General features: G+C 39.3%; 1 protein-coding gene and 1 non-coding gene across 2 annotated transcripts in view; one reads left to right on the top strand and one right to left on the bottom strand.

Annotated features, from left to right (window-relative positions):
- Nucleotides 1–30900: 30900 nt before the first annotated feature.
- Nucleotides 30901–31007, top strand: LOC118480792. The gene has a single exon (XR_004863770.1). It is a non-coding gene; the product is annotated as a small nucleolar RNA R71 (small nucleolar RNA).
- Nucleotides 31008–70212: 39205 nt separating this feature from the next.
- LOC110868249 (pyruvate dehydrogenase (acetyl-transferring) kinase, mitochondrial) overlaps nt 70213–72089 on the bottom strand; it is a 2738-nt gene continuing 861 nt past the window's right edge. Inside the window, exons 3-6 of the mRNA XM_022117372.2 lie at nt 71968–72089; nt 71736–71883; nt 71462–71675; nt 70213–70463 (exon numbers count right to left, since the gene is read on the bottom strand). The exon at nt 71968–72089 is cut by the window's right edge and continues 59 nt beyond it. Coding sequence (XP_021973064.1) covers nt 70405–70463; nt 71462–71675; nt 71736–71883; nt 71968–72089 — 543 coding nt within the window. The 3' untranslated portion in view covers nt 70213–70404. The remainder of the gene's footprint in view (nt 70464–71461; nt 71676–71735; nt 71884–71967) is intronic.

Raw genomic sequence — 72089 nt, 5'->3', positions numbered from 1 at the left:
GTGACACAAGGATTTATACGAGGAAAAAGCCCTTGATCAAGAGTTGATCTCCGGCATAAAAAACCTCGGGTGATGGAAACTACCAATCACCAACTTAGATTAAACAAAATGTGTGTTACAACTTCGGATGATAGCGAGCTAGTTACAAGGATCACTAGAGTGAAATGTGTAAAAGAAAGTGTGTAATCGCCGAGCAGAGTGTTGTAAACTGATGAGAGCAGTACGAGTGTGTGTTTGTAGCAAAAAATAGCCAAGTGTTCTAATCTAGCTCGCTATCCCCTTTTAAATTTAGTAAATATCTAAGATAACTAACTATCCGCAATTCGTGCACTCTCCCCACGATCTCCATAACGTTCACAATGGTCAAGCACGTGCGGAATAAAAGAGAATATGCACCAGGAATATCGCCATGACCAAGTCCAAGCACGTACTCCTGCAAAACAATTCCATATTCAAAGCAAACAATCGTTAGTGTAAGGATCACTAAGATGATCCTGGATCCTGATCCTTCAATACTCTCTGAGGATCCTAAACTCAAACACAATTAAGGATCCTTAAACCCAACAGCAATTGAGGATCACTGATCATTGGAAAATCTTCCCCTAACAATTGCCCCCAAAATATAAGGAGTAAAAATGTAAATAAATGAGTTATATTTTCTCGTTCTTATCCGCAACAAACCAACGGATAACTAGCCGTTGTAGTCGGACTAGTCGTTACCAACCTGACGTCACTGAAGTGACTAACCTGCAAGATCATTATTATAAATTGAAGTTAGGGATAAGGATCAATTTGCATTTAAATTCAAAAGATACTCCCTTTAAATCCACATTCGAAGATCAGGCAGGTATCTTTCTTTCTCTTCTCCCTTTACGTTTTCTTTTTCTGTTCGTCTTCTTCTTTACCATCATGACCAAGATGATGCTAAGATCCTCGCCGACCAAGGATCACAAAAAAGACAGTCCTCTCAAGAGCCAAGGGATCATTGAAGACTCTATGAAGGAACGATGCTGCTTCACTGATCCACAGATAGACAGAATTCGCCACTGTTTTCCGGCGAGCACCATTTTCAAAGCTTTTGATCCTACCGTTCTGAGCGATTTCGTTTTAGAAACCTGGGTAGCTTTCCCGGTCACCCCATTCACAATAGGATAGTCGTATCCTTTCCCTGAATTCACCTAGTCTTTCTTCTCTCTCACTGGCATCTCCTATATCCAAGCGATGCCAAGATGTGGAGGGTCTTGAGTACCCTTGAAGGAATCATTGAGCACGGAGGCATTGATCTGGGAATGTCGGAGTTGGCAGAGATGTACAATCTTGTAAGCCACGGATCCCACCGATATTTATTCAAGCACAAACCCTTTGAAGAACACCCCATCCTCAAAACCACTAAGAATGACACCAACTGGAAAAGGCGGTTCTTCTTTGTCAGGAGGGATACCATCCCAAACGGAAAGGATTTGCCAAGGAAGTGGACCACCCATGGTAGGATAGAGGATCCTTAGAAGGATCACCGGATAACCTTGTTTCCGATGAGGATCACTAACATGCTTTTGTTTCTTTTGTGCAGCTATCTCTGTTTCGCACATTATCCCATCACCTGCCACCAAGGAGAGGCTTGCTGCTTTTCGAAAACTTGATCCTGCAATAAGATCATTTCAAGCAAATACCCAGGATTCTCAAGAGATATCCTCAGGTTCTGTAACAATGTCGAGTAAGTATCCTGTTTTTTGCATAATTAAATGTTTAAATAAATAGTTAAATAGAAATGAAATAAGGATACTTATCTGTTTTGGGTGTGTAGGTGCTGGAAAGTCATCAAAGTCTGCTTCTCGTTTTAGTGTCACTGACCTCGATACCTTCCGATCCGGAAAGAAAAAGTCTGTTGCTAGCCCCTCCATCACAATCCCCAAAGCAACCACTTCGAAGGGAAGAGGTGGAAAGAAAAGGAAGGCTGCCGGTACCCTTGAAGGTATACCTCTGATCCAGCATCAGTTTGAGGAATATGTTGCTGAGGTAAGAATAACCGATCCTTAAATATGATTCTTGTACATGATCCTTTCATACTGAGGCTAAGGGATCCTGAATTGTATCCTTTCCTTTGCAGAAATTTGCTGAAATCCGAGACTACGTAGGGAGCATTAAAGAGATTGAGGAAAAATACTCAGACCTCCAACAAGTGGCGTTTCTCAAGGATCATAAGATTGCCTCCCTCGAAAAGGACCTCAATGATGCCAAAACTCAGGCGGTTACAGCTCAGATCAACGCTGACTATGAGAAGCACGAGATCATGGAGGATGCTAAAGTCTCCGCTGTCATTGCCATGTACAAAACCAAGTTGCAGATGGCCCAAGAAGCTCAGGATCCTAATTTTGACAGGAGCAACTGGGACATGGAGGGCTGGAAGGCTAGGCTGGCTGAGTTGGAGGACGAAGAAGAGGCTGATCAGGTTCTGGCAATCGAGGCAACCAACAGTGGCAAGGATCAGGGTGGTGAAGAAGCAGGTGGAGCTGGTGAAGGTGATGCAGCAAAGGTGTAAGTTGCAAGGATGGGCGATGATGGACACTTTTAGACATAGCCGGAGCCCTTTTTTAAGTTTGGTAGTTTGTTTTGGTTGAACAATGATGGGTTGTATATTGAACAATAGTTTTTAGGATTATGGATCATGGATCCTCAGACAATAGGTAGGATAATAGGTGGTGGAGGGATCCTCTGTTTGGGGGATGAAGCCACTTGTTATCCTGCCGCCTTTAATTTCCTGCACTGTTATGACCACATGAACAATGGACACCCTTTGCCAACCCATGTGGACGGGCCACGTTTTGCTGGTAGAAATGTGGGTTGGCAATTTTGACAACCTTAAAGGGTTGAACATTTTGTGAATAAATAAAACTTAACTTTTTGGCTTATCCTATGTTGTTATCCTTATGAATTCTTTAGTTTCCAACTGTTATTATATACTTTGTTTGAAAAGATGAACAAATCATTTTTAAGAGTTTCAGGATATGATCCAGGATCAAATATCCTATAGTTAATAAACTTAGAAAAGTTATGAAATTTAAGGATCATTAGTTCTGTTGTCAAAGAATAAGGGTCACTTATAAAATAAAAATGAATAAGGATCATACCTGAGAATCCAAGTTAGGATCCTAACTCCATAACAATTATGATCAAGATAATCAAAAAGACAAACCTTAGTGGAAGGTAAGGATCAAGGATCCTTGCTTGTTTAACTTCGAAAACCTGAAATAGAATATAACTTGGGACTAAGCCAATATAAAAGACAAGTTAGTAATTGGGGACAAGCCCAACAATTCTGGGGACAAGCCCAAAGGATAACTGGGGACAAGCCCAAAGGATCTTGTGTAAACTGGAGTATGGCCCTTACTGGCGACTATCCAAACTTAGTGACATGAAAATGCCAAAACCTTAGCTAACGTGAAAACGTTGGAAACCTTAGGAACGGATGTATGGTACGTCTACCATTATACGTAGGATCCCGGATACAGCCAGTACAATGAAATTGTCAGCCCCTAAAGCGAGTACTGGTCCCATTGCCATGAACTGTACCAGGATCATCGTGCGCTACTGGCGATACTGGGGACAGGCCCAAACTGGGGACTAGCCCAAAGAACTGGGGTCAAGCCCAAAGAACTGGGATCAAGCCCAAATAACTGGGGTCAAGCCCAAATGACTGGATACTTCTGTGGAGACTTATCCTCTGCCAAGGATACTCAAACCTTCTGCAAAACTTAGAAACAAGTGAAAGGAGGATAAAGGATACAGGATCCTTATCCTTAAGTACATGATATATAAAGAGTTAAAGAGTTTGATGTTAAATTATTACCATAACGAGGATCCTCCGTTGACCAAGGATCCTTTAAGGATCATCACTGGCTAAGGATCACGGATCCTTATTACATGAAGTATCTTTTCAAATGGACAGCATTCCAAGCTCTTGGTAGCAAATCACCTTCCATTGTCAGCAACCGATATGCCCCCTTTCCTGCTTCAGCTTCAATCAAATAAGGGCCTTCCCATTTTGGTACCAACTTTCCATCAGCAGGATTGGTGGTATTCTGAAATGCTTTCCTTAGTACCATATCACCAACTTGGAATTTCCTGATCCTGACATTCTTGTTGTAAGCTCCAGCCATCCTTTGTTGATAACTGGCCATCCTTATCCTTGCCAAATCCCTGAGTTCTTCTATAGTATCCAGGTCTTGAACCAAGTTTTCAGCATTTCCTTCAGGATCACGGATACTTGTTCTAGCAGTAGGAACCACCATTTCTGTAGGGATCATTGATTCTGCTCCAAATACCAAAGAGAATGGAGTTTGGCCAGTAGCATTCTTGGGAGTTGTCCTGTCAGCCCATAATACATAGGGTAGCTCTTCTGCCCATTTCCCTTTCTTGGATCCAAGTTTCTTTTTCAAGTTGTTGATGATGATCTTGTTGGATGATTCTGCCTGGCCATTAGCTTGTGGGTGGAAAGGTGTTGATGTTATCATCTTAATCCCCCAACTGTCACAAAAGTTAGTAGTTCTACTCCCAATAAATTGGGATCTATTATCACATACAATTTCAGAATGGATACTAAATCTAGTAATAATATTTCTTTTGATAAAGGATATCACTTCTTTCTCTCTGACTTGAGCAAAGGCTTCAGCCTCTATCCACTTTGAGAAGTAGTCAGTCATAACAAGCATGAATACTTTACCACCAGCTGCTTTGGGAAGTTTACCAACTATATCCATTCCCCATCTCATAAATGGCCAGGAAGAGGATATAGGATGCAAGAGCTCTGCTGGTTGATGAAGGATATTACTATGTCTTTGATAAGGATGACATCTTTTAGCATAATCCACAGCATCTTTCTTCATAGTAGGCCAGTAGTATCCTGTTCTTAGGATCCTTGAGAATAGTGCCTGCCCCCAGTGTGATTTCCACAATCTCCTTCATGGAGATCCTTTAAAACTTCTTGAATTTCAGGATCCTCAATAAATCTTAGATATGGTCCTGCAAGAGATCGTTTGTATAGCATGTTATTCAATATTGTAAATTGAGATACCTTAATTTTGAAAGCCCTGGGGTTTTCTCCTGTAGGGATCTCACCGTGTTGGATATATCTCATGATTGGGAGGATCCAGGATCCTGATTGCGGAGCATCACTAGGTATGATTGTAGAATCCTCTCATATCTCCATAGCCACATGATCTTCAATAGCAGGATTCAGAATATGGATAATAGGGATTTTGATATCCTCTGGGATCTTCAAGGATGATCCTAAATTGGCCAGTGCATCAGCTTCTGGATTCTCTTCTCTTGGTACCTGTGTCAAACTAAAAGATACAAAAGAGAGTGCCAATTCTTTGACTATCTCTCAAGATACCTGATCCTCATATGCTTGGCAATTTGCAAACCAGCTATCAAGGCTTCATACTCAGCCTCATTGTTAGTAGTTTGGAACTCACAAGCTATAGAGTGGGGTATTATGTCCCCCTGTGGCGATTTTAGTAGTATTCCAAGCCCTGTTCCTTTGACATTAGAGGCTTCATCAGTGAAGAGTATCCAAGGATCCTTAGTTTCTTCAAGCTGTTGGACTTCTAACTCAGCTTCCTTTTGCAGGTCACTACTGAAATCTGCCACAAAGTCAGCTAAGGCTTGGGATTTAATGGCGGTTCTAGGCTCATATCTTATATCATAAGCACTGAGCTTCACTGCCCACTTAGCCATCCTTCCTGACATTTCAGGTTTCCTGGCTTGTAAGACCCTAACACGCTTTAACTGAAAAGACGCAGCGGAAATATGTACCATAAAATTTCTTTCATTATAAACCTTTTGACTTACTTGAAAGTTCATTTTAAAATAACTCTTTTACAATATATGCATCCTTCGTACTCATTTAATAAAATAAAAGCATAACTTATGTTTATCAAATTACATACTCAAGCATTCCCGTACAATCTATCTTGTGACTCGGTCTTTGATCGCTACTCCTCGTGATGATAATCTGTGACTCGTACAACTGCACCCACCACATACATTCGCAACATTAGCATACATTATATACAAACAAGATTCTCAATCATGTAGTCTCGTTATGTTCTATCCACATATACTTTCCATCCCGTTATCTTTCTAGATTTAATCATTCCATCCGGGTGTCTAATCCTTGGCGAAACTTCAATAATGTACCTGCATTACATTTCATTCTCGAGGCACAATGTTAATAAGGTCAATACTTAAATGTATTGAAACCACGTATACAATACATACATAACTACGTACATACATACATACCTTTACTTGCATACATACGCATCTACTTACATACATACATGATTACGTCTTCATATACGTACTTACATACATGTCACATTCACTTATTGTAAGTTGAGCCTTATCTATAAACATATCAACACAAATCAATGCAATTACAAATAAACATAACCGACTAACTTCCAACAAACATGATGAACATTCCATTAACATGATGAACATTTCAGTAACATGATGAACATTCCAGTAACATGATGAACATTCCAGTAACACGGTGAACATTCAGCAACATAATGAACATTCTATTAACACGATGAACATTCAACAACATAATGAACATTCTATTAACACGATGAATATTCAGCAACATAATGAACATTCTATTAACACGATGAACATTCAGCAACATAATGAACATTCTATTAACACGATGAACATTCAGCAACATAATGAACATTCCATTAACACGGTGAACATTCAGCAACATAATGAACATTCTATTAACACGATGAACATTCAGCAACATAATGAACATTCTATTAACATGATGAACACTCAGCAACATAATGAACATTCCATTAACACGATGAACATTCAGCAACATAATGAACATTCTGTTAACACGATGAACATTCAGCAACATAATGAACATTCTATTAACACGATGAACATTCAGCAACATAATGAACATTCCATTAACACGATGAACATTCAACAACATAATGAACATTCTATTAATACGATGAACATTCACCAACATAATGAACATTCCATTAACACGATGAACATTCAGCAACAAAATGCACATTCCGTTAACGCGATGAACATTCAGCAACATAATGCACATTCCATTAACACAATGAACATTCAGCAACATAATGCACATTCCATTAACACGATGAAACTATCATCTTAATTTACATTAAGGATAGACGAAGTTCATATGAACTTACCTTGGTACTTACGCTTACCCGTAAATTCTTACTTTGTTTCCCTATATACAACATACCAAACTTCACTTATAAATAAGAAGTGATTTCGGAAATCACTTACCTCGAGTGCCCGTTTCGTACATGCTTCCTCATATCCTTTCCGTTAGCCTTCCATGCTTTCCCCCATCTTGACATGATCCTATACTTTCATGTCATCATGGTTACCACTTCATTAGTATAAATGCACATTCTAATATTGCATTCATTTCACATTCATATCCTACATTAAACTTTACTCGTCAAATTCCAACAACACAAAGTATAAGCTAGAAGTCGCATCTTTTCATTCCACATAATTCTTCATGTCGTCACAAATACACATATTGATATAGCATGTACTTAATGATTTCTCTAACATAACACTTGTGACAAAAGCCTTATTACATTATTTATGCATAGTTGACTTTAAGAAAGTCAACTGTCTATCTTATAAATTATCAATCTAATCTCATACATCCACATCATTATAGTCGATTATACTACGGACATCATATACATTTCATACTCTCATAGCAATACACATATATCTACATGATCATCTAGTTGTATGCACACAAAACATAATCAATTTATTCCATACTAGTAATATCATGATTTTATAATTAACAACATAGTCCAAGCTTAGTTAACACACATAGCTTCCCAACCTTACTCCTTACTAATATACGCACTTTCTACACACATAACACCAAATCACATTTGATTTCATCTAAGCATAAGTAAATCAACACATAATGTACATCATATTACCCAAGCATTGAGTACAACTTCTAATGCATACTATTTACCAAATCATATAATTAACCAAAAATCATAGATGTATTCCATCGGAAATACATTTCTTATGTTCAATTACCACAAAATACATGATATTCTCATATTATACATTTTCATCCATTACCTGCATGCGATCTCATCTAGTAATCTCTCCTAGACAATTCATCAAACACTTGGTGTGCGTACACCATTTAATGCATAATTTACAACCAATTCATGCATAATCTTCCAAGTTCTTACTTTCAACCACCAACACAACCAAACATCAAACTAACTTCATACCATATTCAACCTAACTTGCAAGAGTTCATCATATTCAACATAATACATCAAGAATTACATAAATATTGAACATGGATGATTCACTCACTTCATCTTCCTCACCACTACAAGTGGGTTTCACCCCCAAACATCAAATTACTCAAAATCATGCATAACACATGTTCTATATGATGATTCTAACCCTTATACATGATCAATTTCATATTAACTCACGGATTATAACATAACCCACTTCCTACATGATCACCAATCTTAGTTTTGAAACATACCTTATGATCCCCTCGTGTTGGTGATCATTAATCCATGCTTGGTTATGGATTTAGGCTTCATCTTGCCTTTCGATTTGATGATCTTCATGATTAGGGTTTGTGGAGCTCTCATGGGGCTCCTGGCTCCTTCTCGAACCCACACGATGTGTGTGTTTATTTGTGTGTTGATTTCTTTTAATTAGTAAATCAACTTTCATCTTATCCACTTTAACCCCTCGAGTTTACTTCGAACACATATTTGGGACCACTCTTCTCTTTTAATATTTTTTAGGATGCACTTAACTAGGTTAAATAGTCTAGTTATTTATTTCATAATATAACGCGTAAGGACATATTTCGAATATATAAAATTTGGATTTTGGGGCGTTACACCTGAGAACATTCTTAATTGGGAAATTAGTCTTAACAATAATGGCATGAGTTTCAAAATAATGTCTTAATTTAGTTGATGCCATAATTAAAGCAAGGATAAGTTTTTCTAAATGTGAATACCTGGATTCAGCATCAAGCAAACTCTTACTTACATAATAAACAGGATGTTGTGTACCTTGGTGATCCTTAACAAGGACCGCACTTACTGCTTTTGAGGATACTGCTAGGTATAAGGATAATATATCCCCCTTTTCTGGTTTCATCAAAGCGGGGGCTGAGGATAGGTAATCCTTAAGAGCTTTGAGGGCACTTTCATGCTTCTCAGTCCATTCAAATTTCTTGTTCTTCCTCAGGATGTCATAGAATTCCTTGCACTTTTCTGAGGATTTGGATATGAATCTGTTTAAGGCTGCGATCCTGCCTGTCAATCTTTGTACATCCTTAGCATTGGCAGGTGATTTGATGTTCACAATAGCCTTAATCTGCTCTGTACTTTCTTCAATGCCCCTCTTAGTCACCATATAGCCTAGGAATTTACCTGCTTTAACACCAAAATGACACTTGGAAGGATTTAGTTTCATGTTGTATTTGTCAAGGATATTGAATGCTTCCTCCAAGTCTCTAAGGTGATCCTCAGCTCTTTTAGACTTGACCACCATGTCATCTATATAGACTTCCATAGTATGTCCAATTTGATCCTTGAACATCATGTTGACTAGCCTTTGGTAAGTGGCACCTGCATTTCTTAGTCCAAATGGCATAGCAATATAACAGTAAATACCAGTTGGGGTTATAAAGGCTGTATCCTCTTGATCAGATGGTTCCATCTAAATTTGTTGAAATCAAGATGAAGCATCCATAAAAGTTAACAGTTCATGACCTGCGGTAGCATCCACCATGGAGCCAATGTGGGGCAATGGGAAAGGATCCTTGGGACATGCCTTATTTAAATCAGTAAAGTCGACACATACCCTCCACTTTCCGTTTTTCTTTTGAACAACAACCACATTGGCCAACCATTTTGGATACTTGACCTCTCTAATCATACCTGCTCGGAGTAACTTTTCTACCTCCTCCCGGATAATGGCATTTCTTTCTAGTGCAAACTTCCTCCTCTTTTGATGGATTGGTTTGAATGACCTGTCAATGCCAAGTTTATGAGTAATTATATCTTTAGATATACCTGTCATATCTTGGTGTTTCCATGCAAAGGTAGATTTTCTTCTCTTGAGGAAGGATACCAAATCCTCTTCTATTTTGCTAAGGATCCCTGATCCTATGTAAATCTTGGATTCAGGATCATGAGGATCCATAAGGAATTCTTCTACATCCTGCTCTCTTGCCTCCAAGACATCCCTTGGAGGATACTTTAATTGCTATTGCTCTCTAGGCCTTGAGGCTGGTTTCATTGATGATGTGTAGCAATTCTTAGCCTCTTGCTGATCGCTCTCAATTTTCACCACCCCCATGGACTAGGAAGCTTTACACATTGGTGATAAATGGATGGGACTACCTTCATGTCATGTATCCAAGGCCTGCCAAGGATAACATTACAACAGGATAAGCAATCTATAACACAAAAATTTTTGATAAGAATGTAATCCTTCGATATAAATTGGGAGTTTGATGTCTCCCAGAGTATTCTTGGTCTCCCCACTGAATCCCACAAGTACTGAGGATCTTGGTATAATGTCGGACTCAGGAATATTCATCTTCTTAAGGATATCAAGCTGGATGTTGTTCACAGAGCTTCCTCCATCTATAAGGATCCTGCGAACAAAATGGTTAGAAATAAAAAAAGTGATAACAAGACCATCATGATGAGGATCCTGAATGTCAACACGATCATCCTCATCAAAAGTTATAACTTTATCTTTGGTAACACTGGACATTCGGATGGGTCTGTCTCCATTATCCATCTTGGTTTCCTTGGCATGTTTTTTGGCTGCTGAAAAGGAAGTACTACAAATGTCTGATCCTCCGGGTATGAAGTTTATAACTTGTGCATCTGCTGGAGGAGCTGGAGCTTTCTCTGGGATCCTTTCAGGATCCTGGGTTCTTGACTTCTTTCGCCCCAAAAGTTCCTTTAAGTGCCCCTTACTCAACAAATAGCCAATTTCTTTCCTCAGGGCAATGCATTCTTCGGTGAGATGCCCAAAATCCTCGTGATATGCACACCATTTTGATTTGTCTTTCGTGGCGGCTGGTTTATCACTCTTTCTTGGCCACCTAGCTTGCTCACCTAAGTTCTGCATTGCAAGGATTAGCTCATTGTTATCAATAGAAAAACAATATTCAGAAATTGGAGGATAATCCTCATCATCCTCTTCTTGTTCTACTGCATGCACATTCTGGTTATCAGACTTGTTGTAGGATTTGAACTTGTTATTCTTGAAATAGGATCCTTGCTTTTCCTGTTTCGAGGATCCTGCTAGTCTCTCCTGGATCCTTTTGTCATCCTCTAATCAGATGAACCTAATGGTCCTGGTTCTTACTTCATCGAGATTCCTGCATGGGGTCATAACAAGATCATCATAAAATAATGAATCCCTAAGCAAACCCATTTACAAGGCTTCTACAGCCGTAGCTATATCCAGGTTAGGGATATCTAAGGATTCTTTACTAAACTTAGTGATATAATCTCTAAGTGATTCATTTTGACCTTGAGTTACCCTATATAAATCACTAGTTAAGCCTTCAAATTTTTTACTACAAGAAAATTGATTATTAAACAGGTTAACTAGATTAGCAAATGAAGTAATAGAGTAGGGGGGAAGACTTAGCAGCCATTTAAGAGCTGATCCTATGAGAGTGGATCCAAAACCCTTGCATAGACATGCTTCTTTTAACCTCTCTGGGATGGGGTTAATCTCCATCCTTTCTCTGTATTAAGCCACGTGTTCTTCAGGATCTGTTGAGCCATCATATAACTTCATGGTCGGTATCTGGAACCTTTTGGGTATCTCAGCATCACAAATAGGTGGTGCAAAACGAGATATCTTATGGCTCCCATCTGCAATTTCAGGAATAGGCTTAACCACCCCTAGAACACTGGATATCATATCCTTAAGCTTTCGTAACTCCCTAGCCATAGCTTGATTGATACCTGTATCCTGCATAAGGCCATGGTTAGTGGTATAAGAATTATTAAAAGTGTTACCTCCTGGTGGATTCAAGTTCAGAATCCCGGATGTGAATCCATATTGTCGAGACTCTGGTATGATTGAAGGACCAGAAGAAGCAATGGTTTGCATTGGAATGAAGTCTCCTTGATGAACATCAGAGCTTCCAGGTTGCAAACTTCTTAAGGATCCTTGATCCTGGGAAACATTGGATCCTTGATGCATTGTGAATGGGGGTCTTGGAGGATAATCCATGGATCCGAAAACCTGAGAGGATCCTTGAGGCTGAAAGGAGGATCCTTGAACCTGCTGCGTTCCCATGTATCCTCCTGAGCTGACGAAGGATCCTTGATGCTGAGAGAAGGATCTTGCTGGTCGGAAATAGGATCCTAGAGACTGAGATGTTGCTGAGGATCCGTAGTGCATTCCCCTTGTTCCACCCAAGTATTGGACATCTGGAGCTGCAGAATGCTGAGAGGTTATGACCGGAGTGTCGAAATTCAAAGATCTAGGCATCAATGGGGAATGATTCTCTGCTGATCTCTTCTGTTTCTTGATATCCCCAATTTCCCTGAGAATCTTTTCGTTAGTCTTATCCTGCTGTTGTATGTGATCCTTCATCTACAAAATTAAAGTAAAAAGGTCACTAGTAGTAGGAGTATAAGATGTAGAAGAAGTTGGAGGTTTTGAGAAAATAGGAGTCGGTTTCTTTTCAGCATTCTTCTGGGATCCAGAAGGTGGTAGAGGCAAAGGTGGAACGCCTTGGGATGAATTGACCGCAGACATTGCACTTGAAGTGGTTTTTCCTTGAGATGCCATCTGGTTGAATGTGATGAACCGGAATGACCGAAATGAACAAATTTTCTCAGAAATGAAGCACCAATTGCCCCACGGTGGGCGCCAAACTGTTTTGGTCAAAAATCAAGCAAAGATAATGCAACCAAATCTTTATGTGTGAGGTATAATGCTTGAATCAATGAACAATATTAAGGATCACTCAGAAATGTAATGAACAAGTGACACAAGGATTTATACGAGGAAAAAGCCCTTGATCAAGAGTTGATCTCCGGCATAAAAAACCTCGGGTGATGGAAACTACCGATCACCAACTTAGATTAAACAAAATGTGTGTTACAACTTCGGATGATAGCGAGCTAGTTACAAGGATCACTAGAGTGAAATGTATAAAAGAAAGTGTGTAATCGCCGAGCAGAGTGTTGTAAACTGATGAGAGCAGTACGAGTGTGTGTTTGTAGCAAAAAATAGCCAAGTGTTCTAATCTAGCTCGCTATCCCCTTTTAAATTTACTAAATATCTAAGATAACTAACTATCCGCAATTCGTGCACTCTCCCCACGATCTCCATAACGTTCACAATGGTCAAGCACGTGCGGAATAAAAGAGAATATGCTCCAGGAATATCGCCATGACCAAGTCCAAGCACGTACTCCTGCAAAACAATTCCATATTCAAAGCAGACAATCGTTAGTGTAAGGATCACTAAGATGATCCTGGATCCTGATCCTTGAATACTCTCTGAGGATCCTAAACTCAAACATAATTAAGGATCCTTAAACCCAACAGCAATTGAGGATCACTGATCATTGGAAAATCTTCCCCTAACATGCACTATATCCGTAATAGTGCACATGTGCAATACAACAAAAAACTTTTCTTTCTTATTTTTTTTTTTTTTTGAAAATTTTTTTCCATGCATAAAAAGCTGTGATTTTTTTATAAAAATTTAAAAAAAAATTGGTATGTTTTTTGGCTTTTTTAGTTAGTTTTTTGGTTTTCTTATTTAAGCTAGTTTTCTCATGATCCATATATATATATATATATATATATATATATATATATATATATATATATAGGAGAGTTCATTCGGAAACACTAAAAAAGTGGAGAACCGGGGAACACTTTTAAAAATTCAACTTAACATGTTAAAAATCAACTTTTTCTAAAAAAAAAAATTCAGCGCTTTTCCTTATAAATACATGTATTTTTAATAAAAAAAAAACTAAAAAACTAAAAAGATTAAAAAAAAGTTAAAAAAAGGCTTAATTTTTTTTTTACAAAAATGATTGAAAGGACAAACTCAATTTCTCTAGACCAAACTACCAATGACATAGGGGGATTCCAGCAAATCTCTTACCTCCCAGTCTCAAGATTAGGTAGCACTCTCATCTTTATCAACTAACCAATTTGTTCCCTCATATCACCTATTGGTCTCACCGCCTAAAACCAATACCACAAGTGACAATGCATCTCGAATGAACTAAACTTAACCTAGAAGTTCTCGACTCCACTAAACTTACCAATTCATAGGAAACAAGCAAGAAAATCAAATAAAATCAAATAAAATCGGAACACACAACCATTAAAAGGTGATAAAGAACAAGTCTTTAAATATCAATTAGTCATACGATAAAGTCAAACCCAAACAACAATCAAATCATGTCATTATTCATTCCAAATATAGGTAGTTTAAAGTTCTAGCCCAAACCATTGTCAAACACAACAAACAAATCAAAGTATTCAAACAAATCATGTCTAGAAATCTGAATGATCAAGACAAATCAAGAAACATAAAACGAATAAGAGGAACCAATCTGATCCACACTCCTTAGCTTCAATTCTTTGTTACAAAAGCTTTCTTCTCCTCCTCCTCCAAGATTTCCATACGTGCTCCCAAGATCGTCTAGAATTCGTAATTATGCGGCCTAGGGTTAAAAAAGGGTTTCAATAGCCGAACTAAGGATTTTGCCGACAAAAGCCTCCCTCGCACATCTTGAGGGAGTAGCCTAACAGCTACACATGGCGCGAGGGGTAATCTGGTAACATTTCTAAACTTTCTAAAGTTTCACGCATCACGAGGGATATTCCCTTTCTCCCTGGCGACGCGCCAACATTCCTCTAATACAAAATTTCTTGTTTTTCTTCCGGATGCTCCCATGTGCTCATTTTTTCTCCATTTTAGCTCGTTTTAGCTTCATTTGCACACGAACACCTACAAAATACATACACACTAAATAAAATAAAATAAAGACCAAACCGACTCAAAACCTACCAAAAACTATTCAAAATACATAGAGAAATAGGTGTGTTTTTGTAACATTCCTATTTTTATATAAAGAATTATAGGTTTGGTTAAATTTATTAACCACTAGTAACTAGTTTATTTTAATATAAATATTCAACCCAAATAGTTTTAAACACTATTTTATATATAGTTGGTTGAAATATTATACTAATTAATTGGCCCTAATATGGGTGACATTTCTAAATAAAATAAAAGTATATAAAAACTTATATTATTAGAAAGGTAGCTTACGGGTAAGTTAACTATTACAAATATGAAGTACCTGGACGGGCACAGGAACCGTTTAATAATTAAAATATATAAAAAAATACATTATAATGGAACCTACTCCGTTTTTAATAAAACTTCGTTCAAAATGTAGACAAAAATATTCTCGCTCTAATGACATATTCATTGTCTTATAAAACGTAATATTTTAGAAGTTATAAGCGTCAAATAAGTGAAGCAGGTGAATTAATTATAAGTGTCATCGAAAAGAATAAAATAAATAATTTAAAAAAGAAAAAATAAACTTACTACAAATTAGAAAGTCACGTAGCATATACAATTTAATGCAACCCTCTACGTGTTTGAATGGTGGAGGTGTGTCATCCAAATTTTAGTAAAGCTGTCTTTTTGAACATAGTATAAATAGGATAGCTCAATTCATTTCTTTTACCTGTAAGTCGCCATTCCCTTATTGTCTATTCATATGTATATATATATTTTTTTATTATTATTATTTACACTATAATAATAATAGAGCCCTCCCCGTTTTAATTATTTTAACTCCCAATCACCGCTACCCTTTCCGACTGATCTGAGCACATAACGCACGTCAAGGCTCTGCCTGACTAAGTTCGTTTGGGTTCTGTCTTGTGACATAGGGACAAGGTTGAATTAGGGGTACTATACTTACCACGAGTCATTATATATTTTTAATGGCTTAGAAGTTATACCCAAGATTTATACCAGGAGGCTTTCTAGTTGAACCCTAAAGTTACAAAGTGGGTCAATTCTCTTTTCTCACTATTTTATTCCCTTTTTCTTTATAATATAATTATAATCAAAAATTTCCCAAATCAAACCATAAGTAAAAACCCGGACCCTCGAAACCCCAATCCATATCGAAAATCTAGAAATTTAGAATATTGGTCTTCTCGCGGGGCGCGTAAAGGTTAAGCATACCTTACGCGGGCCGCGTCAACCTTCAGTTTGACCGGATAAGCATGCGGATCCACGTATCGTCACACGTGTCGCGACTACCGGTGACTCAGCAACTTTTGATATGATCCACACTCCCACGCGGGCCGCGTAAGGTTTGGCCGAAGGGTTACGCGGGCCGCGACAAGTCTGAATTTCAGCTATAAATAGCCTAGCTCAAGGGCTTTCATTCTGTATCGACGAAACTTTCAAATTCTTTATAATTCTGCTCGAATTTCATTTTCAAAGTAGCTAGGCGATGCTACGATACTGGGTATTAACTCGATCGCTGCTACGATTCAATATCCGATCGATTGAAACTATCCGACAGGATGTTTAAATGTTATACTTTGTCATTAATTGTGATTCCGACAGGATGTTTGAGTGCCGCCTGAACTCGGGCTATACTCTGTCATTCGTTGCGAATCCGCTGGATGTTTAAGTATAGCACTTTGTCATTCGTTGTGAGGGTTTAATCTCGTGAGTTATCGTAAATGTTGTATCAGTTATTTACCTAGTTTCGTGTGCATTATTGTTTAAATTAGGTTATCAGGCTTATCAGTAGGCTAAACTCTACCCCATACACTTACAATCAAAGTAGATGTTAATTCTCAGAAGAATTTGAATCAGGAAGCTTGTTAAATCAATAACTGCATGCTTATAATGTGAGTCATTCTCTTTTTATCAACTGTTTTACAATACTCCAAATTATTTCCCCAAGGTTATACTTACAGGGATTAAGTCTTTGTAGTCTTCAATTACAGCCGGTATGTGGGGTATTGTGCACATTACTACTATTTTTATCATTTTAGGCGAGCGTGCCTAAATCATGATATACGTCACTTTTGGGTGAACGGACCCAACAGTGATATGACCATAGTCACAGAAACGAGTCGAGTGACAAATGCTGTGGGTAATTGGTTGACATATAAACATTGTAATCGCTCTTAATACTGTGGATTATAACAATGTGTCATTTTATTAAAATGAATGATTCACTCAGTATTTCCTGCTGACAAAACCTTTTTAAAACGCGTTTCAGGTAATTATAGTAGATTGGAGTAAGAGTTGGGTACGGCACCAACAAGACTTACAGGAGTGGCTCATTTTTATCAATTAAATTAAATTAAGAAAAAATATTTGATATAATCGGGTTTATCCCTTATTAAAGCTACCATTGTAAAACATGGGTTTTATCCCATTTATTTAATAAATAAAATCCGGTGTTTTCTAAACTCTGATACTTTTCCTAACTCACGGTCCTGATGAAATTCCGCTGCAATATTTTTTTTAAAATAAACCACTGGTACCACTTGGTTGCTCGCGGCTCTCGATTCCGTCCAGGGTGGGTCGGGGGTCGTGACAGAAAGGTGGTATCAGAGCCACTGACTTAAGCCAATAGGTGTTGTGATAATAATACCTAAGCTTAAATAACAGAGTTTCCCACCCTCCCCAGACCCTATGAGTAGCATTGCTATTTGTGGGATTTACTGGGTATGGTTGTTGTTGTTGTTGTTCTTAAATAACAGAGTTAGGAGATTGCTATTAACTGGTAACACACATGGTAGCATTTAGACTTGAACTTAAGAAAAGATGCCTTAGTATAAGCTAAGCCACTTGTTTAAGCAATTAGGTGTTGTAGTAATACCTAAGTTTAAACGGAGAGTTAGGAACTTAATATTATCTGGTAGCACTCAGGATAATATTTAGACTTGAACTTAAGAATTTTGCCTTAATATAAGCTTCGAGATAAGCTAAAATACTTGTGTAAATAAAGTGTGATGGGTTTTGGTATGTCGTTAAAATAATAACTAGAACATTGCAAGTATAATAAATAAGCAATAACACTTGACCACTGTTATTTCTTATTTATTTATTTATTTTGTTCTAAAATATGATCTGTCAGGTAAATACTAATTTCCTGATTCTTTGTTGAAAGTCATAATACACTTTCCAAATCATGATTTAAGAAAGATCTATTTATGGGAAAATCTAAAATTTTCTCCAGCAAGACTGGGTATGGTGTAGCAGACTCTCCAGCTTGTCTGGATATACTGAAGTTACCTCTCTGGCGAGAACCGGGTAAGATGGGGTATATAAAATGTCAAACAAGTGACAAGATTTCCCTAAATAGTATCATGACCTGATATCTGACTTGTTTTGGAAATATGAATCTGTTAAATACATTGACCTTATAGAGGGTATGTATATTACAGCATATGAAATATATGATTATATAGATATGTATATCTGTAAGAAATTCCAAAAGTCAGTTAGGAATAAAGCACAAGCATATGTGTCAATAATAAATCTAGATTTCTTTATCAGGAATCTCTTGCATATATCTATAATTCCGATATCAAACATTATTTCGTTTGATCATCTACCTCGTAACTTGAGCAACAATAATAACAATGGAAACCCATTAAGTTGGGACACCATCAAAAATATAAGCATTACCAATGCGTTACCATAAATTATTAACGCAAGTAAGAAGCATATAAAAGTTGTGCTAGTACACAAGAAAATACATGAAGCTTAAATTATACGTCCACAGATATCAAAGTATATCACACACAACTTCCAAGGCTAGACCTTTGGAAAAGATAAATTGGGCACGATAACACCAATGCTAATTCCGTCAGTAGAAGAACTACTAATCAAAAAGCAGCACTTTGTCACGTGATCCTATAAACGACATGAATCTTGCTGAGGTACGTTAGAACAAGATTTCACAACCATCGGTGCACAATCCAATCTGAGTCATAATTATTAGCACTGCAAAAGGAGTCATATACCTTTGCAAATCCCCTATTTCATTTTATTCGACATTTCCTGGTAATGTCACTTAACAACAGTTATCACACGAAATTCCAGATAAAGTTCTTATATTTCTTTCGTTAAAATTCTGACCTCTGTGAATAGACTTTGGCTTTGCTACTTCCCCTAATGGTCATCATACCATGAGGATTTCTTTCATAGTAGCGAATATTGATCTGTTACATTTCTTGGTAAATCCACACGTTACACATGCACTGTTCATTGCGCATTGTTGGTGCACTTGTGTCTGTACTTTGTCTGTATTTTGTCATGATATAAAACGATGTCTTTTGTTAGTCTTGTTTACGTCTTATGTTGGTTAATATATGTGTTTGATGTAAGTTGGACCAAGTCAACCATCCTCTTGGTTTGACTTGGCCAAACAGTTAGAACATGGTTGTAATATGTTTGTGTCGAAGGATGAGTCATCGAAGGATTGTTTAGATCCTTCGATGAGCTCGAAGGATAAGCCTTCGATGGATGTGGATGGACCTCGAAGGATATCATCCTTCGAGGTATATGTGGATCCTTCGACAGGTTTCAGATCGATAGATGATCCTTCGATCAGGCTATCTGATCCTTCGACCAGACGAACTGTGATGGGTATATATACTCATGTAATGTGTTCACTTCAGGGTGTGAGTGAACTTAGTCTTGTAGAGAGCGTATTTTCAGTTTGGTCAAGGGCTATAATCGTGTCCACTGAAATACAAGAGAAAACTTTGATATCTCGTGTGTCTACCTTTCTCTTTGTAGCTTGTGTTCTCATATAAACTACCGGTTTGCATTCTAGCTTGGATTCCGCAAGTGGTTTAACCTCAACCTCCGGGGGACCTACAAGTGGTATCAGAGCCGTGGCTCTTTCCTTGTTAAAAACCGAGTTTATACAAGACTTTGGAGTGTTTGAACAAAAACTCACATGGTTTAGCACCCGTTTTTTAGTGTTTTTCTCGCATTTCTAGACGTAAAAACGTGTTCTAAACTAACCAGGTGTGTTAAAGGACGGGTTGGGTAACTTAAAAACTTGTTTTTAAGAAGTTTGGTAATTTCCGGCCAAATTCCGGCTTACTCCGGTGACCGGTTTTCTGGATAAGAACCTTCCTTTTTAAGTAATATTTTATTGGGTCAAATCTGTTTTGGTAAAAAGTATGGTCTGAACATACCTTCTGCCGAAAGCTTTCTACCAACCAATCACCTTTTCACCAACCTGTCACTTTTTGTCAACTGTGTCAGCTGTGTGAGTACAGATCGAAGGATATCCTTCGAAGTCGAAAGATCATCTTTCGATCAAAGGAAGTTCGATAGATAATCATCCTTCGAACATTCTTCGAAGTCTGTGACTTATCCTTCGATCCAAGGAATCTTTTCGAAGGATATATCTTTCGATTTACAGTTCTTATTCGAAAGATAAGGATCTTTCGATTGGAGAATCTTTCGAAATCATTGTTCGAAATTCAACAGTGATCTTTCGAACACTGTTGATCCTTCGAACAAGTATTGATCCTTCGATCCTAGTCTGTTTAAGTTTAACAAGTTTGTGTTTTTCAGGTCTTTCGATCAGGGATCCTTCGGCTGGTTGTTATCATTCGAGATATTAACATAGTTTGTGAAAATTAAATTTTAAAAAGGGAAAACTTGTTTTTCAAATTTTAAATCAATTTTCACTTAATATATTAATTTTTATAAAATGGGAACAAATGGTCAGTGGGATTGGGCACAGAATATTAAAACGAATCAAACAAATCAATCAACAACGTCAGATTTTAATCCAGCCGCGTGGACTCAAACAACTTGACTCCACAATCATCAGCTACGCAATCTGCGTCAGATTTCAACAAAACTGCATGGATGCAGGCTATTGCCCCACCTCAAGCTGCAATGATAACTGCAAATCAATGGGCATTGGTCACAAATCAAAGCAGCAGCATTCAAGCAATGATGCAGAACGACAGTGAAACTGGTACAAGCACAAAACCGCCAAAGCTAAATCACATCAATGATTGGGGATGGTGGAAAGAAAGGCTGAGAACTTATGTTCAGGGGCAAGGTCAAGATCTATGGATGTGTTTCTTCACCGCATTAGACAATGATTTGGAAGTTGCAGGATCTAATCCAACAACTTACAGCACTATGTCTGATGATGATAAGAAGAAATTTGAGTTAGAAAAGAGAGCATTCATGATTCTCACACAAGCTCTTCACAGAGACATTTACCACCAGTTTGTTTACTGCACGACTACTAAAAGCTTGTGGGATATGCTCACGTTACGATGTGAAGGAAATGCTCAATCTAGAAAGATCAAGCAAGAATTACTGAAGAAAGAGTTTGAAGGATTCACGTGTATGGAGAATGAGACTTTGGCAGAGTTATCTACAAGGTTCCATCACTTGTTGAGTGAGATGTTTGCTTTTAGAGTCACTGCCACTCCACAAGAAATGGTGCAGAGATTCGCTGATAGCTTACCAGCAAAGTGGAGCAGTTTTCTTGAAATTCTCAAACAAAATGGTGTTCTAGACACAATCACCGTTTATGAGTTAATTCAAAAATTGGAGAACAAGGATGTAGAAGAAAAGCTTAAGGCAAAAAGAACACTAACTCCTCAAAATCCAGAGATGTACTATGGGATTGCAGGAGGTATTAGTGGAGAAAAACCAGCCTCTCAACACGCGAAGCTTCAAACAGCTTTCATCTCAAACATCGGACCTTCCACAACAAATCAGTTTGATCCTTCAGCATACACGATGTATTCAAGACCAGATTCTTCTTCTCAACAACAGTATGTGCAACCGACAGCTCAGCAATTCACACCACCGCCTTTCTTAGACCCAAGCAGAGCTCAGCAGCAACAACCGCAACAGCAAGGGTTTTATGGAAGCTCTTCAAACTTTCAAGCCACTTCCAATCCGAACACAGTCAGATTAGACACTTCCAACTTTTCCAAAGTCAGTGTCGAAATAGCCAAGGAGCATATGGAGATGTTGAACACCTTGGTTAGTGCTTATTGTGGATTGGTCGCAGGTCAGATTGGGAATATCAATCTAACCAATGAAGATTATCAGCAAGTGGATAGAGAAGAGTTTGAAATGATGGATATCAAATGGGCTCTTGCTAGTGCAATTCGAAGAGCAAAGGAGTTTATGGAAAGGACGGGGAGAACCAACTTGGATAGCAACAACAACACCAAGTATGGTTTTGATAAGAATGCTGTCACTTGCTTCAATTGTGGTGAAAAGGGTCACTTCAAGCGGGAGTGTCAGAAGCCACCTAAGCAAGGAAATCAGAATCCCTTTAGGAATCAAGGACAGCCACAACAACAACTGAACAACAATTCTGTCAGATCAATAGTTCCCGTTGGAGGAAATGCATCTGGATCCACAAACACTAATCCCCACAGAGGATTGGTTGTTCAAGCTGATGAAATCTGCAACTGGAACCTTCAGCTTGGAGAAGGAGGAAATGGTGGAACAGCATGTTATGCTAAAGTGATTGAGAAGGTAGTAGAACCCGTGTCTGCTGGTGAATCTTCAGAAGATGAAGATAGTTCGGGTTATAGTGGGAGCATGGATGGGGAATCACTTGATGCTGGTGATTTATCAAGTGATGCTTTAGATTTGGAAGTTGATGAGCTTTTGGCTGAAGCTGAAGCATTATGCAAGAGGAGATCTATTCTCTGCCAGAAATCTGCTGGAACTTCCGAGAAGCTTGCTCAGTTCTTCTCTGAAGATGGATCTTTTTCTTTTCATACAGCTTTTATGGCTCACGTAGAAGGTCAGACTTCTCAGGTATGTGATACTAATTCTGACTTTATTTCTGTTCCTATTGAATGTGCAAAGTGTTTAAAATATGCTGAAAAGGAAAGTCAGTTTGAAATCACACACAAACACAATCAAGAATTGATTGTAGATCTTTCTAAAGCAACCGAAGCTAACTTGTTTTTAACCAGAAATGAAAAGGAATTTAAAGCAACAATTGCGTCATTAAGACATGATGTTTCAGAATTACAAAAGGTTGTTTTGCGAAAACAACATGCTAACAATAATCTTATTGACACAATTGAAAAGCAAATGGTAGAGTTAGCAACAGCTCGATGTGAATGTGAGACAATTAAGCAGAAACTGGAAAGCTATTCCAATTCCCGCTATGTATTGGATCACATCATTGACGTTCAAAAGAAAAAGGGGGATGCAAAATGTATTGGATTCAAATCATGTCCTCCCCCAATGAATCACAATTACTCCAAATTGCCTGATGACGAGGATATGCCCCGTTTTGAACCTACTGTGCCACATGGTCTAGATGATTTTGCAGCAGGCCTCGGGTTCACAACTGGTACATCATCCTCGGGTCAATCAGAATCTGAGAATGTGACAGATTCATCGTGTGTTAAGGAACAGAGTCCTCCCATTGTTGAGGATGCTGATTCTTCGGACGATAAATCTGAAGAAATTGTGAAACAACAGTCTAACTCGGTTACAACAGATATTCCAATCGAGAATCACATCCTGTGTGATCCACCAGTGAAACCGAGTAAGACTGAAATGTCAAAAGCAATGGAGTCCCTTATATTTAGCCTTGAAGGGAATAATTTGTTGTACACGCTCAAAGGAGATAGCAAAATCTACTCTAACAAAGATTTTCCAATTAAAAATGTAAATCAAGATTTAATTGAGCAAATTTTCGAAGGATGCACTGATAAGTTTTTGGGGAACAAAAGTGGCAAAGTTACCGTCACTCAATGTGATCCAATTCCGTGTGAACAAATTAGAAAACAATACGGAAACCAAAAACTACCAATTGAGCGAAAACAACAAGTCAACTCCGGAAAGGGTAAGGTACAGGGAAAGAAGGCTCAGAACAAGAATGTTCAAGCACCTAAAGTTCAGCAGCCTAAGACTGAACAACCAAAGGTTCAACAACCTAAAGTTGAACAGTCTAAGGCTACTCAACCTAAGGCTGCACAACCTAAAATTCAACAATCAAAGGTTGAGCAACCTAAGGTTCAACAACAAAAGGTGCAAAACAAAAGAGCTCCTGTTAAGAAACGAGAACCGAAAATGAACTTTGTTGGATCCACGGGTTCAGACAAACTTGAAACATTTCAGGATAAATCTAACGTTGATTTTGTAAAACAAGTTAGAATTTTAAAACGAAATGATCAGAATAATTACACCCAACACACCAACGGGTGTGATTTAGGTCCAAGCACGTCTAGATCACAAAGTTCATTGTCTGGTTCTCCGTCTGGTCATCAACATGTTTCTCCGAAGTTTGTAGAGCGGAGAACATGTTTTGAATGTGGCACAGTTGGGCATATTGTAAGATATTGCCCACACGTGCAAAAGCTGAAGTCAAAAACGAGTGCTCCCCAAGAAATCGATTACCAAAAACGATCAGTTTCGAAACAAGACCCACGTGTCTTGAAAGAAAGGGAAAAGAAGTTAAAGCAAAAGAATCAAAAGGTAATTGAAAAGGCCTTAAAATCAGAGGTCAAAGAAGAAAAACCTATACAAGCAAAACCTGAAACTGTAAAACAAGTAAATGCTAAAACAATAAATTCAAATACTAGTAAAAGACAAACAGCTTGGAAGCAAAAGCAGGTAATTCAATCAGGGGGAGCACCACAGGTTCTTTTTCCTAATCATCAAGTGATTGAAATCACTTTCCTTGATGATCAAGGACGACCCAAGTCCACAAAGGCTTGGGTCCCCCTCTCAAACTGATAAGTTAGTTGCATGTGCAGGCGGCTCTAGGAGGAACTATTAATAGTCATTGGATTGTTGATAGTGGGGCTTCCAGGCACATGACGGGCGACTATCGTCTTCTTTTCGATGTGCGAAGTATAAGAGGAGGATATGTCGCGTTTGCTGGAGACAAAGGAGGGTATATCACCGGCGAGGGAATGATCTCAAATGGAGTTGTGAGTTTCGACAAAATCAATTATGTGCAACAGTTGGATCACAATCTCCTGAGTGTTTCTCAGATCTGCGACAAGAAGTTCACCGTGCATTTTGATGATGCCGGTTGTTATGTGCTGAAGCCAGGATTCAAGATTCCCGAAGAATGGATTCTCTTATCAGCACCAAGAGTTAATGATTTGTATGTCCTCGATATGAGCCAAGCAATAACTAAGTCCAAACAAGTTACTTGCTTTATTTCAAAAGCCACTGAAAAGGAGACGATCTCTTGGCACATACGGATGGGTCATATTCACCTCAGAAAAATGAATCACCTTGTCAAAAACAATCTGGTGAGAGGTGTCAATGTGAAGAATTTTCAACTTCAAGATGTCTGTGTGCCGTGTCAGAAAGGGAAGCAGATCAAGAAATCACATCCATTGAAGAAGGTTAACACTGTAAACATGCCACTCGAACGTCTGCATATGGACCTTTTCGGCCCAATCAAACACAAGAGTGTGCACGGGGAGGTTTTCTGCTTGGTAGTCACTGATGACTATTCAAGATTTTCATGGGTTGCTTTCATGGTCCACAAGAGCGAGACTCCAGAAATTCTAAAGAATTTGATCACCTTGTTGGAAAATCTTTATAATCTAAAGATGAGGCGAATTCGAAGTGATGTGCGTGAAGTGTGTTATAATTTAGATGAATATTTAAGCCCCTTTTTACACTTTTAGCCAAGTTTTAAATTTATAAAACACGATATTTACTAACACTAAACACACATATGGGCAAGTGCACCCATCGTGGACGTAGTATAGTGTTGGTAAGATACCGAGGTCGTCCAAGGACACAAGAGCTTTTAATACCAGTTTATCCTCAACGTCTAATCAAATCAAAAAGCGAGAAAAATGTTTTAAACTAAGAAAAATAAAAACTAACTAAATGCTGAAAAATAAAATAAAATAAAAACAGATAGACAAGATGAATCACTTGGATCCGACACGTGTGTTAGTATAACCTTTGATTATTTTCGCACTTTTGCACTTGTTTAAGAGATTATCTTAGTTATTGTAGTAGGCCCCTCTTTTGAAGGCGACGTTACCCTCAACCCAGTAGTTTGAGTCAGCAAGGATACAATCCTAAAGGGTCGGATTATTGAAAGATAATGAATTAAGTTATTAATGCAAATTGTGGTAGGCCCCGCTTTCGGCGGTGACGTTACCCTCGGCTAAGTAGTCTGAGTCAGCAGGGATACAGTCCTAAATAGCCGGGTTATAGTATTAATAGTAGTTAACTTATGAGGGGGTCAAAGAGTTTGGATCCCCGCCATCCAATACCTATGGGTATTGAAGGAGATCCTACTAAATTTGACCCAGGTCCCAAGCAGGACCTCTAAACGCTGAACAAGGGCAAGACCCTTACCAAACCGTTCCCTTAACCCCCGACCAGGTAGCCAACATACCTCCATATAGACCGTGGAGATATGAATGGTGAAAATCTTTTATTTTATATAGACAGTAAAATAATGCCAAGACACCACGGACAAACGATAAGGAAAGATCACCTTCAACATAAGTAACTAGTTATTAAAGTCATTAATACAAAACCAAATAAAAAGTGCAAAAGATTAAAAATAAAAAGTATTATACTAAACACTTGTCTTCACCAAGTGATGTAAGAGACTTAGGCAAACATGGCCTTGATTGTCAAGAACTCTTACGATCAATCTTGGATCCCGAGACGACTCACACACTCTATGATGGACAATGGATGATGGTGGTGGATGATGGTGTTATGGTGGTGGTGGATGGTGGATGAAGTGTGAGAGAGGTGGTGTGCCAAGGGATGAGATGGAATGAAACCAAGCACCCCTATTTATAGGCTGAACAGAAGGCTGGGCACGGCCCCGTGTCCGCTGGACACGCCCCCGTACCCGTCTGACACTCTCTCTCTCTTCATTAATTGTAATTCGCCATTACAATTAATGCGCCTGCTGTACTTTCACCACGCCCCCGTGCACGCTGGACACGGCCCCGTGGTGGCCAATGGAAGCTTCTACTAGTTTGTCTTTTCTGCTGCTTCTTGGGCACGGCCCCGTGTTCGCTGGACACGGGGCGTGTTCAGTCTTCTGTTTTCTCTTCTTTGCCTTGGGGGGTGCCGTTGAGGGTCCGGGCAGTCTACTTTCATTCCTTTTCTTGTATTTATGCTAGAATTAGTTGTCTTTTTGCTTCTTTTGTGATTTTGAGCTCATTTCATCCTGAAAATACAAAAGAAAGACAAAAACACTCTTTTTCCAACATTAGTACTTAAAAAGGGTTAGTTTTATGCCTTAATTGATGTGATTTATATGTTGCATTTTACACACATCAAATACCCCCACACTTGAACTTTTGCTTGTCCTCAAGCAAAACTCTTTAAATGTGGCTTACACTCCCAAATGGAATAGGTAGAAGAGAAAGTTTTTAGCTTGTCCTAGAGTGTCGGGAATCCAAGGTCCTTGTAGGTTTTATTTTTATTTATTTACAATCCTATTCGTTATGATTTATTTTGAACGTTTCATAAGATAAATTACTTATTTGGGCATAGCATGCCTTATTAAAATTCCATTTATATACAAGTTCACATACCTCGCGGGAGATCACTCAACACTCGGCCGAAGGTGTGGATTTTTTTAGTGAATCACTCGTGAGCGGCATGGAACTTACGCCTTCCATAGGCTTGCCAAGCAATCAATCCTCCTCCTTTTTAACTTTTTACCTTTGTAAATATCAAGAGGACTTTTGGGGTGAAGGGTTAGGCTTGGGTTAAAGGTGGTCGGTTGGGTTAGTTAGAAAAAAAGGGCGAAAATCGTAAAAAGTGTCGGTTTCCGTGACATACCTTGTTTTTAGTGACTTTTTTATTTTGAAGTATTTCTCCAAACAAGCTTTTATATAGCTTTTGTTTGTTTTTGACTTCATCATTGTTTTTTTTTTCATCACATAAAAAGGCGAGTTTACGAAAAACCGAGCTTGTTACTAAAATAAAGGGTGAAAAATAAAAAGGGTTTTTTTTTTTTTTTTTGTGGGTAAAAAGAGTTTTGGGGTAATGAAATGAAAGGTTTAGGCTCAAAGGGGCTATCTAGGGGGATTTTGGGTAGGTGGTAAAAAAAATGAAAAAAAAATGGTTTAGAAAGAAAAATATGGTTAGTCCTAATGCCTCCATCACTTACTTACTTGGGTTTAAGTTGGTAAGGACCGGGAATGTATCGTCGTGGCAAGTTCTAGAGTTGTAAGAACCAAGCGGCTATTCACACAAGAAACGAAAAATGAGCATTTAGTCTAAATATGTATATTTTTGTGCTCGATAAAGGCTCAAAACTCACTTTTGTGGGAATGGGTTTTTAATGTGATCAAGTATATATAATCGAATCTTTAACTAGACTTGTTATGCCGTTTTGTAATTTTCTTATGTTGGTTCTTTGTTATCACGACGCTATCGGTTGTAAATTTGTAAAAATATAACCTTTTTAGAACTTGTTATTCCCAAATTAAACTAAGACAAGTAAATGATAAAAAAATGAAAAAGTTTTTGAAAAAATTTGGGGTGTTTAGCGGTTCCAATAGAGTTTTGTGTAAGGCTTGTAATTAGGATTTGCAAAATTCAAGGTTTTAGCATCCCCCCCACACTTAAATTACACATTGTCCTCAATGTGTCCAAAAATAAGGTTTTTGGTTGATTAGAATGTGTAAAAGTAGGTTAAAAAGCAAAGATTTATGTTACTGGCATCCTGGACACGGCCCCGTGGTGACCGGGCACGGCCCCGTGGTCAGGTGCCAGTAACAAAAATTAAAGAATTAAAACAGAAGCCTGGACACGGGGGCGTGTCCGCTGAACACGGCCCGTGTCCAGTTACCTGAACTGGGTGTTTTTCTGCAGGTGGCTCAGCACGGGGTCGTGTTGGTTGGGCACGGCCCGTGTTGAGCCTTCTGTGATGGAGATTTGTGTCGGGTTGCTCTGTTCTTCGTGCATGGGTCCATTTTTCTCGTTCCCCTTTTCATCCATTACCACCATGAGTGTGTTTTATTCTGCAAAATAAAACTAAAAGATTAAACTAAACTAAGGATAGTTCCGCGGAATGCCTCCGTGGTGCGCGACGTTTATAAGGGTCCTTGGCTAGACCCGATTCGAGGTTATATATTTTCTGAGTGGGATGCCTGGCGTCCCATGTTACACCGTCGGAGAGCAGCATCCAAGCTCGAATCAATAACCTTCATGTAATTGACCGGGTCGTCGTCCTCTATTCTCTTCCCAACTCCGAATTTCACTTCATCATCCCCATACCTCAAGGTGAGTGTCCCGTCATTCATATCTACCACTGCTTGGGCTGTGGCAAGGAAGGGTCTCCCTAGTATAAGGGGGACCTCGGTGTCTTCCTCCATATCGAGTATGACAAAGTCAGCTGGATAAACGAATCTGCTTACCTTTACCAAGACATTCTCGATGACACCTTGTGGGAATTTGACGGATCGATCAGCGAGTTGTATGCTCATTTTTGTAGGGCTCGTGGTTCCCAAGCCGAGTCTTTTGAACATTGATGAGGGCATGAGGTTAATGCTAGCCCCTAGGTCGGCTAAGGCATTGCGAACGGGCGATTCCCCTATTGAGCACGGAATCGTGAAGCTTCCGGGATCGATTTTCTTTTGGGGAAGTTTATTGAGCACGAGGGCAGAGCATTCTTCGCCTAAATTGACTAATTGCAAATTTTCAATTTTCTTCTTATGCGTAAGGAAGTCCCTCATGAATTTAGAGTATTTGGGCATTTGGGTTAGGACTTCGATAAAAGGAATATTGACGTGCAATTGTTTTAACAGACTTTCGAATTTTGCGAATTGCTCATTTGTCTTTTGACGAATTAACCTACCGGGGTACGGAACTCGAGGAGCCTTGGTCGGCTCTGGTGATGGAGGAGAGTTCTTCTCCTGCAGAGGTGTCGGCACTGTTTCTTCCGTTGGCGGTGGCACTTCTGCAGGCCCTACGGTGCGGTTTCGTAGTGTGATGAGGTGAACTTGCGCCTTTGGGTTTGTTTCGGTATTGCTAGGTAATGCGCCTTGCGGTCTCTCGGAAAAAATTTGAGCTATTTGATTTAATTGTTTTTCTATGTTTTGAATGCTAGCTTGTTGATTCCTAAAATTAGATTCTAATTGTAGAAATCTTTCCGAGTTTTTCTTATCAGTGTCAGAGACGAGGCGAGATACAGTATCTTCGAGCCTTTCTCGTCCACCTTGTTGTTGAGTGAAATTTTATGACTCATTTCTTGGTTGATGAAAGTTTGTTCGTTGGGTTTGTTGGTTACTACTATTGTCGGGTTCCCTCCAACCAAGGTTTGGGTGGTTTCGCCATCCTTGGTTGTAAGTTCCCGTTGGGGGACCCGACGGCCTAGGTCTATTATCAATGTAGTTTACCATTTCTTGTTGATCGTCCGTTTCTTTCATGCAACTCCAATTTTCATGTGACCCACCACATCCTTCACAAGCCATAACCGAGACTGTTTTTGTCATTTCTAATTTTTTTATTTTTGAAGAAAGGGCCTCGATTTGGGCTTGTAAAGAAGTGCTTTAGTCGACCTTATGGGCGCCCGGGGCGATAGACTTATTTCCCCGAGGGGTATGCCATTGAAAATTGGTTTGAGCAATTTCCTCAATCTGATTATATATTTCGTGTGGGCGTCGGTTACCTAAAAGTCCCCCGGAGCTAGAATCAAGTGTCTGCCTAGTGTGTGGCAACAATCCATTATAGAAAGTGGATACTTGTTGCCATATTGCGAGGCCGTGATGGGGACACTTGCGTAATAGCTCCTTGAACCTTTCCCAAGTTTTATATAAGGATTCCCCGTCCTCTTGTGAATATGTATTAATTTCAGCCATTAACTTAGCAGTTTTAGCAGGAGGGAAATACTTATATAGAAATTTTTGGGCTAGTTCATCCCAGGTGTTTACCGATCCAGCTGGGAGGGCGTTGAGCCAAGCTTTCGCTCGGTCTTTTAGTGAGAAGGGAAACATACGGAGGCGGATGGCGTCGTTTGATGCTCCATTGATCCGAAAGGTATCACATATCTCCAAGAAATTAGTTATATGTAGATGGGGATCCTCGTCCGCAAGCCCGTGGAAGGTTGCGGAGTTTTGGAGCATTTGTATCAAATGCGGCCGAAGTTCAAAGTTATTGGCTTCGACATTCGGAGCATTGATAGCGGCGCCTAGATTACCCACGGTAGGTCGTAGATAATCCATAAGGGTACGTTGGTCCGCCATTGGAGGTGGATCACCCGAAACCTTCTCTTGGTTTTTGGCTTTTAACCTTTTTCTAAGAAAGCGTTCGGGTTCTTCTAGTGGTTCTTTTATGTCTTTATTGGAACTGGAGCTCATACACTACGTGAGGTTGGCGTCGGATTCCAAGTCCTGCAATAAAAATAGAAAAGAATGTTGGTCAGAAGGTTCACCACGGCCCCGTGTTGAGCGAACACGGCCCGTGGTCGGAATTTCAGTGATTGTTTTCCAGATCCCAGTTACTGGAAGTTGGACACGGCCCCGTGTTGCACCGGCACGGCCCCGTGGTCAGCCTTCTGTAACTTGGAAAACAAAAACTGCCAGTAACGATGCTGAGCACGGCCCGTGTCCGACCAGGCACGGCCCCGTGCTGAGCTCTGCAGAAGCTGAAAATCTACGAAAAATCCTAAAAATTAAAGAAAAAAATAAAAATATGATTAGGCCGTTGATTCCTAACTTTCTTAAAATCCTTGTGTCCCCGGCAGCGGCGCCAAAAACTTGATGTGCGTGAAGTGTGTTATAATTTAGATGAATATTTAAGCCCATTTTTACACTTTTAGCCAAGTTTTAAATTTATAAAACACGATATTTACTAACACTAAACACACATATGGGCAAGTGCACCCATCGTGGACGTAGTATAGTGTTGGTAAGATACCGAGGTCGTCCAAGGACACAAGAGCTTTTAATACCGGTTTATCCTCAACGTCTAATCCAATCAAAAAGTGAGAAAAATGTTTTAAACTAAGAAAAATAAAAACTAACTAAATGCTGAAAAATAAAATAAAATAAAAACAGATAGACAAGATGAATCACTTGGATCCGACACGTGTGTTAGTATAACCTTTGATTATTTTCGCACTTTTGCACTTGTTTAAGAGATTATCTTAGTTATTGTAGTAGGCCCCTCTTTTGAAGGCGACGTTACCCTCAACCCAGTAGTTTGAGTCAGCAAGGATACAATCCTAAAGGGTCGGATTATTGAAAGATAATGAATTAAGTTATTAATGCAAATTGTGGTAGGCCCCGCTTTCGGCGGTGACGTTACCCTCGGCTAAGTAGTCTGAGTCAGCAGGGATACAGTCCTAAATAGTCGGGTTATAGTATTAATAGTAGTTAACTTATGAGGGGGTCAAAGAGTTTGGATCCCCGCCATCCAATACCTATGGGTATTGAAGGAGATCCTACTAAATTTGACCCAGGTCCCAAGCAGGACCTCTAAACGCTGAACAAGGGCAAGACCCTTACCAAACCGTTCCCTTAACCCCCGACCAGGTAGCCAACATACCTCCATATAGACCGTGGAGATATGAATGGTGAAAATCTTTTATTTTATATAGACAGTAAAATAATGCCAAGACACCACGGACAAACGATAAGGAAAGATCACCTTCAACATAAGTAACTAGTTATTAAAGTCATTAATACAAAACCAAATAAAAAGTGCAAAAGATTAAAAATAAAAAGTATTATACTAAACACTTGTCTTCACCAAGTGATGTAAGAGACTTAGGCAAACATGGCCTTGATTGTCAAGAACTCTTACGATCAATCTTGGATCCCGAGACGACTCACACACTCTATGATGGACAATGGATGATGGTGGTGGATGATGGTGTTATGGTGGTGTTGGCTGGTGGATGAAGTGTGAGAGAGGTGGTGTGCCAAGGGATGAAATGGAATGAAACCAAGCACCCCTATTTATAGGCTGAACAGAAGGCTGGGCACGGCCCTGTGTCCGCTGGACACGCCCCCGTGCCCGTCTGACACTCTCTCTCTTCATTAATTGTAATTCGCAATTACAATTAATGCGCCTGATGTACTTTCACCACGCCCCCGTGCCCGCTGGACACGGCCCCGTGGTGGGCAATGGAAGCTTCTACTAGTTTGTCTTTTCTGCTGCTTCTTGGGCACGGCCCCGTGTTCGCTGGACACGGGGCGTGTTCAGTCTTCTGTTTTTTCTTCTTTGCCTTGGGGGGGTGCCGTTGAGGGTCCGGGCAGTCTACTTTCATTCCTTTTCTTGTATTTATGCTAGAATTAGTTGTCTTTTTGCTTCTTTTGTGATTTTGAGCTCATTTCATCTTGAAAATACAAAAGAAAGACAAAAACACTCTTTTTCCAACATTAGTACTTAAAAAGGGTTAGTTTTATGCCTTAATTGATGTGATTTATATGTTGCATTTTACACACATCAGAAGCGACAACGGAACCGAGTTCAAAAACAGGGTTATGGATGAATTTTGCACTGCAAAAGGAATCCTTCATGAATACAGCACTCGGTACACGCCACAACAAAACGGAGTCGCTGAAAGAAAGAACAGAACCTTAATTGAAACTGCAAGAACCATGTTGGTTGAGTCTCAGCTTCCAGTTCGATTCTAGACTGAAGCTGTTGCCTCGGCTTGCTACACGTTAAACAGGGTTCTCACAGTGAAAAGACATGGCAAAACGTGCTTCGAACTCCTACACAAGAAGACTCCTGACTTGGAATATCTAGAACCTTTTGGTGCACCATGTACCATGATTGAGCCTGACGAGAAGTTTGGTGCCAAAGCTATCGAAGGTTACTTTCTTGGGTATGCTACTCCTAATCTGCGAGTATGGAACCTGACTACCAAGAAGATTGAAGAGTGGGGTGAAGTAAAAGTTCAAAGATATTCTAATCCACCGAAGCCTTCTGGAGATCCATGGATGTTCGATTATGATGGTCTTTTCGACTCATTCAATCTGCCGACATTTGATGACGACAATGCAATTGCTCAAATGTTGTCTGAAAGCGAGAATGCGACTGGCTCTCAGTTAGTTCGCCCAATCATTGTTGACTCACAAGCATCTTCTTCTGTCAATAATCTCGTTTCAAATGAGGTGTTTAATGATGCTGTCGACTACAATTTGTCATCGGAAGATGAGGAGTATGTTGATGCAAATGATGGTGAAGCACCGCGTCCAGTTCAAGGTGCATCAGAAGCAACGGATCCAGTGTCTGCGCCAATTGTCCAAGAAGAAAATGCATCATCTTCTACAACTTAACAGCTTCAGAATGATATCGGGAATTTAAATATCAATAACTTGAGGACCAATGTTGAAATTCCTCCAGTTCCTGAAACCCGAATTCATAACATTCATCCTCGGCAGAATATTATAGGTGATGTTCTCAGTGGTGTAAGGACAAGGAATCAAATCAGAAATAATGAAAATGTTGGCTTATATGCTGAGATACGAGAATCGGGACAACAAAATGATTGGTCTTTCGCCTGCTATGTTAGCCAAGAAGAGCCTAGATCTTGGAAGGAGGCATTGAAAGATGATTCCTGGGTGGAAGCCATGCAAGAAGAACTTCAGCAGTTCGAGAAGTTTGGCGTATGGAAATTGGTTGATAGGCCCAACCACTACAAGAAGATCGGAACTCGTTGGGTGTTTAAATGCAAGAAGGACGACCGTGGGATTGTTGTCCGAAACAAAGCAAGGTTAGTTGTTCAAGGCTTCAGTCAGATAGAAGGTATTGACTACAATGAAGTGTATGCACCTGTTGCACGTCTGGAGGCTATTAGAATCTTTCTAGCCTACGCATCCTTCAAGAAATTCAAGGTGTACCAGATGGATGTTAAAAGTGCATTTCTTCACGGAGTAGTCGAAGAGGAAGTATATGTCGAGCAACCACCGGGGTTTGAAGATCCATTACATCCTGACAGAGTTTTACTACTTAACAAGGCGCTATATGGTCTTCATCAAGCACCCCGAGCCTGGTATGAGACACTGTCTACCTACCTGCTGAACAACGGGTTTAGACGGGGTTTGATCGATTGTACCCTCTTCATCAAGGAAAAAGGTGAAGATCTTCTGTTGGTACAGGTATACGTCGATGACATTATCTTTGGTTCTACCGATGATAAGTTATGTAAGGAATTTGAGAAGGTGATGCAAGATCGATTCGAGATGAGTGCGATGGGTGAAATGACGTTCTTCTTGGGTTTGCAAGTTAATCAGTCCGAATCTGGAATTTTTATCCATCAAACCAAGTACGTAGGAGACATCTTGAGCAGGTTCCAGATGTCCGATTCGAAGCCAATTTCTACTCCTCTTCCGCAGAATCACGGGATTACTCCAGATGAAAAAGGGGAAGCTGTGGACTCTTCACTTTATCGTGCTATGATTGGATCTTTAATGTATCTCACTGCATCAAGACCCGACATTATGTATCCAACGTGCCTTCTCGTCAGATACCAAGCGAATCCGAAGGTCTCTCACGATGCTGCTGTCAAAAGGATTTTTCGTTATCTGAAGGGTTGCCCTGACACCGGGTTATGGTACCCTAAGGATGATAACTTCGATCTCAAGGCTTACAGTGATTCTGATTTCGGCGGCTGCAAGAAAGATGGCAAATCAACTACAGTAGGATGTCAGTTCTTAGGCAATCGCCTAGTCACTTGGCAGTGCAAGAAGCAGACATGTGTGGCTACGTCTACATGTGAAGCGGAATACATTGCTGCGTCTAGTTGCTGCTCCCAGGTTCTATGGATCCAACAACAGATGCGGGACTACGGTTTTGAATTCCTAACTACTCCTATTTATGTTGATAATGAAGCTGCTTTACAGATCACTAGAAATCATGTACAGCACTCAAAAACGAAGCACATCGATATTAAATATCACTTCATACGTGATTGCTTTGAAAAGAGACTTATCGATGTGGTTCACATTCATACCGATCACCAACGTGCCGACCTTTTTACCAAAGCATTTGATAAATCAAGATTCGATTATTTACTTTTGGTAAACGGCATAAAGGTGAAGCAAGAGTAACCGACATCGGGAAATCGTTTTTGTAAATATTTTTCTAAAACCAAAAATCCAAAAATATGTTTTTACTTTATTTTATTTTTGAATTTTAGGGGGAGAAAGTTTCAAGGAAAATACAAAAACATTGAAAAACCGCAAAAATACAAAAATATGTCTTTACTTTATTTACTTTCTGCATTTAAGGGGGAGAAAATTCAGAAAAACACAAAAACAATAGAAAAACAAAAATGAGTTTCTTGGTAATATAAGAGAAAATGATATTACATCAGAGGTGTGACAACTCGTAACTCGAACCTACTTTTGTGTAACGTTACGTGTTTAAATGAATTATTTAAATTGAATGAATGCATGATTTTGTTATATGGTATGTATATCAATTGAATTACCCGATTGCACAAGTCCATGTGGGCCGGTCGCACAAGCCCTTATGGACTCCACATGAACCGAATGGGCAGCCATGTTGGGTTCGGCCCATCATGTTGTTTGTTTAGCACTAGGATATTGTAACCACCTCACAATTGTTACCAAAGCACAACACACAAACCCTAACACTCCCCTCTAGAAGCCGGCGATCTCCCCATCCCTCGAAGTTCTTCTTGATTTCATTCCCTCTCTCAATCGGTTAGTGACTTATGTTTTGTTACAAGGTGTTATGATTCGTGTTTTGATATTATGGTTAGAATGGTAGGCATGATAAGGAACCGTATGTGATGTTCTTGTTAATCAGCCCACATATAGGTTGAAGGATGATGATCATGAAATCCTTTTGTTATGAATGTTAGTGATTCATGATGCATGCTAATATGTTTCGGTATGATGATTATTGTTCTTGTTGATTTTGACTCGGCTAGGATTCACATGAACTGGATGCGAGAATAGTTGTTTGAATATGTTGTGATAATTGTTCATATGAATCGGCTTAGGGTTCATAAGAAAAGTTGAGATAAAACCCTTGTTTGATCTATATTAGATTAATCACATGTTTGAAAGTTGTTAATTGATAAGACTAGATAAGGAAACTGATAAATTGGCTGTAACCGAATTGCTTGATTGTTGGGATGATTGAACACAAATCGCACAAAGCCCTTAGCCGTACAAGAAGCCCTGGTCGCACAATAGCACATGATCGAAAGATCACACAACATCTTGTGGATCGCACAAGATGTTGGGCCACACTCAAAGGTCTGATCTGTTAACGTTACTGGGCCCAAGTCCGTAGTCGCACAATATGTCCACTCGCACAAGCTTCCTAATCGCACAAGAACTAGCGAGTCGCACAAGTGTTATGTTACCAACTATTGGGCCGGGTGTGTAGTTGGGCTGGGTAATCAGATCGCACAACCCAAGCAGATCGCACAAGTCTGCTTGGATCGCACAAGGCCACATATGTGACTGATTGGGCAGGACAGTCATTGGGTTGGGCCTGTCCGATCGTACAATCTAATCCAATCGCACAACATAGATCTCAGTCGCACAAGGTCACTATTGGACCGGGCCTACTGTTGTATCGCACAAGCTGAATTGTTGATCAACCGATTGGGCTTTCAAGCCCAAACCGGATCGCACATGATGTTTGGATCGCACAAGATTGTTAATTGTTTATTGTTGTTGGGCCGTGTATGCTATTGGATCCCTTAGATTGTTTCTTGTTGTGTGCCATGATCTACGTGCTTGAAACGTGTTAGCTGTGTGAAAGATACGTGCTTTACGTGAACCGAACCTGACTTGTATAATAAACGTGTTAGGACGTGATTGACCAATCTTAATTCAAGTAACTTTGGTATAATCTGCCGAGCAGTCCAAGATGAGTTCATTGCATTTTCTCAAGCATGCGTCCCGGTGGTTTGGGACAACTGGTAAACATTTGGAAGGGAAACATTGGGTAAACAACTTAATCGGTTTTGGTTATTGCCTGGAGGGCAATGGGGGTAATTAGTTGATAGCGCTATTAGGTGGGAAACCTCACACCGGGCCGTAAGGACGGGCGTGAACTAATTATCTGGATAGGGCTATGGTTGTTAGAGGCACACTCCTCGGATACATATGGGCACACTCCCTAGGGTATCTAACGATGGCAACATAGCAAACAAGGGGTAACCACTCCCCGGATACACATGGGCACACTCCCTAGGGTATCTAACATGAGCAACATTATAACGCAAAATGGAATTGCATTAACATACATCTGGTAACTCAACACGTTAACAAAACCTTGAACTCACCAGCGTAGTCTGACACACTTGTTTGCATGCTTGTAGGTCGTTAACTTTGGAACATGGGCTTGCTATCTGGGCGTGCTGGAGTGGTCATGGATCGAAGCTACTGGATTATTTATAAATGATACATTGGTTTTAAGATATTTTGAAATGATTACTAAACGACTTATCATATGCTTCCGCTACATAACTCTTGGAAATTAATATTGTGTTTGACATTTAATCTTGGCGATTAATGACATGTTTTATTTAAGTATTTACTATTGGTTCAATGTGATTGGTGGCTCAGACTCTGAGGTGTAACACGCCTCGCGGGGTTTCCGCAGGTGGTATTTTGGGGGTGTTACAGTTTGGTATCAGAGCCACTGGTTATAGTGAACTAGGTTTTAAAACGTTTTGTAAAACCAGACTATAACCGAACAACTTCGAAAATCGATCATGACACTCAGCTCCAGATTGCAAGGTTCGTCTCTCTCACTTTATACATTACTTGCTTAGCAGTCACACACTCACAACGTATATCAACTGGAACATCTAACACCATAGTGACTTGATAGTGTGACACTACTCTTCGACTCATGTAAACCATAGACCTGTAATACCATCTGTTGTGTTATTTGAACGGGAGAAACTTCGAGCGCAAGCTAAGAGGCACTGAGATAAGCATGCAAATCGCCTTATTATTATGGGTGCACACTTAATAATAACGTGGGGTGCATGCAAGTCCCAGTGAGGCTTATCGAGCGTGAGAAGGGTTCTGCCTTACTATGTGTGAACTTGGTAGTACGTAAATATCAGTATGATCCTTGACTCCTATCTCATTTCGATTTCTAAATCGGTTTATTCCCAACTATAGAAACATGAGTGGACGAGGACACGGACGTGGCAACATCAACATGACTCAGGCTGAGTTGACTGACCTAATCAATACCCGCGTGGCTGAGGCTTTAGCAGCCTATCAAGCTGGTACGGAATGTACCAAGCACTCTCTACTCTTATACCACGTACACGTCTTTTCATTTCTAAAATGTGTTTCCTCCCGTTATTTAGGTCAACAAGCGCAACCTCAACCTAACCAGCCTGCTTGTACGTTCAAAATGTTTATGGACTGCAAGCCACAGACCTTCACCGGGACTGAAGGGGCTGTGGGACTCCTAAGATGGTTCGAAAAAGTAGAGTCTGTGTTTGCTATCTGTAACTGTCCCGCTGGGGACAGGGTGAAATATGCTGCGGGTACCTTGGCTGATGGTGCCCTAACATGGTGGAACGCCCAAGTACAGTTGTTGGGCATCGAGGCAGCGAATGCCACAACTTGGGAAGACTTTAAAGAACTGATCAGGGAGGAGTACTGTCCTCGGGACGAGGTCCAGAAGCTGGAAAACGAATACTACGACTTGAAGATGGTTGGATCTGAAGTCGAAGCGTATGTGAAGCGATCGTATGAACTGGCCGACATGTGTCCAAACTTATCCCGGCCTATGTCTCGGAGGATTGAGTTATTCATCAAAGGGTTGCCTCCGCGTGTGAAGAGCTTGGTCACTGCAGCCCATCTCAATGATTTGACACAGATCGTTCGTCTGACTCACAAGATTGTGGATCAAGAGGTGGAAAGCGATTCGTTGCCCCCGCGTATCTCGGCCACTAAAGCTGCTACACCCACTGCCACTGCGTCCGCTAGTGATAACAAGCGGAAGTGGAGTGATTATGACAAAGCATCCAGTGCTGGTCAGACTCAGAAAAGGCCAGACAACAGCAACCGCAACATCAGCCAGTAGTCTTCTGTCAATCAAGGCCTGGGAAGTGGCCACAGCCAGGGTTCGTATGCAGGGAAGAAGCCACGATGTAACAAGTGTGGCTATCATCATTTCGGGTCGTGTACTCGGAAGTGTGACAGGTGTGGTAAGGCGGGCCATGAGGCCAGGGATTGTAGGGCCCCACAGCCTAAACACCAGCAGCAACAAAACCAGCACAACCAGAGACAACAGGGACAACCACCCCAGCAAAACCAGGGTTTCAGGAAGGGGTGCTATCAGTGCAGTGATGAGGGTCACTTTAAGCGGGATTGCCCTCAGTTAAACCAGAACGCTAACGACAACAACCGCCCGAATAACAACAATGCTGGAAACAACAACAACAACAACGGCAACAACGGGGGTAATGGTGCTCGGGGCAGAGTGTTTCAGCTTGGAGCAGGGGATGCCAGGAATGACGGCAACGTTGTAACTGGTACGTTTCCTGTTAACAATCGTATTGCTTCTGTATTATTTGATTCGGGTGCCGATTGGAGTTACGTGTCCCTAGAGTTTAGTCAACGATTAGGGATAACCCCAACACCTTTAGAGGTTAAACAAGTAGTAGAACTAGTAGATGGTAAGACGATAGAAGCCTCAAATGTCCTTTTTGGATGCAAACTAGATCTCGTGGGTCAGGTGTTCGACATTGACCTCCTTCCCGTTACGCTCGGTAGTTTTGACATAGTGGTAGGCATGGATTGGTTGTCTAAGCACCAAGCAGAAATCCTGTGTAAGGAGAAGATTGTGCGTATTCCTCTCCCTGAGGGAGAGTCACTGTTAGTTCAAGGGCATCGTAGTGGGACGATGGTTGGGATTATCACGGCCATGCGTGCACAACAGTATCTACAAAAGGGGTATCCTGCACTGTTAGCGTTAGTTACCAACGCTCAGTCTGAAGAGAGTAAGATCGAGGATCTACCAGTGGTGCGAGAATTCGCTGATGTATTCCTAGAGGAGCTACCAGGGTTACCTCCTCACCGTCAAGTAGAATTTCAGATTGATCTTGCACCGGGAGCGGCTCCAATTGCTCGAGCTCCTTACCGGTTAGCACCTGGAGAGTTACAGGAACTGTCCAATCAATTGCAGGAGTTGTTGGATAGGGGTTTCATTCGACCCAGTTCGTCGCCTTGGGGAGCCCCAGTTTTGTTCGTAAAGAAGAAAGACGGGTCATTCCGTATGTGTATCGACTATCGAGAGCTCAACAAGGTGACCATTAAGAACCGCTATCCGTTACCACGCATCGACGACTTGTTCGACCAGTTGCAAGGGTCAAGTTTCTATTTAAAGATCGACTTAAGGTCGGGTTATCACCAGGTAAGGGTTAGGGAAGAGGATGTTCCCAAGACAGCCTTTCGAACGCGCTATGGACACTATGAGTTTTTGGTCATGCCGTTTGGATTAACCAATGCACCAGCGGTTTTCATGGATCTCATGAACCGCGTATGCAAGCCATATCTCGACGAGTTTGTTATAGTGTTCATTGACGACATCTTAGTCTATTCCAAGAACAAGGAAGATCACGAGCGTCACCTACGTCTCATCTTGGAACTCTTGAGAAGGGAGCAGTTGTATGCGAAATTTTCTAAGTGCGACTTTTGGATTCGAGAAGTGCACTTCCTTGGGCATGTTGTTAACGAGATAGGGATACATGTGGATCCTGCGAAGGTGGATGCAGTTAAGAATTGGGCGGCACCAAAGACTCCGTCTGAGGTGCGACAATTTCTTGGTCTCGCAGGGTATTATCGAAGATTCATTAAAGATTTCTCGAAAATCGCGCAACCTCTCACCTCGCTGACACAGAAGAACACAACGTACTCTTGGGGAACGAAGCAGGAAGAGGCCTTCCAAGTTCTGAAGCAGAAACTTTGCAGTGCACCGATCTTGTCTTTACCAGAGGGCACCGAAGATTTTGTGGTATATTGTGACGCGTCAATTCAGGGTCTCGGTTGCGTGTTGATGCAACGCGAGAAGGTAATAGCTTATGCTTCTCGTCAGCTGAAGGTGCACGAGAAGAACTACACGACGCACGACTTGGAGTTAGGAGCGGTGGTATTTGCGTTGAAGATCTGGAGGCACTATCTGTACGGTACCAAATGCACCATCTACACCGACCATAGGAGTCTCCAGCACATCTTTGACCAGAAAGAGTTGAATATGCGACAACGACGATGGGTGGAGTTATTGAACGATTATGAATGTGCCATCAAGTATCATCCGGGCAAGGCGAACGTTGTAGCTGACGCCCTGAGCAGAAAGGATAATGCACCTAGGCGTGTGCGAGCATTGCAACTCACGATTCAGTCCAACCTCCCTTCCCAGATACGAGACGCTCAGTTGGAAGCGTTGAAACCAGAGAACGTTCGAGCTGAAGCTTTACGTGGCTCGAGACAACGACTAGAACAGAAGGGAGACGGTGCTTACTACGTAACCGGACGCATCTGGGTTCCACTCTATGGTGACTTACGAGAACTTGTAATGGAAGAGGCACATAAATCACGCTACTCTGTACATCCTGGATCAGATAAGATGTACCATGACTTGAAAACTACCTACTGGTGGCCCAGCATGAAGGCTCATATAGCAACCTACGTCAGCAAATGTTTGACTTGTGCTAAAGTCAAAGCAGAACATCAAAAGCCCTCAGGTCTACTGCAGCAACCAGAGATACCCACATGGAAGTGGGAACAGATCGCTATGGATTTCGTGACAGGACTACCAAGAACTCAGGCTGGGAATGACACTATTTGGGTGATTGTTGATCGCCTCACGAAATCAGCACACTTCCTAGCAATCAAGGAAACAGACAAGTTTTCTCAGCTGGCAGCAGTGTATCTTAAGGAAGTGGTTTCTAGGCATGGAGTGCCAACTTCTATCATTTCGGACCATGATCCGCGTTTCACTTCAGAGTTATGGCAGTCAATGCATAAATCGTTTGGTTCCCAACTCGACATGAGTACCGCTTATCACCCGCAGACAGATGGTCAAAGCGAGCGCACCATCCAGACACTTGAAGATATGCTTCGGGCATGCGTACTTGACTTTGGAAAAGGATGGGAGAAGCACCTACCGTTGATAGAATTCTCCTACAACAACAGCTACCATTCAAGTATTAAGGCAGCTCCGTTCGAAGCACTGTACGGACGGAAATGTCGTTCACCTCTCTGTTGGCATGAGGTGGGGGATAGTCAGATCACAGGACCTGAGTTTGTTCTCGAGGCATCAGAAAGCATTGTGCAGATCCGAAACCGTATGGCCGCAGCTCGCGATCGTCAGAAAAGCTACGCTGACAAGCGTAGTAAACCGCTGGAATTTGAAGTTAATGATCGCGTTATGTTAAAGGTTTCACCCTGGAAGGGTGTGGTGCGTTTTGGTAAACGCGGCAAACTAAACCCTCGTTATGTGGGACCGTTCAAAATTCTGGAACGAATTGGAAAAGTGGCCTACAGGTTGGAATTACCTGCTGAGTTGGGTAATGTCCATGATGTATTTCACGTATCGCAGCTAAAGAAGTGTTTGGTCGATGAAACACTAGTAGTACCATTTCAAGAGCTGAAGATAGACGACAAATTGCAGTTTGTCGAAGAACCAATTGAAATTATGGATCGGGAGGTTAAAGTTCGTAAACACAGCCGTATACCGATTGTGAGAGTTCGTTGGAACTCAAGACGTGGTCCAGAGTTCACGTGGGAACGCGAGGACCAGATGAAACTTAAGTATCCACATCTGTTCCCCAAAGACCAGTCAAAACCTAGCGAACCTAATGTTGATGCAACTAGTGAATTTCGGGACGAAATTCCCATTCAAGTGGGGGATGATGTGACACCCCAGGAAAACTAGTGAACATTATAGCTTACGTTAGTGAGTGCGTACCAAATTTCGGGACGAAATTTCTTTTTAGTTGGGGATACTGTGACAACTCGTAACTCGAACCTACTTTTGTGTAACGTTACGTGTTTAAATGAATTATTTAAATTGAATGAATGCATGATTTTGTTATATGGTATGTATATCAATTGAATTACCCGATTGCACAAGTCCATGTGGGCCGGTCGCACAAGCCCTTATGGACTCCACATGAACCGAATGGGCAGCCATGTTGGGTTCGGCCCATCATGTTGTTTGTTTAGCACTAGGATATTGTAACCACCTCACAATTGTTACCAAAGCACAACACACAAACCCTAACACTCCCCTCTAGAAGCCGGCGACCTCCCCATCCCTCGAAGTTCTTCTTGATTTCATTCCCTCTCTCAATCGGTTAGTGAATTATGTTTTGTTACAAGGTGTTATGATTCGTGTTTTGATATTATGGTTAGAATGGTAGACATGATAAGGAACCGTATGTGATGTTCTTGTTAATCGGCCCACATATAGGTTGAAGGATGATGATCATGAAATCGTTTTGTTATGAATGTTAGTGATTCATGATGCATGCTAATATGTTTCGGTATGATGATTATTGTTCTTGTTGATTTTGACTCGGCTAGGATTCACATGAACTGGATGCGAGAATAGTTGTTTGAATATGTTGTGATAATTGTTCATATGAATCGGCTTAGGGTTCATAAGAAAAGTTGAGATAAAACCCTTGTTTGATCTATATTAGATTAATCACATGTTTGAAAGTTGTTAATTGATAAGACTAGATAAGGAAACTGATAAATTGGCTGTAACCGAATTGCTTGATTATTGGGATGATTGAACACAAATCGCACAAAGCCCTTAGCCGTACAAGAAGCCCTGGTCGCACAATAGCACATGATCGAAAGATCACACAACATCTTGTGGATCGCACAAGATGTTGGGCCACACTCAAAGGTCTGATCTGTTAACGTTACTGGGCCCAAGTCCGTAGTCGCACAATATGTCCACTCGCACAAGCTTCCTAATCGCACAAGAACTAGCGAGTCGCACAAGTGTTATGTTACCAACTATTGGGCCGGGTGTGTAGTTGGGCTGGGTAATCAGATCGCACAACCCAAGCAGATCGCACAAGTCTGCTTGGATCGCACAAGGCCACATATGTGACTGATTGGGCCGGACAGTCATTGGGTTGGGCCTGTCCGATCGTACAATCTAATCCAATCGCACAACATAGATCTCAGTCGCACAAGGTCACTATTGGACCGGGCCTACTGTTGTATCGCACAAGCTGAATTGTTGATCAACCGATTGGGCTTTCAAGCCCAAACCGGATCGCACATGATGTTTGGATCGCACAAGATTGTTAATTGTTTATTGTTGTTGGGCCGTGTATGCTATTGGATCCCTTAGATTGTTTCTTGTTGTGTGCCATGATCTACGTGCTTGAAACGTGTTAGCTGTGTGAAACATACGTGCTTTACGTGAACCGAACCTGACTTGTATAATAAACGTGTTAGGACGTGATTGACCAATCTTAATTCAAGTAACTTTGGTATAATCTGCCGAGCAGTCCCAGGTGAGTTCATTGCATTTTCTCAAGCATGCGTCCCGGTGGTTTGGGACAACTGGTAAACATTTGGAAGGGAAACATTGGGTAAACAACTTAATCGGTTTTGGTTATTGCCTGGAGGGCAATGGGGGTAATTAGTTGATAGCGCTATTAGGTGGGAAACCTCACACCGGGCCGTAAGGACGGGCGTGAACTAATTATCTGGATAGGGCTATGGTTGTTAGAGGCACACTCCTCGGATACATATGGGCACACTCCCTAGGGTATCTAACGATGGCAACATAGCAAACAAGGGGTAACCACTCCCCGGATACACATGGGCACACTCCCTAGGGTATCTAACATGAGCAACATTATAACGCAACATGGAATTGCATTAACATACATCTGGTAACTCAACACGTTAACAAAACCTTGAACTCACCAGCGTAGTCTGACACACTTGTTTGCATGCTTGTAGGTCGTTAACTTTGGAACATGGGCTTGCTATCTGGGCGTGCTGGAGTGGTCATGGATCGAAGCTACTGGATTATTTATAAATGATACATTGGTTTTAAGATATTTTGAAATGATTACTAAACGACTTATCATATGCTTCCGCTACATAACTCTTGGAAATTAATATTGTGTTTGACATTTAATCTTGGCGATTAATGACATGTTTTATTTAAGTATTTACTATTGGTTCAATGTGATTGGTGGCTCAGACTCTGAGGTGTAACACGCCTCGCGGGGTTTCCGCAGGTGGTATTTTGGGGGTGTTACAAGAGGTCGGTCGAAACATGTTTCTAGAAATCAAAAGAAAAGAAAATGATAAGTAGCTCTACTAATGATGTACCGGTAGACTCACGATCATCTTAAAGTATGCAGGAGATATAAACATAACGAACTGAAAACCGCGTGGGAACCGCTCATTGGCATATGGTCTTGGTACCGAAATTTCGTTTGATAGATTGCCAAGGTTCTGAGATATTCGGGGTTTATGTTGTTTATCATCTGGGTATCATGGTTGTTTCTATAAAAGACAAAGTCTAGTTCTTCCATGATACCATACATACGTGTACATATCTCATACTGCATTTGGCACAAAAAAAAATAAGTGATAAAATATCACAGCCATCAAATAAGTGATCAATGAATCACATTGCATATCATTCGAGAGTCAAGTTCGTCTCTTTGTTGTACGGAAGTACTGACCTGTTCACGGACTTGCTCTCAACCCAATAAGTGAATTTATTCACATTCATGCATGCATAGAAAATCAAGTTCCTCATCAATAAGTGATTTCATCACATAGGGCTTGGTTTTCAAACTCAAATAAGTGACTTGTTCACATTTTATATACGCTAAAAAACGGATGATAAATGGTATACTCGCCAGTAAGATGAACTCTCGTGCATACCTTGATACGGGAATGTGTCGTGAGTGGATGAACACCGTCGGTAAGTATAAATCATACCTTAAATGTATCTCAATGTATTATGATTACACTTGATCGCTGAGTTTAATTGGATAACAATATCGGTAATTGTGGTAGAATACTTATCCACATCTGTAAAAGAATATTAAAAGGAAATGTGTTTTGACAAAAGACCGCAAACTGATATGATTCTCTTCGCCAGAAACTCGCAAAAATATTGTTGTGTTTGTACATATTTATTTACTGCTTAACTTTACTGCTTAACTTTTATTGTCTTATTTTAAACAGTTTTGTCGTTTGGTGCATATCAGCACGACATTAGCGGTGATGTCGTTTGATAACATTCAAAAGATATTAAAATTGTTGTCTTTTATTTTATCAAAATCCAAAAAGATTTTCAATTTAATCTTATTTTTGATTAACCGATGTTGGTGCTCGATCCGATACCTGGCAAGCAGAGATACTTCATAAAACTGACCTTTGCAGAACTTCATAACGGGCAATTTTTCAAAACGGTCGTTTCTGAAAACTTTTAAGAATTTGAAGGGTTTGAATTGCAAATTCCCAAAATCCAAAGTGTTGGTGAAAATCTGATCCTTCGAGGAAGCAATGGCCCTCGAAAGATCAGATGGTCAATGAAAGTCAATCTTGATGCTCGAAAGATGAATTGGTCAACGAAGGATTTGACCAATTGGATCCTTCGAGCTGATCAGACTTTTCGAAAGATGGATCAGGTCGAAAGATATCCTTCGAGGATCGTCTTTCGAAGTTGTTGAGGGTCCCCACAAATATCTGGTATCTTTCGATCCAGATCTGGATCCTTCGACCCAAAGTCTCATCTTTCGAACACCTTTTCATCTTTCGAAAGGTTAATGATCCTTCGAGGCGGTTCGCGTTTCGAGGACAGAGTATAAAAGGGGGCCTTCTTCTTCAGTTCAACATAACAGTTCAAATTTCATCACAAAAACCTCTGATCCTACCAAAACTCTGCCAAAATCGAAACAAAAGTTAGGCTATCAGGATTACAACAACAATCACGGTAGGATAATCCTAATACACTCAACAAACAACAACATGAACACCTCATCTGATCATGTGATTTTATTTTTCTTGTTCTCATACTTATTGTTGGTGCACTTGTGTCTGTACTTTGTCTGTATTCGGTCTGTATGTAAACGATGTCCTAAATCAGTCTGTAAGTTGACCAAGTTAACTATCCTCCTAGTTTGACTTGGACAACATGATGTTTGTCTGGATCGAAGGATAGCCTCGAAGGATACAACTGATCCTTCGAGGTGCTCGAAAGATATGGTTCGACCATGGTTCGACCATTAGGCATCGAAGGATGATCCTTCGATGTCCATGCTGATCTTTCGGACACATTGTCATCGACAGATGATCCTTCGGACCATCTATCGATCCTTCGACCAAGACCTGTTATGTATGGGTATAAATACCCATGCAGTGTGTTAGTGTTAGTTATGTGAGAAGCACACTTAGAGAGTTAGAGAAACTCTGCTGGAAAACACACACACACACACTTTAGAGAGTTTGCAAACAAGATTGTAAACATTGTGCTTGTAACCGTAAACCTTCATACGTATTAATACAGTGGTGTTAATCGGTGAACTTTGTGTGTTCTTGTGTTTGTTCTTGCATCATTCCGGTTTGCCCGCTAGCTTGGATTCCGCACTCGCTAGTGGGTTAGTATAACAAGGTTTAGGTTTGTTCTCGATCCTCCGAGAAAAGGGACCTACAAGTGGTATCAGAGGACTGTGAGTCATCGGATGATGAATCAGAAGTGGATGTGAGTGAACAGGATAACTCACTTAACAAGATGAAAGGAGTTGTCATTCCCATTGAGAATCACATCCTTTGTGATCCTGATACTCCTGAGGCTTCATCTGTTGAGAAGCAAGTGATTGATCCTGTCAAGGTTGATAAGACAAGTGTGTCTACTGTTAAAAGCAGTAATGTGTTGTACACTTTGGTTGGAGATAATAAAATCTACTTAGATCATGTTTTTCCAATTAAAAATGTAAATAAATCTTTGATTGACAAAGTCTTTGAAGACAATACAAACAAATTTTTGGGAAAAACACTTCCGGGAATTGTGGTAACACAATGTGATCCAATTCCTAAGGCTGAGATTAGGAAACAATTTGGTAATCAAAAATCTCCAACCACTCGACAACCTACTGCTTCTAAGGGTAAACAACCACAACGAGCTCCAAAGCCAAAGGCTAAAGTTGAAACAAAAGGAGCTCGTTACATGAAGAAAGGAAAAGATGTTAAGTTTGTAGCATCAAAAGGTACAGATAAAATTGAGACTTTTGAAAACAAATCAAACACTGATTTTGTACAACAAGTCAAGATTTTGAAACGAAACAGTGATAACAATTACACCCAACACACAAACGGGTGTGATGAAAAAGCAAGTACCTCAGGTTCTACAAGCTCAACATCTGGTAGTCGATCAAGTTCTCCTAAGTCTGTTGAAAGGAGAACTTGTTTCAAATGTGGAGAAATTGGGCACATTATCAGAAATTGCCCAAACGCTCCAAAGAAGAAGTTGGTTGAAAAGGCTCCACCTGAAGCAGTTCACCCTCAACGTCGGTCAGTTTCACCTAAACAAGATAAACGAACTGTAAAAGAACAAGAAACTAAACAACGACGTAAGAACATAAAAACTGTTGAAAAAGCTTTAAAATCTGAAGTTAAAACAGTTCAGAAGGAACCAAGTGTGTCACAACCTGTTAAACCAGAATCTTCAAAAACTGGTAGGCACAGACAAACTTGGTTACCTAAGTCTGGTGACAATTCAGGGGGAGCAGTTGTTCTTGAAAACCATCAAGAGATAGAGCTTACGTATCGTGATGCCAAGGGACGACCCAAGACCACTAAGGCTTGGGTCCCCATTCTCAACTGATGTGTTTATTTGACATGTGCAGGATGTTCTAGGAGGAACTATTAATAGTCATTGGATTGTTGATAGTGGAGCATCCAGGCACATGACTGGCGACTTACGGCTCCTGTATGACGTGAGAAATATTAGAGGAGGGTATGTTGCTTTTGCGGGTGATAAAGGAGGGTACATCACTGGAGAAGGAAGTATCTCCAATGGCATCGTGTGCTTTGATAAGATCAATTATGTGAAGCAAATTGATCACAATCTTCTCAGTGTGTCGCAAATCTGCGATAAAAAGTTCTCAGTGATTTTTGATGATGCTGGCTGTTATGTGCTGAAGCCTGGTTTCAAAATTCCACAAGAATGGGTTCTCTTATCGGCTCCGAGAGTTAATGATCTTTATATTCTCGACATGAGCCAAGCGATTACTACATCTGCACAAGTCACCTGTTTTGTCTCAAAAGCCACAGAAAAGGAGTCTATATCTTGGCACAGAAGAATGGGACACATTCACTTGAGGAAGATGAACCATTTGGTGAAAAATAATCTTGTGAATGGTGTGCCTGTAAGAAGTTTTCATCTACAAGATATCTGTGTCTCTTGCCAAAAGGGGAAGCAAACGAAGAAGTCTCACCCTTTGAAGAAAATCAACACTGTCAGCATGCCTCTCGAACGTCTTCATATGGACCTTTTTGGACCTATGAAGCACAAGACAACGTTTGGTGATGCTTATTGTTTAGTAGTTACTGATGACTACTCTAGATTTTCTTGGGTATCTTTTATGGCACACAAAAGTGAAACTCCTGGCATCCTCAAGGATCTTCTTACAATGTTGGAGAATCTCTATACGTTGAAAGTGAAAAGGATCCGAAGCGACAATGGAACTGAATTCAAGAATCAAGTTATGGATGAGTTTTGTACTTCTAAAGGCATTCTTCATGAGTACAGTTCTCGTTATACTCCACAACAAAATGGTGTCGCTGAGAGGAAGAATCGAACTATTATTGAAACTGCAAGAACAATGTTAGTAGAGTCGGAACTCCCTATTCAATTCTGGGGAGAGGCTGTATCGGCTGCTTGCTACACGTTGAACAGAGTTCTTACAGTTAAGAGACATGGCAAGACTTGCTTCGAACTCCTTCAGAGAAGGAAACCGGATCTTTCTTACCTTGAACCGTTTGGTGCTCCTTGTACTATGATTGAACCGGATGGAAAGTTTGGTGCACGAGCTATCGAGGGTTTCTTCCTTGGATATGCAACTCCGAATTTTCGTGTTTGGAATCTAGCTACCAAAAAGATTGAGCTATGGAGTGAAGTTAGGGTTCAAAGGTACACGAGTCCTGTTAGGGCTCCGGGTGATCCGTGGATGTTCGATTATGATGGGCTATTTGACTCCTTCAATCTGCCAACCTTTGACGAAGAATCAGCAGCGGCTCGAATGTTGTTGGAAAGTGACAACGCTGCTGTCTCGCCATTGGTTAGACCTATTGTTGTTGACCCTCAAGCTTCTACGTCAGTCAACAATATGGTTCAAAATGAGGTTTATGAAGATGCTGCTGATTATAATGACTCTTCTGAAGATGATGAATATCATGATGCAGCCGAAGGATCTTCAGCTCCAGCTGCTCCTGTTCAAGGTGCCTCTGGGGATACACCTCATACGCAGAATATAGATACTGCTGAAGGAAATGCATCCACCTCTAACCACATTCCTGGTGTGGAGTTGGTTGTTGATCTTAATCTGAATAATTTGGGTATCAATGCTCGTGTGCCAGATAATCCTGAAATGCGGATTCACGATACCCATCCCCAGCAGAATATCATAGGAGATGTCCATCGCGGTGTGCAGACGCGTAATCAGCTGAGAAACAACCGGAATGCTGGTTTGTATTCAGCTATAAGAGAATCTGGCCAACAGAATGACTGGTCCTTCGCGTGTTACGTGTCACAAGAAGAACCAAAGTCGTGGAAGGAAGCATTGAAAGACAGTGCTTGGGTTGAAGCCATGCAGGAAGAATTACAGCAATTTCACAAGCTTGGTGTTTGGAAGCTTGTTGAAAAGCCCGAGAACTACAAGAAGATTGGCACTCGATGGGTCTTCAAATGCAAGAAAGACGACCGTGGAGTAGTTATTCGGAACAAAGCTCGTTTAGTCGTTCAAGGTTTTCGTCAGATAGAAGGAATCGACTACAACGAAGTCTATGCACCAGTTGCACGTCTGGAAGCTATTCGGATCTTTCTGGCTTATGCCTCATTCAAAGGATTCAAGGTTTACCAGATGGACGTCAAAAGTGCATTTTTACATGGTGTGGTTGAAGAAGAGGTATATGTCGAACAGCCTCCAGGTTTTGAAGATCCTGTCCATCCCGATCGGGTTTGGTTGCTCAACAAAGCTCTCTATGGTCTTCATCAAGCGCCACGAGCTTGGTATGCAACCCTATCTACATATCTGTTGGAGAACGGTTTTCGAAGAGGTCTTATCGATTGTACTCTCTTCATCAAAGAACAAGATGGAGATCTTCTTCTGGTTCAGGTATATGTTGATGATATTATTTTTGGTTCTACTAATGATGTTTTGTGTAGGAATTTCGAGCGCATCATGCAGGATAAATTCGAGATGAGTGCTATGGGGGAAATGAATTTCTTTTTGGGCCTACAAGTGCAACAAACGGAGTCTGGGATATTCATCCATCAGACTAAATATGTTGGAGACATCTTGAGCCGGTTCCAGATGTCCGATGCAACGCCCATTGGTACCCCATTGCCAACTAATCACGGAATAACTCCTGACGTAAAGGGTGAACCTGTTAGCCCTTCATACTATCGCGCGATGATCGGATCCCTTATGTACCTCACAGCATCAAGGCCAGATATAATGTACCCAACATGCCTGCTTGCCAGATATCAAGTCAACCCGAAGGCCTCACATCTTGCAGCTGTCAAAAGGATTTTTCGTTATTTGAAGGCTTATCCAGACACCGGTCTGTGGTATCCTAGGGATAATAACTTTGACTTGGTCGCATTCAGTGATTCTGATTTTGGCGGATGTAAAATCGACGGCAAATCCACAACGGCTGGATGTCAGTTTTTAGGAAATCGCCTAGTCACATGGCAGTGCAAGAAGCAGACGTGTGTAGCTACATCAACATGCGAAGCTGAATACATTGCTGCCTCAAGTTGTTGCTCCCAAGTTCTTTGGATCCAACAACAGATGCGGGACTACGGTTTTGAATTCCTAACTACTCCTATTTACGTTGATAATTCTGCTGCTTTAGATATCACTAGAAATCCTGTGCAGCATTCAAAGACCAAACACATCGAAATCAAATATCACTTCATACGTGATTGCTTTGAGAAAAGGCTAATCGATGTTGTTAAGGTCCACACCGATGACCAACGTGCCGACTTATTTACCAAAGCATTTGACAAATCAAGATTTGACTTTTTATTATTGGTAAATGGCATTAAGGTCAAGCAAGAGTAAACCAACATCGGAAAATCATTTTTGTAAATATCTTTGTGTGTTTTTAAATTTATCTTAGTTTGTTGATTTTAGGGGGAGTAAATCCAAAAATCGGAAAATACAAAAACATCGAAAAATTTCAAAAACACAAAAACAGTAGAAAATCAAAAATGAGTTTCCTGGAGAGCAAAAGAGAAAATGATAGTACATCAGTGGTCTATCCTAACCTCTTTAAACCTTAAATGAAAAGCGATAAGCAGCTCTATATAAGATGTATCGGTAGGCTCACAATCATTTTAAAGTGTGCAGGGTGATATAAATCTTAATCGACTGAAGACCAGGTGGGAACCATTCATTGGCATATGGTCTTAGTACCGAAATTTCGTTTGATAGATTGCCGAAGTTCTGAGATATTCGGTCTTTATGCTGCTTATCATCTGGGTATCATGGTTGTATCTTTTACCGAAAAATAACGGGGACGCAAGTCTAGATCTTCCATGATACTATACATACGTGTACATATTGCATACTGCATTCGACCTCAATAAGTGATAAACAATCACATGTCCAAATCAAATAAGTGATAAAATATCACATTTATCCGGGTGTCAAGTTCGTCTCTCTGCTGTACGGAAGTACTGACCTGTTCACGGACTTGCACCTGTGCCCTCATGCATATGAAAATCAAGTTCCTCATCAATAAGTGATTATATCACAAAGGACTTGTTTTCAAATCAAAATAAGTGAGTATCTCACAATTTATACGGTCAAACAGATGATAATCGGTATACTCACCGGTAAGATGAACTCTCGTGCATACCTTGATACGGGAATGTGTCGTGATGTGGATGAACACCGGTTGGTAAGTATAAATCATACCTTAACGTATCCTCTCGCCATGATTACATCTGATAAGTTGAGCTTAAGTGGACAACAATACCGATAATTGTTATAGGATGCTTATCTTAATATTAACTAACTGAACAACAAGAGTGTTTTGGCATGACCGTACACTGATATGATTCTCTTACCCTCGAAACTCGCAAAAAGAATGTCTGTATATATTTATTTACTGCTTAACTTTTATTGTTTTTTCTTTTAAACAGTTTCGTCGTTTGGTGCATATCAGCACGACATTAGCGGTGATGTCGTTTGATAACACTCAAAGGATTTTAAATTGTTGTCTTTTTATTTCAAAAACACACCTGAAATCTGTGTTTTAATATAAACTTTATAAAAGCCAAAAAGATTTTATTTCTACTTTATTTTCGATCGTACGATGTTGGAGCTCGAGTCTTCGTTACCTGAAGCCTGAACGAAAACCGAATTGACTAAATCTTCATAAACGGTCAAAATTTGCAAGTTTTGAAAGTTAAAGACTTAATTTGTAAAATTTATTAAACTTTCAAACTGTCGGACGGTGCTTGATTGTGACATGGTCATTCGTGTGTCATTTGCTTATACTATGTTCCAAGCAGTTGTTCTCATTACGCGTTTAGATTTCTTGCATGTGCAGATTCTAAAGGCTAGGAGAACATGGTCGATGACAAGCTTTGGAATGAAGACACGACGAGAAGGCGCTCTAAAGATGAAGATGATCGCGTTGCCGCTGGCTATCATCAACACCACAAGGATCTCACTTCATAAAGTTAAAGTATTTCACGAGCATAACTCAAGGGGGAGCTTATGTTAAGGGGGAGTTTGTTAACACACTGCCTACATGATACGGGTAGTTTGTTGATACACTCTCTGCTTTCAAGACGTGAAGACTTTGAAGATCCTCCGACCATGAAGACTTGAAAGGACATCAGAGTTTTGGAAACTCGAAGACCAAAGACTGTCGAAGTTCGAGACAAGTCTACATCTATAGAAGATAAAGACAAGATAAAGACAAAGCTACAGCCAAGGGGGAGTTTGTTGGTGCACTTGTGTCTGTACTTTGTCTGTATTCGGTCTGTATGTAAACGATGTCCTAAATCAGTCTGTAAGTTGACCAAGTTAACTATCCTCCTAGTTTGACTTGGACAACATGATGTTTGTCTGGATCGAAGGATAGCCTCGAAGGATACAACTGATCCTTCGAGGTGCTCGAAAGATATGGTTCGACCATGGTTCGACCATTAGGCATCGAAGGATGATCCTTCGATGTCCATGCTGATCTTTCGGACACATTGTCATCGACAGATGATCCTTCGGACCATCTATCGATCCTTCGACCAAGACCTGTTATGTATGGGTATAAATACCCATGCAGTGTGTTAGTGTTAGTTATGTGAGAAGCACACTTAGAGAGTTAGAGAAACTCTGCTGGAAAACACACACACACACACTTTAGAGAGTTTGCAAACAAGATTGTAAACATTGTGCTTGTAACCGTAAACCTTCATACGTATTAATACAGTGGTGTTAATCGGTGAACTTTGTGTGTTCTTGTGTTTGTTCTTGCATCATTCCGGTTTGCCCGCTAGCTTGGATTCCGCACTCGCTAGTGGGTTAGTATAACAAGGTTTAGGTTTGTTCTCGATCCTCCGAGAAAAGGGACCTACACTTATGAAAATGATGGGATGAAATGTGATATATATGTAATGTGAATGTGTTGTAAATATGTTAGTGGTAAGTTTTGATGATCATAAGGTTTTTATCTTGACTGATGTTTTGTGTTACAGAGGTTTGTGTTGAATTTTAATGGTCTGAAAAGGTCTTGTGTGTTCTTGGGGTTAATCGGTACCTGTGTCTGTGTTAGTATCCGGGTTAGGATTAGTGTCCGGGGTTGGTTTTGATGTTGATGACAATTTTGGTTGAAATACTCGGATGAAACATGGGATGGTAGTTCCTGATGTCAAGGGTTTTGGGTTTGGGTTAACCAGAGTTCTGTTTTGGGGATTTTGGTTTAAATCGGACACCAGATGTAATGTATTTGACACTAGGATGTTGACGTTTTTAAATGATTTGATGTTGATGTTTTTAAATGGTTTGAAACACACTTAAAACACACTTAAAACAATCACCGGAAAACACGCCGATGAACAGTGCCACCTGAGAAACAAAGAAAGATGAATAATTGTTTAACATCCTTCGATCACGAAAGATGATGTTTCTTAACCTCGAAAGATGGACTGCAAAATATCCTTCGAACTGAGACTCGAAGGATACTAAGCTTTTCGAAGGATCCATGATCAACCAAACATCATCCTTCGATTGATCAGATCCTTCGATTGATCAGATCCTTCGTTTGACCAGATCCTTCGATTGACCAAGATATCTTTCAAAATTAATGATCTTTCGTAAGTTGATCTTTCGATAAGGCCTTTCATCTTTCAAGGAAAATAACATCTTTCGATCAAATTGTCATCCTTCGAGTCAAGTGTCAATCCTTTGATGTCTAAATGGAATCCTTCGAGGAAACAACACTTAGAAATTTTTCAAGAAACTGAAATCTTTCTAAGTGTGAAATCTTTGTTGACTGTTTGACTGTTTTCTCATTACATGTCCTTGTTTTCATGAACAGAAATGGCACCGAAAGAGAAGAAGGAACGGGCCAAACCAACTAAGAAAGAAAAGTCTGAAGTTGAATCTATGTCGGAGCCAAGACACAACATGGCCGCGTATCTGCAACCGGAAGACAAAGTTAGTCCGAAATTCGATGGGATAATGCAGTATCTTCACCGGGCACGAATCAACTATGCCATTACTACACAACACACCACTTACCAGTCCCAGATCAAGGAATTCTGGAATTCTGCTGTGGTTGATACAGTGAATAACCAAGAAGTGATTAGAGGATTCGTTACTGAGAAACCCATGGTGATCACCGAGAACACCATCAGAGCGCGTTTGCAATTGGGAGATCAACCAGAAGACTTGACTTCTATTGATTTATAGTGTCAGCGTGGTTTATTGATGAGGCTACGTTACACCGAGAATGTGCTAGCAAATCAGATAAACAAAGGGTTCATGCCGTTACGATACAAGTTTTTATTGCATATTCTTATTCACTGTCTGAGCAACAAACGGTCTGGATACGATTTGTCGCCTATTGAATTGACGGGATTGTTTACGGCTTTAATTCTGAACAAGCCGTTCAACATATCACGTTACATCTTTGACAATCTGAAAGAGAATGCCCGCAGGCCACTTCCGTCAGCAAATCAACGGACGTCAACCAAGTTTTGGTTATATCCAAGATTCTTGCAAATGATGATGGATGATCAGATTCCGAATCTTCCCAAGGTTGATGCAGATATTCTACCAGTTAATCCGATGAACGAGCGTACATTGCTGATCTTCAAGTCTATGTCTAAGTATAAGGAATCCAATCCAGTCAGAAAGCTTATTGGCCACCTCGATGATGTGACCTACGAGGCACCACAGAACCACAAGTGGCGTCGAGATGCAAGTGATTCTGATGACGAAGAGCCCAGGTTAATCGTGTTGGCTAACACACAACTCGGGGCTAAGCACGGAGTTAAAGCATCGAGCAAGAAGTCTGCTGGCAGTTCCAGTGCTGCAACACATGTTGAAGTTGATGTGAATGTTGCTGCAGAAGAAGTTCAAGGAGTGTTCGTCGAATCAGATGTCCGTGGTAATGTTGGTGGTTCTGCAAGTCGGTCAGGCGATGATACGACCGACAAAGGTAAAGGTAAGGTGGATGAGCCGAGGAGGTTGGTGGATGAAAGCAGTTCTTCTTCTGATGATGAAGGAGGTTCTGGTAATGATGATTCGTCTTCTGAGGATGATAATCCTCCTCCACCATGGATGCGAAAGGTTTATGATCAGCATGGGAATCTTCGTGGTCTTGAACGTATAGAGAAACCGGTTAGTGTCGCAGAATCTGACAAAGATGATGATTATATTCCTGCTGCTCCTGGTTTGGTTAGAAAGAAGAGGAAAGCAAGAAAACAGGGTACTCGTACTTCAAAGAAATCAAAGGACTGATCAGGGTCAATGGGTGAAACTGCTGGTGATGTCCCTATACCTGATTCGATTCAGCATTCAACGCCTCCAGAGCATCAGCTACCACCTGTCAGTGATCAATTAACTACATCAGAGATGCTGGCGCTGGTCTCTTCTCCGCAGACGTCTACTGGGACACGCACGACGACTGTTGATCAACAGCCGCCTGCAACTCCTGTCTCAGGTACACACGCACGTCCTCCTCTTATTATTACGGCCGACTCTAGCAGAAACATTGTCTGGTTTGTCTGAAGCTGAGAGAATTCACTTCCTGATCGAACAAGTCAGTGAATTGGGTAACTTAGTCGGTCGGCATACTAGAAAGATTGAAGAGTATCGTGTACAACGATCACAGGATGTGGAGGCACACAACAAGCTAGTCTCAATTGTTAGTGCTCAGCATCTTAAGATAAACGAACAGGCTCTAGAGATTGAAAGGCTGAAAGAAGCAAACAGGGCTCGTGATAGGGAAGTTGAGATAATGAAAGGGCGGAGCAATGTGTTAGAGCATGAGGCAAAAGTGTTAAAGCAGAAGCATGAAGAGCTGTCGGATCGCTATAAAAATCGTGATGATCGATTAATAGAAGCCTTCAAGCCTGTTCAAGCAAATTTCAAGAAAATGGATCACAAAGTAGTTACGCTTTGGAATGAAAGGTGCAAAGCATTAGGCATCGTTCCCTCAAAGCGTGGCGATGACAAAGACGATGATGCAGCAAATCCTGATCAACCAGCTGCCTCAGGTTCCGGTGCAACTGCATCCGGTGCTGCAGGTGGGTCTAGTACGTCTCAAGCTGCTCCTACTGCTCCTCCAACAGCTACTACTGGTCCGTCTGAGCAGACTGAAACGTTGGAAGCTTCGGCAGGGTTTGAACATGTTAGTCTTGAATCGGAAGCGTTTACCGATCTCCCTGAATCCTCAACTGTTCAACAGTATCATCCAGTCACGGGTGAACTATTAGAAGAGGGAGAACACGTTACAGAGATGTCTGATGAACGTATATTAGCTCTGAAGGAATTGGCTGAAGTTGATTTGAAGACGATCGATGCTACTCCGTTAGTTCCGGACGAAACCGATTTCTCTATGATTGAAGAAATCTTCATCGGTTCGGATCCGGAACGTCCTGTTTATGTTGGTCAAGATAATGCGGAGTTTAATGCGCTTGATGATGAGTTTGTGGCGGCAAAGACAGCAGAATCTACTAATCTTTCTTCAGATTCTCCTACAGCTCAAGAAAGCCGTGAGAAGACCGTGAACGAATGGCGAGCGGATTTCCTAGCTAGGAATCCTCCTCCGCTCCCTCCGTTGGATCAGGCCAACTACATGAATCTGGAAAGGAATCGGGCTCGGGGTCGTATTATCAGCTGGATGTTCATCAAGGAGCTTCACTGCATGGTTGTGAAGCGAGAATGCGGCCTTCAGTACTTCAGGTCTCTTCTCAGCATTCTTTCACTTCCTTATTATGATGTTGCGGTTTTGGCTCAGCGGAGGGTTATTAATCGAGTCGAAGACCGAATGGTGAATCTGTTCGCCAAGAAGATCAGGTTGGAACGAAGAATTGGTTGGAAGGATCCGCTATATAGGCCGCAGTTCCCTCGATACGAGCAGATCAGGTTTACGCTTGATCCAGCTACAAATACTGCTCGTTATCGATTGGTTTATGATCCTCCGAAGTTGATGAAGAAAATACCGTTGTTGAAGATGAGGACAGATTTTCTGGGTAACTTTCGTTGCTGGGTTTATGATGCAGATACTGGAGAAGCGGTGATCTTATTCCAAGACAGTCCAGAGAACTTTCGAATGATAGATCCGATGTGGATTACTAACATGTCCAGGTCGGATATTATTATTCTTAAGGATCACGAGATCAACTACTTGGTTAGGGATCGTGCACAAGCAATGAAGTTTCAGAAGATGGCTTTGTATTGCTTCAACCTACTTGTGAATGCGGGAAGTGAATGGTCAACGCATCACTTAACGGTTGAAAGGACGTCAGAGACTTGAAGACACGAAGATCGAGACAAAGCTACAGCCAAGGGGGAGTTTGTTGGTGCACTTGTGTTTGTACTTTGTCTGTATTTTGTCATGATATAAAACGATGTCTTTTGTTAGTCTTGTTTACGTCTTATGTTGGTTAATATATGTGTTTGATGTAAGTTTGACCAAGTCAACCATCCTCCTGGTTTGACTTGGCCAAACAGTTAGAACATGGTTGTAATATGTTTGTGTCGAAGGATGAGTCATCGAAGGATTGTTTAGATCCTTCGATGAGCTCGAAGGATAAGCCTTCGATGGATGTGGATGGACCTCGAAGGATATCATCCTTCGAGGTATATGTGGATCCTTCAACAGGTTTCAGATCGATAGATGATCCTTCGATCAGGCTATCTGATCCTTCGACCAGACGAACTGTGATGGGTATATATACTCATGTAATGTGTTCACTTCAGGGTGTGAGTGAACTTAGTCTTGTAGAGAGCGTATTTTCAGTTTGGTCAAGGGCTGTAACCGTGTCCACTGAAATACAAGAGAAAACTTTGATATCTCGTGTGTCTACCTTTCTCTTTGTAGCTTGTGTTCTCATATAAACTACCGGTTTGCATTCTAGCTTGGATTCCGCACTTGCTAGTGTGTTAAACATAACAAGGATAAGGTTTAACCTCAACCTCCGGGGGACCTACACGCATATTGTTCGTTTAATTTATGAAGGCCACTGGAGGGCTTCATTCAAATCTGTTGTTTTATCAAAACTCAAAATATCATTTAGCTATACTTGATCTTTGCATTGTAAACCGCATTTTTGCAAAACAATGAATCTTTAATATCGAGTCAATAAATTTCTTGAAAAACTCGATTTTCTTTGAATGATATACATGGTTTTTGTTGTGACCATGTCAGAACTTTCTTATCAATATATGAACTCATTGTGTTTAAACCAAGTTCAATTGCTTGAACTTGCTCGCATTACGTATTCCATTTAAGATCCCCTATGATGGATTGAGGCTATTATATTCAAAATAGTCCTAACAAGCACTTCATTTATCTTGAACCATAACATGCTTTCTTGGCTTTCGACTTCACTAAATTATTATTTCTTTGATCACGATCACCTTGTGGTGACGTTTTCACAACATCTGAAGCTTGCGCTAATCTCGGATTTAATTATTTATTTATTTATTTATTTATTTATTTATTTATTTATTTATATTGAATCCGCTTTGTTGATTTATTCTATACAAGCAATCTTAACACAATCATGTGCTAAGATATTGATACACAAATTTATTTCATATTTCAGTATATCTCTTAATAGGCCTTACAGCATCAATCGAACCTTTCATGATAATTATTACTTTATCGAAAAACATTATTAAAATCATTACAATTTTAATTGAAAATCCTACTAGATTGTTTAAGATAAACATTCAGATTTACTTTGTTGAACTTTCATTTGGTTTCAAGCCTGGTGAACTCATTCAGTCACCACTATTATTATTTCAGTTACTACGACACCTTAGGATGGCATTTTCTTTAGTTTGAAACTTGAGCTAATCTTCTTTTCACACCTATGTACGGATTTATTTATTAAATTTTGTTAGCTCATTATCTTAAAACAATCTTAATACAATTATGTGTTAAGATAAGAGTACACAAATTCATATCATATTCCGTATATCTCTAAAGTTTCTTTCATCATTGATCGAAAATTCTATGAAATTCATTTGGTCTTTCATCATTAGTTGAAAATCCTATAATATTTGATTAAAATTTAAATATAAATTTAATTGATTATATATGGAAACTTACATAAGTAAATACCTAATTTATAATATTGTTAAAACGATTGAAGTGAAGAATTTATATTTTTAAAATTTTGTTTGATGTATACTCTCATTTAAATTTATATTTAGTTATTTATTATTGGTAATTAATATTAGTTTTATTAGTAGTATTAATATTATTTTTAGATACTAGGGTTATTGTCAGGGGCAAGTATTGGGTAGCCTAGCCTTAGTTAGGCATCGACTGATCACCCATGCTTAAACAAGGCAGCACAAACCAATATCCAACCATGATAATAACTAGTTAATATATATAAATTAAGTCATCATACTTACTTAGTAAATTTTAATTATCTATAAAAATATTTAAAATATATATATATATATATATATATATTGTACTGTACGAAGTAGACATATTTTCATAAAACAATACAAGAATTAGAGGGACGAATAAAATTATCTAAATAACTGTCTAAGTAGTCATGGACAAAACATTTTATACTTATAAGTAATTGTTCATCTTATTTACTATTTCCACAACTATTAAATACTTATAAAAATATTATTTTATAATATATATATTTTAATATATTAAAATATCAAATGTTATTTACTCAAGCCAATATTTAAATATGTTTGATATTAAAATAAACATGTATTATTTTACTTTTATAATTTAAAATATCTTATTGTAAAAATCTTATAATTAAACATACTTGATTTTAAAAATAATAATCGTAAGTTCTAAGATATTTGAATAAACATATTTATAAAACATATATCATTATTTTGTCAAAATTACCACGGGTTTTGATATTTTAAAACTATCTATATTAATTTATTTTACTTTATGATAATATAAAAGGAAAAGGTATTTAATAAATTAAATATCACCTATCTTTGATCAAACATTTTGATTAAAATCGTCTTAATACAATTATGTATTAACACAATAAAACACTAACTCTAATAAATCTCTTCGTGTATCCTTGCAATTCACTCATCTCAGCACATTAATTTCTCATATCATAATTCAATATTTGACAAATCATTTTCATGCTTTTATTCCATTTTGAACCTGTCAATTCTGGGTCTTCCTCAGTTGCCAATCAAAGTAAGCTTTCTTTTGACAAAGAATTTTATTGATTCTAAAAGTCCTTCACATTCATTTTAAAAATCTATTGATCATATATCTTTTGGCTTGAATCTAGTCACCTTGGAAATTATATCATTTCATCTCATTCGTTTGTCATCGATTTCTTGAACTATTTCAGTTGAACCATTGAATCCTACTTATGGTACAACTCGTATTCACCAAATTTGATATTTTAAAATTCTGTGTCATCTACCTTAAATATCGTTTTTATTGACTAAAATATGACATAAGTCTAAAAGAAATATCGTAACCCAAATCTCGAGGATGAGATTTAAAACAAGGTGGGGAGAATGTAACATTCCTATTTTTATATAAAGAATTATAGGTTTGGTTAAATTTATTAACCACTAGTAACTAGTAACTAGTTTATTTTAATATAAATATTCAACCCAAATAGTTTTAAATACTATTTTATATATAGTTGGTTGAAATATTATACTAACTAATTGGCCCTAATATGGGTGACATTTCTAAATAAAATAAAAGTATATAAAAACTTATATTATTAGACAGGTAGCTTACGGGTAACTTAACTATTACAAATATGAAGTACCTGGACGGGCACAGGAACCGTTTAATAAGTAAAATATATAAAAAAAATACATTATAATGGAACCTACTCCGTTTTTAATAAAACTTGGTTCAAAATGTAGACAAAAATATTCTCGCTCTAATGACATATTCATTGTCTTATAAAACGTAATATTTTAGAAATTATAAATGTTAAATAAGTGAAGCAGGTGAATTAATTATAAGAATAAAATAATAATTTTAACATTTGAGAATTTAAATTATGAATCTTGTAAGTGTCATCGAAAAGAATAAAATAAATAATTAAAAAAGAAAAAATAAAGTTACTGCAAATTAGAAAGTCACGTAGCATATACAATTTAATGCAATCCTCTACGTGTTTGAATGGTGGAGGTGTGTCATCCAAATTTTAGTAAAGCTGTCTTTTTGAACATAGTATAAATAGGATAGCTCAATTCATTTCTTTTACCTGTAAGTCGCCATTCCCTTCTTGTCTATTCATATGTATAAATATTTTTTTATTATTATTATTTACATTATAATAATAATAGAGCCCTCCCCGTTTTAAGTATTTTAACTCCCGATCACCGCTACCCTTTCTGATTGATCTGAGCCCATAACGCATGTCAAGGCTCTGCCTGACTAAGTTCGTTTAGGTTCTGTCTCGTGACATAGGGACAAGGTTGAATTAGGGGTACTATACTTACCACGAGTGCATTATATATTTTTAATGGCTTAGAAGTTATACACAAGATTTATACCAGGAGGCTTTCTAGTTGAACCCTAAAGTTACAAAGTGGGTCAATTATCTTTTCTCACTATTTTATTCCCTTTTTCTTTATAATATAATTATAATAAAAAAAGTCCCAAATCAAACCATAAGTAAAAACCCGGACCCTCGAAACCCCAATCCATATCGAAAATCTAGAAATTTAGAATATTGGTCTTCTCGCGGGGAGCGCAAAGGTTAAGCATACCTTACGCGGGCCGCGTCAACCTTCAGTTTGACCGGATAAGCATACGGATCCACTTATCGTCACACGTGTCGCGACTACCGGTGACTCAGCAACTTTCGATATGATTCACACTCCCACGCGGGCCGCGTAAGGTTTGGCCGAAGGGTTACGCGGGTCGCGACAAGTCTGAATTTCAGCTATAAATAGCCTAGCTCAGGGGCTTCATTCTGTATCGACGAAACTTTCAAATTCTTTATAATTCTGCTCGAATTTCATTTTCGAAGTAGCTAGGCGCTGCTACGATACCGGGTATTAACTCGATCGCTGCTACGATTCAATATCCGATCGATTGAAACTATCCGACATGATGTTTAAATGTTATACTTTGTCATTAATCGTGATTCCGACAGGATGTTTGAGTGCCGCCCGAACTCGGGCTATACTCTGTCATTCGTTGCGAATCCGCTGGATGTTTAAGTATAGCACTTTGTCATTAGTTGTGAGGGTTTAATCTCGTGAGTTATCGTAAATGCTGTATCAGTTATTTACCTAGTTTCGTGTGCATTATTGTTTAAATTAGGTTATCAGGCTTATCAGTAGGCTAAACTCTACCCCATACACTTACAATTAAAGTAGATGCTAATTCTCAGAAGAATTTGAATCAGGAAGCTTGTTAAATCAATAACTGCATGCTTATAATGTGAGTCATTCTCTTTTTATCAACTGTTTTACAATACTCCAAATTATTTTCCCAAGGTTATAATTACAGGGATTAAGTCTTTGTAGTCTTCAATTACAGCCGGTATGTGGGGTATTGTGCACATTACTACTGTTTTTATCATTTTAGGCGAGCGTGCCTAAATCATGATATACGTCACTTTTGGGTGAACGGACCCAACAGTGATATGACCATAGTCACAGAAACGAGTCGAGTGACAAATACTGTGGGTAATTGGTTGATATATAAACATTGTAATCGCTCTTAATACTGTGGATTATAACAATGTGTCATTTTATTAAAATGAATGATTCACTCAGTATTTTCTGCTGACAAAACCTTTTTAAAACGCGTTTCAGGTAATTACAGTAGATTGGAGTAAGAGTTGGATACGGCACCAACAAGACTTACAGGAGTGGCTCATTTTTATCAATTAAATTAAATTAAGAAAAATTGTTTTATATAATCGGGTTTATCCCTTATTAAAGCTACCATTGTAAAACATGAGTTTTATCCCATTTATTTAATAAATAAAATCCGGTGTTTTCTAAACTCTGATACTTTTCCTAACTCACGGTCCTAATAAAATTCCACTGCAATATTTTTTAAAATAAACCACCGGTACCACTTGGCTGCTCGCGGCTCTCGATTCCGTCCAGGGTGGGTCGGGGATCGTGACAATTTTACAACACATTAGAGAGAGCAGAGTGTTTAGAGAGAGAACTATTTCTAGAAAGAGAAAGAAAGATCAGAAAGTAGAGAGAGACAGGCAGGGAAAATATAACAAAATCTAGAGAAGTCTAAAAGTGAACGTTTGTCAAGCACACGTGGAGGCCGGGCACAAACCTCCCACTCCTCAGAAAAATTCACACTTTCATCACCACCAGAAACAGCAACAACCAAGTTACCACCATTCAGACACCTCGAAACGGACCTCGAATAAATGATTTATTTGGTTGGGTTTGTGTTTATTGGATTAGGGATTTTGGTGAAAGAGAGATTGAGTACTTGGTAGACGCAGACAACATGGTTGGGGATAGAAGAAACAGAGGGGATGGTCACATAAAGTAATTAAAGTGTGATAGTAGAATACATATAGTCACGTTTTTTTTCATCACAATTTATAAATTTTAGTCACAGATAGAAATTATAAGTGACTAATAAAAAAGTACTCTTTTGTCACATAAGTTCATAAGTGGCCATATGCATAATATCTTTTAGCCACATCATTAAAAACCTATTCTGATAGGTAATAACATTTGGCCACACTTTTATACAGTGGCTAGTGATTGTCACATTTTTTTTATTTAACGTGTGACTAAATGTGTATAAAAGATGCGTTTTCGTCACATACACACAAAAATAAAAAATAAACATTGTGGTCGTAGGTCACATTTGGCCACACTTTTCAGGTTGTGGCTAGTAAATGTCACATTTTTTTATAAAAGTGTGGTTAAAGGTTGTGAATTTTTATACAATGGGCACATTAATAATAAAATGTGTGGCTAAATGTTTTGAGCTGCTATACAATAATCACATTAATAATAAATGTGTGGCTAAAAGTGTTTTAAAATATTATAAATGACCTATAGCCACACATTTAATCAAAACAGTTGCAAGCCTGTTTTGGAAAAAGTGTGGCTAAAGCCCAGTTTTGACGTAGTGAAAGCCCACTTAAACAATAAACCAAATAAACAAATACTAAAGCCCAAAGTATAAATATACAAAGCCTGATAAAACAATAATGCAAAGAGTACAATAACATGATACAGTGGTGAATGAAGGGCCCCAATTTTTTTTTTTTTTTTTTTTTTTTTTTTTTTTTTTTTTTTTTTTTTTTTTGAACGGCAAATTTGGAAAAAAAACTCACAACCCCTTGGGGTTATCCTGCACTTGGAAAAAGAAGTAGAAAAAGGAATAAATATAGTAATAATTTGATTCTTCGTCGCCGTAGTAAATAGGAGAGAAAATAGAATTTCTTTCTTCGTCTTTACAAAAAAAAAAATTCACTCAAAAAAAATCCTTTTGTAGCGAATCATTTATTAAAAAAAATAAATAAGCTTAACACAAAAGAAGAAAAAGAAATCATAATAACATGGGCGAACGACGGGAACTGAACACAATCATATTGATAATTAATAGTATATAAATAAGATTTTATAGATCCCCATTTTGTAATTTCACTTTTAGGATTCGTTATTACGTAAAACGATATTATGTTGATGATGATGATAATGTGTTGAACTCGTATTTATTTACGTTTATTAAATTTCAAGAGTAAATTTCAATTTACGTCCCTGTAGTTTACACCAAAACGCAGGAACAACTCTAATTTGAAAAAAAAAACGCAACAATCAAGTCCATGTGGTTGTCGATTGCGTTCAATAACATCCCTCGTTATATTTTCCAATTATTTTCTCTTTATTTAATTAATATTATAAAGGGCAATATGGTAAATTCACCCAAATGTAATCCTACCGAACCCTTTTAATCCCCTAGCTTCTTTTAGAAGCTCAAATTCAATCCCCCCCGCCCTTCTTAACTCACCGGAGAAATTCCGTCCAAAGACATCCGGCGCTCCAAGACAACGATGAGGCAATACTCCGTAATCTTGTTTACATTCCACGTGATCGGTATGACATTTGTCTTAATTTTGAATTTAATCTATAATTTCGATATGTGTGTCTGTCGTATAATCTGAAATGTAGGTTGCTTTTCTTCGAATTCCAGTCGGAATTCGTGTGCACGTGAGTCGAAGACTGATTAGGATCGAATACCGGGTCCTTTTGAAGAGTGGAAAAGGGTTTATGATAGAGCTCTGCTTTAGCCGCCGACCATGAATCCGATGGTGGTTGGTTGGCTGTACATATTATATATGTAACTATTAGGATAACTATAAAACTTCAAAAGGGTTAATTTTGGACTGATCCTGATCATTTTAGGTTTTTGGTGTTTATGATCAAGGTTTTCCCTTCTTTTGTATGCCTATTAACTTAAACTATTATGTATCCTTATTAACTTAGACTATGTATGCTAATTGTGGTCTGATTAGATATTCAGTTCATTGTGTTATAATGGACATTTATCTTAGTTGTGCAGTAGGTTATGTTTCAATTGTTGGTGTTTGAACAGATTAGCATTAGGTTCAGTTTCAGTTGTTGTTGTTTGAATAGATTATAAGTTGTGCATTAGCTTCAGGTTCATTTTGAGTTGTTTAAACATATTATAGGTTCTCCATCAGTTTCAGTTGGACATTTTGATTTAGATGTGCATTAGGTTTGATTGGATAGTCAGGGACCTTGTTGCATTCACTTGCATTCAGCTTGTTGCATTCAGTTCAGATTATCAGTTCACTTATGCTTTCAGTTCAGATCGTAAGTTGAACAGGTATCATAAGCTTGCTTCAATCAGTTCATTTTGAGTTGTTGTTGCTATTGAATATGGAGGGAATTTAAGAAATTTTACAACAGGGACCGAAATGGCCATGAAAGTTTTGAGGGTAATTTAGTCTTTTAACAATATTTAAACCGGGAAAATATAACGATGCACGTTATTGAACGCAATCGACAACCACAGGGGACTTGATTGTTGCGTTTTTTTTTTTTTTTTCAAAAGAGGGTTGTTCCTGTGTTTTGGTGTAACCCACAGGGACGTGACATCAGTTGAGTCGAATTAATTGAATCGAACCCGTTGAGGTAGGTGTGACATCAATTGAGTCGAATTAATTGAATCGAACAATTAATCGATGGTTTGATCAAAAGCCATACCGTTTTACCGAAAATTATAGTTCGTTTTGGTTATAGTGTATGGCATTACCAAATTAACTGAACAAACTGAACCGATTATACATAAATCTTTTGAGAATATGTGATTTATGTGAGATTCACATGTTGTGCTACATGTTCATAAAGGAAAACTCCACGGCGGAGGATCTTTACATCTGCTTGTGCATTTCATGAAGCATCGAGGGATGACTTTTAAATCATGTTTTTTTTTTGGCAGCCTACAATTTTAAGGGAGATTTAATCTATAGTAGAATTCATTGATCCACACGAACTTCACACTTTTATGGACCAAAAACGACTACACACTTGGTCATAATTGAGCGATCAGACTAGTTAGGCAAAAAAAAAAAAAAAAAAAAAAAGTTAATAACGGTATTATGTGAAGCATGAATATTTATATAATTATCAACTGAATTTCTCATCTTATCCATTACGTAACAACATAATAACATTCAATTAACCCAAGTTCTATTTATTAGTTAGTTCACTTGAGGGACTGTTTGGTACTTAATTACCAGCAAACTATGGTCCCACCCTTAGAAAAATTCTGATGATAATTCTTTTGCAAAACAGGATCCCACATTAAGCAACAAGTCTAGCGTCAGTTGCCTTGTAAAAGAGAGGCCCACATGTGGGTTCTGTTCTGTCCATTAGTTTTTAAGTTCTGTTGGCTTAAAATTGTTGAACACCAGCATAAGTCATTTTTAGGTTAAACCCGACCCTAGTCTTAAAACTGAATAAATCAACCGTGTTTAACCGACACCAATCGGTTTCTAAAATCATAGGTTATGGGTTAAAACTGTCTCATGCACACCTCTACTATGTATGGGGTTATTTTTTTTTTTAAATCAAAATCCAGGTATGCGTAATGCATATCTATGTGAGACTCTATAAAGTAGGTTTAAAGATTACTTCAGTATACTGTCTCCATTCTGAACTGGGAGTTGCTTATCTCAACTATGAAAGATAGTGTCTCAGTTAAGGCATTAACTTGGACATCCATATTTTTGTTTTGATATATAAAGATGGAACATAGATTGCCGGAGTACTAACAACAATTGCATCTACATCTATGGAGGATTAAGTTTTCATGGCAATGGTTCTTGTGAATCTCCCAAACGTGACAAATGAAGATATGCATCCGTTCCTGCAAAAAACATCACAAGTTGATTGTGAGCTACAATTATCAACCTATCATATTTAGGTGTCGATTTGTATGTTTTGTCTCTAATGAGTCAACCTACTATAAAGGATGCAGGTGAAATAGGTTGAAAGTCGCTTCTGTGTTTGATGCATAAAACCTCCTATTTAATTTTCTTTTCAAAACAGAATTAGATTATTAAACTAGTATGTCATATTTGACGCCCTAATTATTTTCTAGATATTTTTAAAATAAAAATGTTTCATGTAATCTCTTTATTTTAATAAAAAGAATTAAACTGTTTATGAACTAATGTGATATTTGTAATCTTATTTTTGACTTGCTGGATATTTTCCCAAACTTTTAGGACAAAAGTGTTTTTGATTAACTAACACATATGGAATGATACCAAAAACATTTACCTGTTTTTACCGGACCCGCCCAGCAAATCAGCCATTTTGCTAACATATAATTAGCTTGTATGAGTATGACCAAGTCCTTAGTGGTGGGTCCTTAGAAAATAAAATCCTTACTTCTAAAATCTACATTAAGCTGATACGTATCAGTTCCCTAATCTAATAAGAAAAAGGCTTGGCGTGTTCGTTGTCAACCAAAAAAAAAGTCACGCACAGACAACAAGCAGGATAAGCAACGGGTAACTTGCACCATTATAACAAGGTCTGGAATAATAATAACAAAAAGGGCTAACTGTTTTGACTTGGAAAGACCCAGATGAAGTATGACTTATTAGTTATTTTCCTTATCTCATCCAAATCACAGAGCATCAGCAATTCAACATAACATATACAAATATATTGTATTGACTTATTATGGAGTTTGGCCTGAATGTACTAAAATTATGGGGAGAGCATAAGCCATTTTTTTTTACATTGGGTTAAGCATTTTCATACACAGAAAGCAAGATATTGTTGTCAAATGGGTCATAAACAGATTGATATATATATATATAGAGAGAGAGAGAGAATTTAGCGAGTTGAACATACCATAACCTTCCATGGAGATAATTTGCAGATCTCCTCCAAAATAGCGAGCATACAAGCGGCTGATAGGCAGCCCAAAACCATAACCTGCCATTGTTGCTATATCTGCAGTTCCAAGATCAGCCCGCTCATCAAGTGGATTTTTGGCCGTACTGTAGAGATAGGTAAAAATTCTAGGCAGCCCACTTCTTGGTATTCCACCCCCCTCATCAGATACCTACAAAACCGACCCTCAGTCATTCTTTTGTGGCAGAACAATTAAATTGAAATAACATGCCTTTATTGTAACATCTTCCAACCCATCTGCAACAATTATTCGTATAGGAGGTGCAATTTTGTCTGAGTCCATAAACCGTTCCTCAACAGCGCGCAAGGAATTTTTAACCAACTCAAACACCATCAAATGCAAGTGATTTGGGACATATCTGCCACAGGACAGGAGGGCATGAATGTATATATATTATATATAAAGGGAAAGAAAGAAATTGAGAGAAAAAACAAAAACATACGGGAATGTGAAATTAGGGTCACCATAGACGTGAACATCAGGTGCGCTTCCATACTCACGTAAGCAAACAGAACGGGCATCCTCACTAGCATTTCTGGCCACCTCAACTGGAGACATTTTTGT

This window comes from Helianthus annuus, chromosome 7 (assembly GCF_002127325.2).
Source record: "Helianthus annuus cultivar XRQ/B chromosome 7, HanXRQr2.0-SUNRISE, whole genome shotgun sequence".
In the NCBI taxonomy this organism is placed as follows: Eukaryota; Viridiplantae; Streptophyta; class Magnoliopsida; order Asterales; family Asteraceae; genus Helianthus; species Helianthus annuus.
This window is presented reverse-complemented; position numbering and strand designations above follow the sequence as displayed.